Below are 54,232 nucleotides of genomic sequence, written 5' to 3' on the forward strand. Positions count from 1 at the left end.
TGCTTAAGCGGGGGTTAATTTTTCACTAAACTTCCTTAAAGCTAAGCCATTTTAACTGTGGTAGAGAGTAATTTGTTCAAATCAGATGGAATAAGGGTCAGTACAATTTTTTACTATTTTAATACTACCTACACATTGCAGTAGGCTGAGGTATGATATTTCAGTATATATAGGCAATATAGGATCATTCCTATAACGATACATGATGACAATTATTTTGGATAAGGTGTTTTGATTTCTACTAGCTACGTGATCAATTCAGAACAAGAAAACATGAGAAATGTTCTTACTGTCAGAAGAGATAGCCTTTAATTATTATGTTCTCCTGCTTGTGAAATGTCATCTAGATTGCCAACATGTAACCATAAGAAATAAAATAACTTTCTTTTCTAGGTTGCTTATGGTTATAACTGTAGCATAGATCTGTGGGAATATGGGTGGTCTTATGGTGCTCTGTAACCCAAAAGCTCTAGTCAAGTATAACTGAATCATAGTTCCAGTCTCCAAAGCAGGTTTAGGTGTGTTCGGTTGCTGCACTGTATCTATACTTTTCCTTTCTTTGGCTGTCTCTGTGTGCGAGGTCAAGGCTGAAAGAGAGCATTACACAGCCCCGTGTCATATGGAGACTTCCTTCACACCGAAATAATCCAGTGTTAGCTGGTTGCCTAAGGAATGGTGTAAAGCAGATGGACTGGAATAAATGCATGAACTCTAAACTTCCAAAAAAGAAAACAAAAATCAATTCATATTTACACTGAAAAAATGTTTTGATGAAATAATAACCCACTCAATTTTCAATATTGTTCTTGAATATACAGAATGTTTGCCAAAGTCTCTATAACCACATGTGGTTTATTTCAAATATGGTGCAATCCATAACCTGCAGCCTGCTTAATTTTGCAATACGAGCTGTCTTGGGATATGAGAAGAATCAGAATATTAGACAGAAAGAGCACACTGGCTTTGAATATGAGTCATAGGGATGAGATGAAATTCAGTAGTAAAAAGTGCTGTGCTTAAGTGTCTCAGTTGAGAATGATTGAGGGGGAGGCCCGAGAATGGTTGGGAGCTGCCCTGGCAATGTGGCCTTGGAAAGGTGGATGCAAGTCCCGGGGGCTTCAGGGGAGAGATTCCCACTAAAGCCAGGGAGTTATTAGTGCCGTTGTGCGAGGGCCTAATGCACCTTATTGGAAATAATGTGTATGATTCCCTCTGCCTGTTTTCTAGAAGGTTAATTTAGATGGGAACAGGTTCAGAGGAAAGATAGCATGTCTGGGAGAACAGGAAAGAGGAGATGAGGTATCATGGCAAAATAAAATGATGGAAGACCTGAGAAAAGATGTAGCTGTTTAAATATAGTGTACTTCCTGATCCTTGAATAGATACAATTTATGTTGAATAGCTATAGTTTCTGTGCATACATGTAATTTCTAAACAATCCACAGTGACTGCATCCTTGTTTATCAGATAATGAGGGACTTTATGAGGAACACATCAGAGAACAAATATCTGTTTTTAAAGGAAAGGACAACATTGGTTCAAGAAAAATGTTTAGAAATTAATAGTGGATACATTTGGACAGAAATTTACAGGTTCCTAATTGTGAGGATAGTCTGTAAGGTGTCTTCAGTAGAATTGAGTGGGGGCAAAAAATTGAACTGCTTTTAAGCTGGAGCTCAAGACATTTATCAAAGTGATTCTGTAAAATGTTGCTTTTAACACCAAAGTACAGGACTCAATAATTCAGAAAACCCCTTTAATTTTTCACTTCATATTTGTCTTTTAGGTATCTTACCATATAAAAAGTAATAATAAAACCAGTCACTGTTATGGAAGGAATTCAGGATCCTTCTGTCTTAAGTTGTGTAAAAAAAAAAAAATGATTTGGGGTCTGTTGGAGAACAGTAACTTCTAAACAAATCTGTCAAATCTTAATTTAAGTCTCTGTTTAGTCTGAAGCAGTGAAATTGTTCTGAATAGAAAATACATGATAAAATATGTCTAACAGGTCTTGTCAGAAAGCTTTTTCATTCTATTTAGCGCTTTCCAATAGCAGACAATCACTACTTCATTTAATAAAAAGTAATAAAACTGCTGAAGCCAGAACTTATTGCTGGATCATTTAAAACAGAAAAAGTTTGTAACCTCTCTTTACAGTGTACTTCTCACTGTCTGTATCTAGAAGTCAGTGGTTAAATAAAGTCTCTCTGGGAGGATTTCCATTCTGAGTCGTAAGTACAGGATTGACAACCTTTATAGAAATTTAAATGCAATCCTATTAAACAATACACTTCTATAAACGCTGAAGGATAGATTTCTTTCACTGGGTGCGGGGGCACTAAGCTGCAGTATCTCAGAGAACAGCTTGTAGAGAATTTATGTAGCAATGCAAAAGCAGTAATGCGTGGAACTGTGGGGCTGAAACACCTCTGGCACCCCATCAGGAAGATGGTCTATCTAATGGTACAGGACCCACCAGCCAGCAGCAATTAGCTAAATGGTGTTTGCCCACAGGAATAAAGCAACAACCACATAAATAAAAAATTGTTAGGTTTTCTTTCAATATTCCATTAGAGCTGGATATTGTTCTTGCAAGCACCATTTGAAACAAGTATATCAATAAAATTCAAATAACTATCACAATACTTCCTGGCGTATATTTTAAGCATACAAAATTTAGAAATAATAATTTCCTCTAAATTTACTCTGTGGATTCATCAACATTTGCTCTATCTCCTGTAACTATGATTTTGGCTTCATTTTGAGTTCACTCTCTTGCAACTGCAGAATTTGGCCACAGGTTTATAACCTCTTATAACCTCTGGCTAACTGATAAGTGAAAAATATAGATGTGCTAAAAATTATTAAAAATTGCAAATACCACTCTTGTCAGAGAAAAATAAGATATGCATAGGGGAAATTAGTTCTTCCAATATTAAAAAGAATAGTTTGGCGAATGTAAAGGCCAGTCAACCCACTTGGGATGCTGAGCATACACACCGAGGAGAAAACTAGAGAAGTCACAGATGATGTACTGATGCAAAGGAAGAATACTGAAAAAAGGAGATGTGAAGATGTTGGACAGCTTTCTGGAACATCAGAGAAGACAATACCAGCAGGCTGAGAGTGTGTGATTTTCCTGTTCTGACTGAACCCCAGCACTCACAAGTCCCAGCGCACGATCACACCTTCTGTGAAGCTGCCCCTAGGTGCTGGACTGGGCTCGTGGTGAAGTCTTCGGGCACAGACCCTCCTTGGTGGTGGGCAATTCTCAGAGCAGTTCTCAAAGCCTATAGAGATACATGAGCATAAAACCCACCTCTCCCAACATAATCCTTTCTGTTGGTCATGCACACGATGCTGCATAAGTCATTTCTTGTTTTCACCCTTCTGCTATCACAACCTCTAGATCATTTAAGATATGGCACTGGTATTAGCTTCCTGGGGAAGGGCATCTCAAAGTGACTGCAAGCTATACGTGTAGATACAAACCCTGTACAGCTTGGCACTGTGCTTATCAGAAGAGAGAAGTGCCAAAAAGAGAAATGGAGTGAGTCCCTTCCACTGTTAAAGAGTGCTACTATCAACACCTTCTGTCTTGTAGCAATAATTTTGTTTACCATCTCCACTTCTATGTGTTATTTCTTCTTTGTTCATTTAAAGCAAACAGTTGCTTAGTGTTAGTGGTCAGCTGGTCTAACATTCCCTTCTCTCTCAAAAGCACAGTTACTAATAAAAGTTCAATTTTGTGCTTTGCTGTACTTGTTTTTCTCTTGATGAAACTGAATAGCTAAAGTTATGCCAAAAGTTTTAACAAGTGAACAAATAAAACCCAGTAAACAATCTACACAAGCGTGTTGTGTTTCAACACATGTTTCTGAGCCAGCAAGAAAAGGTTTAAAGTGTTTGGAAGGAAAATCATCCATTAACCAATGCAGTCCATAAAGTTAATCAGCTGTGATATACTCTCTAAAGATTAGTAGTACTTTTGCACCAGTGGGTAACACCTCTGCCCCCAGCAAAACAGGCACTTTACAAGTCTGTGATGCATCAGTACTTCGTGTCTCAGCCCACAATCTGGAAAGCAGCACGCTCAACTAGAGTTGGTTTCATTAAAACTGCCATGCATTGCAGAGATGGGAGCATTTATGAGTGTGTATATATTTATGTGTGTGTGTGTATATATGTATTAGTACATATACCATCACTGATTTTTCTTGTCCTGCACTGCTATTCCAACAGGGATGCATCCTGGCCACTTGAGTAAAGGAAAACTCTCACCAGAGAAGAACCATTTGCCTTCAACAATCTTGAAGAACATTGTCTTTGGCTTTACAAATGCCTATTATATTGGAACTTTTGCACCAGCTAAGGCTATAACTGAGCTTTTAATGTGGCTGTACTGTCTGGATGAGGTTTTATATCCCAGAGCCTGAGGACAGGCAGGACTTGCAAGAAGGTAGAGATTTTTCTTAGAAAGTTTTGAATAGTTCTGCTTCCTCACATGTATTTTTGAAGTCGCTGCTGGTCATCCAAGATATTTTGGATACAAAATCATATGAAAAATCTCCTGCTCTCAAAGTGCTGATGTGTTTGCAGGTTTTGTAGGCAGCTGGCATGTAAATGTAAACCTCCTCCTATGGAAAACATTTACACTGAACCAAAGAGATCTGTAGTGGGTGCAAGCTGAGCTCAATAGAAGTATGAGAGTTTAAATGCACTGTGAACCTGACTGGTTCTCCAGTGTGTAGTCTTATCTGCAGTGAGGTAAGTGAGATTTTTACTAATGAAAAGTGTGGGAACAATCCTGGACCCCCAAACCTCAGCTCAGTGCTCAACCCTTGTGTATTCTCTTTTCAACCACTGTCTAAGACTTAAAATCCTAAACTATTCTATTAAAATCCTTTTTGATATTTTAGTGAAAAGACTTCTGCCCATCTTGAGCTGAATGGAAGGCAGTAAATAGGCCTGATAACAAATACTAAGATTTTTTTAATACAGCATGATTGAATTAAGAAATTCCAAAATGGTTGTGTTTTGTGTTATTAGCTGAATGTTAATAAATCTTTTTTGACTGATAAATCTTGATGCGATAAATCTGGATAAACCTTTTGATGTCTTCCACTTCATAACAATGTTTATTTCCAGTGTTTCTAATGATCCCTCACTGTGCCCCGTCACAAATGCTGAAGAAGAGAACCTGTATTTAGGTGTTGCCCATTCTAATACAGGCAGATCAAGGAAGTGCAGAGAACATGACAATTAACATGGCAATCAGTATGACAAATGGTGGTGGCCAAGCTTTCTGCAATTATAAAACCAGCTCTGGGTTCTTTCAGTCTCACTCCAAATTTTGTTCAAACTGATGAGGCAAAGTTTAAAGTTTAGAGGATTTTCCACTGAAATTACATGCCTGTCTTTTGTTGGCCACAATGGGCTACAAATGGCAGGAGAAGAGATTTGAGTGAAGGTTCCAGCTGCATTACACTTGCTGTCAGGCCCGGGGTGCTGCAGGAACAGCTTCTACTCTCAGTGACATTTTCAACCCACAAAATACAGCAGGAGATGAAAAGGTGGGTGGGGTGGCTAGAATTTAAATGAGCCAGACTGCTTCTAAGATCAAAAGAGATTCAGTCCAAGAATTGGCCAAAGGGTCAAACAGATTCTTGCCTTGCCTAAGGCAGTATTTCCATAACGATTTTGGTTTGTGCAAATGCTTAGTACAAATGGGGATCCAGGGAGCCTAGACAAACTCCTGAATTTGCCAAGGGCTTTGTGTTGGGCTAGGGATTGTCCTCTTCCTTTAAACACTGGACATTTAACTTCTAGACAGTGTATCTTACCCAAATTATGTCTATACTGTATTTCTGTAACTTTCTGATTTTCTAATAAATGTTCTCAGTTCACTGTATGAGGTTCTGATGTCTTTCCTCATTGGGTGAATAACTGAGCTGGTTTGCTATATGCACTTTTAATCTCTCTTGCTTAATCTCTACAAATTCACAGGTAGCTATTTACGGCCTAGCTAAGTAAGATTTTGGGGAAGCATTTTCTTATGATTTGCCTTTATGACTATATATATATATATGTATATCTCTTTATATTCTTTTGCTTCTTCATGATTAAGTGCTGCCATTATTTTACAACATGTATCCATGTAGAGTCCTGGAATATCCCTTAAGAGAAGAGAAGATCACGGGAAGGAGATCTCAGGATATATCCCATCTGGAATCCCTGTAGGTATTTCCTGAGTCAGCTGTTCCAAAATGGAGACCTTCATCTCCTTGAGGGTAAGGTGCAGCATAAAGCCCAGATGAATAATCCCCTAGCAGTTTAACCTTCAAGAACTGGAAACTCTGAGAGCCATTTTCAGAAACACATGGTTGCCAGGCGTGTCCAGCCAGGGAGGTGAAGGTGGAAGTACTTGGATGTGTCTGTTTTCTTGCATGACCCTGGGGCAGCAGAAGGCTCTGGACCGCTGCCATGTGTCATTCCAGGAGGATTGGCATGACCCACCTCTTCATCTCACCAGAGAGGATCTCCACACCTTGCAGGTGTAGGGGAACTGTTGGGTAGCAAAACCGACCAGCCTTCCCATTTTCTCCCCATGCTTTTGCAAGCAGCTTGTCTTGCAACAGGGTCAAGGGAAGGATCTGTACCCAGGCGCTGTGAAGTTCAGCCTTCTATTCAGCAATGGGGAAATGGCCTCTGAGCTTTGCTCACAAGGGGTAATGTCAGTGCAGGACCATATTCTTTGCACGAGTATCTGATTTTGGAAGGAGGATACTCTTGTGCTAGGTTTTGCTTTACAGCCCAGCTCATATTCTGGCACTTTGATTTTTGAAAATATCTGCAATTAACAAGAAATATTTTAGGGTTAACTTGTATTTCAGTGATTAAAAAGAACAGTTATTGTTACTTCGCATATTAACTTTTGTGAACGCCACTTTATACATATATTTACCACAGGCAGAAAGAACTAAAAACACTTCTGAATGTAAAGCTACCAGTGCTAAAATATACAGTTTCTCTCATAGGTTCACCACAAAGGATCACACCAACCTCTTGACGCAGTGTGTACAGCCCTATATTAAGCTATTTTAATGGCACTTAATTCAGTTTTGATATTTAGAGTTCTTGAAATCCATATTTAAGAAAGTCCGTAATAAGTCATTTGGAGTGCTAAATTAAATATCATCCACAGGGCTCAAAAATCTTGATAATTTCATTTATGTGAGGCACAAGGGGTGGGATTCATTTGATTGTGTGCAGATCGCTGCAGGAGCTATCTAAGTCTATGCTAATCACATAATTTTCCCTTTATAACCAAAGAAGACAAATAAGCACTTCAAGGGTATGAGTCAGCTGATCTATTTCAGATATCTGGTATACAATGAGATGAACTGCACCTTAAAAACAACTGTTACTCCCTTCAAAAGGAGCTTTGGTGACCAGTTCAGGTATAGACATTTGTACTGGTGATATCTAAAGAGAGGTGAATCCTACTGAGATGACTGACAGTAATTATGAGCATGCCTTTAAATAAATGCGCTCAAGTACTACACATTTTACTCTTAGCCCTACAGCTCTTTGCATATTAAACAAGCCAGTAATACTCTATCATCAACAATATTCTCAGTCTTCTCTTTTCTGTCTCCACTGTAAGTTGCTGACAAGTCTGACTAGTCCTTTAAAAGTAGAGGAAATCAAGATATTTAAGAAAAAAAAGACTGAGAAAAATGAGTCTGCATCTTGATAATTCTCAGAGTGAAGGCACAGGTCCCAGTTTTTAGCCAAACTGAAATCCTTTATATGTGGATTTGAACAATTTTGACTCATTTCTGGGAATAACACATCGCCACTGAAAATATAGCCATTATTTGCTTGATAAATATTTTTTAGCTTGGTCCTTTTTTTCTTTTCTTTTTTTTTTTTTTTTTAATTTTCTGGCGCTGACCTCAAAACAGCTTTTCAAAAATCATTCATAGACATTAGCCGATATCTCAGAAATCTGTGTAGCATGGTAAGTTATCAAAATATTGTGGACTTTTTGCACAATAGAGCACAGATTTGCTCTAAAATATTCTGTAACGATTATTTTTTAGACTCAAAAGGCTACTCTGTAGAATTCTGAGAACCAAGGCGGGGGGGGCGGGGAGGCGGGGTGGGTAGAATGACAGAAAAGTAAAAAACAACTAAATTTGCTACAGAAGAAAACACTTTCATTTTTACCCACAAGATGGTGCCACTTCCTTAACTTAAAGTAAAATTTTCCTTTGAAAATGGTATAAAAATTACACTTACTTAGTTAATACCCATGAAAAGTGTGATGGAGCTCAGAACTCCTACTAGTACCTTTAAAATAATGTTTAAATGGTATTTAAATGACATATGGTCCTTGTGCTGGCCCTGTGCACAAGAGTCAGATACATCCTGCATGAATTCAGGGACATATTGCTAATCTGCGTGACAGAAATAGCCTTTTACTGCATATTGTCACTGCTAGCTCTTCAGAGTCACAGCACTTGGTCTGAGTGGGTTTCTGTTCTTTCTGTGCACCATAAAAACAATTAATTAGCAAATTTCAAAGCGTTATATCTAAGGAAATGAACTGAAGATGGGTGATCTGCAGAGATGTAACTGCAGTTTAAAAGGAGTGGGGTTGCCAGTGTGTGGATGAGAACACATCTGAGAACCTTCTTGCCGGAAATGATTAATTGGGTGGAAAGCTACCAGCCATCAGCTTTCCTTTAGGTTGCTGCTGGGTTTACAAAATTGACATTTGGAAAAAGAAGACAAAACACATCTAACTTTTAAACTAAATTCATAGGAAGAGTAAAAAAGTAGAACATACACAATATTGTTTTTATAGTCACATGAGAAGAAGACCTTTTGGGATGGTAACTGCTGTTTATTATTATTTGCACCTCATTACAGGTGAAAACTTGAAAGAGTAAGAAACAAATGTATGGTTTTGTATAACACTTCACTGGTAAAATTATCCTGAAGTCAAATACTGAAAGAGTAGGAGATGGCAAAAGAGTCAGACCGTTGGTCGTTCTCCCTTGGTTGCTGTCTGTCCCCATTCTTAGCTCCTCTTTCCTCATCCCCTTAGGGTACCTCTGGATGCCCTGGCCTTTGCCCCGACCTTCTCCTATCCATAAAGCAGCACCTCCTACGTGTTTCCCTGGTTGCTTCCCCTCTCTGCTTCCCCTCACACTCACTTAGTAGCTGCTTCCTCTGTGGGGCACCCAAAAAAGTACAGGGAAGCAAAACAGTGTAGAGGATCTCCCTGCTTTTATTTGGGGTTCAAGTACCCCAAAAATAGGTCTAGTGATGCAAAAACGTTGGGAAAACTTAACCATGTGCATCAATTGTCAGTCCAACACATGAGGAAACCATGTTTTAATTTACTAAGAATAGAGGCACAATTTTGTGTTCTATCATGGAAATCCTAATCTGTATTTAAGGTGGAAAATCAGCCTTTTATTCAAATGAATTGTGTGCCTCATTCCTACTGAAAGTCAAAACCTATAGGGTCCTACATCTCTCAGGCAGTCTTGTGAGTTTTATTTGGGCATCTAATCCAAAACTCTTTCTATTCACATGGTTAGGAACAGCAGGGTGAATGTCTGAAATGGTTTCAAGTGTTTTTATTGCCCAACGAACTCTTCTGAAATACAAAAACCCTAATACAAGTAGCTGTTTGACAAAGCATGAATTCGCCTCCCAATCATGAAGCAAGTCATTGTCTGAAGGTTATTCCTCACTCACATCCAGCTTCTGCCTGGCCCAGGTGATAGAGTATCATCCCATGGTAATCCCTAATTCTGGAGGGAACAGGTTATTCACCACCTGAAGCACATTATCATCCCAAGGGGTGTCAAATTTACTTCCAATTGCATAAGTATGTGATTTTGCATGACTCAGGGTAGTATGATGGCTCCATTCCTAGTTTGTTTAGGCAACCTGCAAGCCTAAGAATGTGTCCCAGCCTAAGTCACGCAGGGTGTTTCTCCAATGCCTAAGTAATCTGGTTCCTTATGGGAGTTCCCCATGTGCATATGCAGCCTGTACTTGAAAAATGAAAATTAGTTTAAGGATAAGACACAACTTCTTATGGAAAATGAATGTACTACTTCCTTGATTTGCACAAAAATCTGGATTTGAGGTTATGTTACAAGGCTCTTGGTTTTTACTAGTTATGTAAGAATTAAAATTACATTTAATTTTTATTCAGCATTAAAATGCCAAAAAAGGAAGATGAATAGAAAGAAGGGAGAAAGAAAACAGAAAAACCTTAAAAATTAAGGTTAAGATTTTCAAAGAACTGTATATAATTTGAGTTAAATTTTATTAGAAGCCTCAGTGCACCATATTTCTAAATAGTTCCACTTTATAATATCATGGTTTTTATATTATACTATATTTTTAGAGGAAAAAAACTCTCTCATTTGGTAGTCTTTAAAATAATAATTAATGCCTCTTCTGTGAAAAAAAGAAAGGTTTATTTCAGACACTTGCTTTTGTGTTTCACAGTTAAAATTGAATCATATTTCCTTGTAAAGCAAAACAAAGCCCTCTGGTAAGAACGGGAAGGAGGAAGGAATAGCAAAAACAGGAAAATATAGCTTCTGTATCTGGGTAGCTTTTGGAGCACATGATCCAAACTGTGCTCTTTGGGCCAGGAAAAACATTTGCCTTTTTACCCTTATTTTCCTCTCTACAATTCATGGAAAACTTATTTTTTTAGAATTAGGTGTGATTGTTTGGGACTGGTTTTTATCTTGCTGTGCTAAGCTAAATTTAGCAGGGTTAAGGTGATCTGCCTGATTAAGATGGGTTCTCATTCAGATGGAAAGCAGAACGGATTGAGACAAAGTAATGCAAAGAAGGAAAAGAAGCTGGAAAGGAATGCAGTAGAAGGATGGTTATTAGAAAGGGCTTGTGTCAGAGGCATGAGATGGCTCTCTCCCCACGACTGATTGCTGCTGCCTTTTTGATGCCAGGGCTGCTGAACATCACCACCCCTGCAGACACAGCTGCCCCAGAGTGCTGTGAACATCGCCCGTTTGCTCTCTGTTTTAGTGTGGTGTAACAAAGGTGTGCAATGCCAGTGGAGTCTGGGTGCCAGTTCATGGTTCTCTCACCCCTTCTCATCTTCAGCACTTTTTAGAGTCTTTCCTCTTTCACTTCTCCCACAAAAAGGGCTTTTAAATGGCCAAGTGGCATGACCAAAGCAAACACTTCTGCAAATATCTATATTTATCATATTTCTGCTAGCTGACAAACAACTTTTTGACAACATTTCATGAGCCTGAGTGTTCAACAAAGAAAAAGACTAAATAATTTCAGAAAAACAAATCTCTTGGTTTTATTGGTAGCTTACTGTTACCCTCCCCACTTATCCAAGTTCTAGTTTACAGCACAGACTTTAGAAAATGAGTCTAACGTGTGAAGTGCATTTTGTGAGCAGTGGGTTTCTGACTGCAATTTCTGTATATACATATGTATATAAATAAGCAAAGACTTATTTTCCACAAAAAGTTTTTTTCTGAAGTGCTGTCTAATTACTTTTTATTAGCATCCAAAGGCACTTATTGTGGAAGTGAAAAATCTTCTTCTTCAATATGGAGGAATAACCTGATCTCATGAGTTTTCTATGATCCTGCTTGTTTTCATACTATGTTAGAAAATGTACAAAAATTATGGAGATACAGTTTAGCCACAGGTCCCAGCTTCTGCTTTCTGGCTATACAATAGAAACAGAAGAAAGTTGCCTTGCAGAAGTATGTGGGAAGTCATGGCTGTTCTTTAGCTTCCTCTTTAGTCAACACAAACTGACATTTTTTTCTCCTTATTCATATATCTCCTGCTGTTGCTTGAAAGTACCGTCAGCGGTACTGGCCTGTGAGTCAGGCACCTCTCTGCATGAAGCTGAACAATAAATTCCATTTCTTCCTCCTTGCAGTTTAAATATAACTTCATTCCTCTGTTCAACCAGGAACAAGGTCTGTTACTTATTCTCTTCCTGTGTGATGAGATTACCAACTCCCTTTTGTGTGACAACAAAAATTCACCTGTGTTCAGAAAAAAAGAGAATGCACATTTTTCTTCTAAAGGAGTGCCAAAATAATGGCAATATCGCAGAAAAATAATAGGAAAAGGTCTCTGAGTGAAGTATGTCTTCAGACAACAGCATCTCAGACCTGGTGAGTCTTATCTTTGGGGAAATGGGTTCAGCAAGTCAGCCTGACTTTTCTCTGATAGATGTGCCAAGAGTTGGGGAGCTACAGACGTGATTTTGTAAGAGTTGTTAATAAAGCATTTATCTCTCCAAAACCATGTTCTGAGTGTGATAAACTTATAAATGTTTTCAGGCTTTGAGCCTTAAACACATTTTCTATCTTTGTGTTGCGTCTTTGTATTGTAAACATAATCATTGCTAGAATAAGATCTCAGCTATCTAAGTGCAAAGGCCTAGTATGCTGGGTGTACTCTCAGGGCCTCCTTGCAAGAGTACCTAAAACCCAAGATTGACCAAGCCACTGGATATATCCAGATAATGTTACTAAAATGCACACTTTTTGCATTTACCCACAGAATTCAATATTTATGAAAATGCAGAGACGTTGCAGTAAGAGATTCTGTCTTAAATGGAATTTTAGGTTCTTTAGAAAACATAAGGAAAGTGAAGGGAGGTTATCTCTAATTCCTTATGTTTTGTGTTAGGCTATGAAGGAATATTAGATGTTCCTTGGCCAGAACCTCTAACCTTATTGCAAAATTTCCTTGTAACACTGTTGAATCCCTGATCTTTCTCCTCATGAAACCAGATCGCTAGCCCAGACTTTGCATTGGTGTTGGCTGATTTGTAATTGCCTTGGTATTTACAGGTCTGGCCTTTATTTCACCCTAAACCTGTGCGCGCCCACTGTCCTTTTCTGTGTGGCAGGTTGTACATATGTTATTCAGAGACACTCCTACTTGAAAGAGTTTTTATGTGTGTGTATATATATATATATATATATGGTTTGGCATCTGTGGGTTGTGTTGGCAACTCAGCAGCAGGCAGTCTAATGCCTCCCAGCAAAATAAGTGTGGTAGGTTGGATTTGGTCCTGCAGCTTGAGGGAGGTGGATGTGACATTGGGTTAGGGGCTGAGTGCCAGCAACAGGGACCAAGCACTTTTCTGGCAGAGGTGACCTGAGCATCCTTAACTTCAGCCAAGCTTCACCTAAAGCCTGTCACAATGAGAAGCTGTTCCCCAAAAAGGTGTCGGTGATAAGCATTGACAAAAAGGCAGCTAACAGTCGGTACCAGCATCTCAAACCTATCCCTGACCAAACAGAGTTGGGAGTGGCAGCTTACTCTGTCTCACGGTTAGCTAGATATTTTTAGGGTGTGTTTTAGTTTTAGTTTATCTAGCCATAAAGCCAAATGCCCAGTATTTATGATTAAATGTATTCAGAAATGCAAGAGGGATCTAATCCTTTAACCCTCTAACCCTTGAAGGCATAGATTTATAAAATTACATAAGGGCTTAAAGTGCAGATAACTATCTAATAATATTTTCAAAAGCAGCAAACATGGTTCAGTGCTATCAGTCTTATGCCCAAAGATAGCTAGGTGCCTGACTGCACTGAAATCACCAAAAACCAGGAATTAAATATTTGAATAATTTTACAGATATGAGTCCTTAGTCCTATGAAGCCCAATCCGTTCAACTGCTTTTAACAATGTCAGTAGGTGCCTGTTTGCATCTTTAGGCAATGATGTGACTTGGAAATCTGACCACAGGGGCATGAGCCCTCTTACTTCACATTAACTTTAAATAAAATAGACCCTTAGGAGTGGAATTCTGTTCCAGGTACATGTATGGGCTTGAAATGAAGCTCATAGCCCACAGCTCTAATCAACTTGACATTTATTTTAAAAATTGGTATTAAAACCAGTCTAATACCGGATTATTCCCACACCCCTTCTCAGTGTTTTTTTCCTAGCTATGGTGCATAAGGAGTTATTCTATAGGCAGTGTTGAATTTAATTTTTTCTAAAACTCTTAAAAGAAATTTTGTTATTAAGTGAATATTCTTCATAGAATTGCTGCATTAGTCCAATTGTTTACTAAGATGTGAGGTTTTTAGAAGCATTTATTGTTCAGAATGAATTTGTGACAGGGTGAACCTGGATTTTAATATATATCAGGACTTCATATTTTTCTTATAGTCTTTAAACATGAATATTAATAACTACTTGGTAATTAATTAGGAAACATACATTCTTAATATTTTGTCCGTTATCTGAAAAAAGCCCAATCAACGAATTCTGTATTTGAGAACAGGCTATATTTTATTCAAGTGGCAATCCATATTCCTATTGTGATTTCCGGAGGCATTTCTCTCTTGATACATAGGAAGCTGAATTATATTTATCAGGAATGAAACTTTGAAATAAAAACATCATTATTTTCAGACAGGTAATAAGAGACTGAGAACAGCTGAGCTTCCTCTCCAGCTCTAAACAAATATTACTCTACAGAAAGTGCAGCTTTCTTCCTCAAATTCCTCCATTAAAGATCTTGGTTTCCTTTGTAATTCAAATAAAACCAAAGCATAAATGTCTCTCTGAATTATTCCTCCAACAATCTCTCCCTACAGTTCCCTCTCTCTTGCTGCAGCCTGTCATTCCTTCTGTCCCACAGGACATTTTCTGCATGGCTGGGGATGAGGTCTGGCTGCCGAGAAGCAGCAGAACTTGAGTAGGATCCTGATGTAGATGCCCACCACCTTAATTCAGGGAGGCACAAAAAGGCTGCTCTGGGCTTTCAGATTTAGCAGAAGCTTTGTACAGCACAGGGGGAGGTTGGCAGGAGCTAGAGTGCAAGTCCTGGTGTCATTCGTCTCCTCTCTGTTAGAATTATATATATACATGCACAGGCATCCCTTTTGACAAAGGGCAGGAACCAGTAACTCCTGACTCATGGCAACTGTTGCACCTCCCTTGTGATATCCATTTCTCAAATATCAAATGTAACTGCAATATCAAGTCAAAATAACAACAGCAATGAAACACCCTGAGATCTTAGTGCCCACGCAAGTGCAGGTGGAAAGAAAGGTGAAAACCCAAAACCTTTGGTGGGTTGGAGTATTACACTGACTTTTATTAAGTATTAGTATTGACATCAAGTAGTATTGTAAAACAGAAACTACTTGTTCTCAAAGCTGCTTCTTCTATTCCGGGTTGTTTGGGGTTGTTTTATTATCCTGAATACATGTTTTTTGCTCTTGCTGGCTTTTTTTCCCTAGTGGTTGGAGGGATTTCTCTTGCTCCGGCAGCTCAGAGAGCTGTCTGATGACTTATGATGCCTTGAAGAAGCAAGTTCTTTGTCTCCTGTTTATCCTGCAGCATTCACTTTTCTGTGGGGTTCTGAGTAAAACCCTGGAATGTGTAGTATCTTGGTAGGTGTCAGCCATTTATTTAAAATTTGTTGTGCTTTCCCACTTTAGTCAAAGAAATGTGATACTTTCTACTGGTTTATCTGAGTTGTTTTTTCCACCCCACCACTCTATTTTAAGTGTGTTCAGGTCTATTTTTTGACTATACCAAAGATTTTACCTACATATGCATGTAAACCAAATACATGTGCACTGCATGTATATATTTTACTCTTACATACTGATATTTTTAATAACATTTAATTGGAAAGTTATTCTTCACATGATGTATTTGAACAGATAGAACAAAGAGAATAATGGAAATCAATTCCTCATCATTTGTGCCTCAGTTTGCTTCATATTGTTCCTCCTGGGTGCAGGATAAGAAAAAGAAAAACGTTTTAGTGGAATGAGATGAGACCCAGAACAAGAATGAAAGGAAAGGCGGGGTTTCACTGCAGGGCTGGCAAAGCTGAGCTGTTTAGAGCTGAGGCTCCAAGGGGATGCTAACCCTTACAAATAGGGTAAGGGTGTAGTAAGGGAGAGGTGCGCAACACCTGGGCTAGCAGCCACCATCCAAGGGAAAGATGCACCTAGAAACACATTGAGAAAGAGGCATTTCACACGTGTCAGGTTGGTGTCCTCTCCTGAGCCTACAGGCTGAAGTAATTGGGCTGAAGAGACCTTTCTAATGGCTTAAAAAGGAAGACGGATATAAGGCCAAATACAAAAAGTTGTCTGTTTAATTTTACCCTCCAAATACAAAAAGTTGTCTGTTTAATTTTACCCTGTGCCCTATGTTCTATTTTAGGCGAACAAGTTACTCTTTGTTTTGAATAAGCTGTTGCTGAGTCCTGGCACGTGCTCAGGAAAAGACGTTCTGGCCAGGTGAGCCTGCTTGCTGTGCTCTGGGATGGGAAGCTGCCGGACTGTGGATGGGTGCTCAGGGGCACCTCAGAAACGTGACAGGGGTACACTGTCTGACCTGTGGCATGGTTGGGACAGCTGTTAAATGCACACTCTAGCATATCTACTGAAAGTGTTGGACAACAGTCAGTAACGAGAAGTTATTTCAGCCTTTCCCATTGTAGAAGGGATGCTAAAGACCTCGCAGAGTGTGTAGATGTGGGAACAAGTCTGTCTGTCTCTGTAATTGCATGTCCTTCCCCGACAGCAAACATCAGCCAGACACTCGGGAGGGGCTCAGGTCTCAGAGACCATCTCATCTCTGTCCATTGGTGGAAACCATCTGCTGAATAAAAGGCAAGAAAAAAAAGGGAGTCAGGCTGCAAGCCAGAGAACCAATGCAGGAGAGATCTTTTGTACATGCCTCAGCCTTGGGAAAGCTTAGTTTGGAGCCCTGTCAAGGATGAGACACAAGCCCATAGGAAACTTGCCTTTATTATTTTCAGGGCTCAGGGAGATACTTGTTTCCTATTTAATTCAAATAACTGTGCAGGTTTGGAGGCAAATGTGGCAACAACAACAACAAAAACGTCTGTAGTTGTTCCAGTAATTCTCTGTACTTGTTTCCTGTATTTATTTCAAATTTAATACTTAACTGGCAACAGTCATTCTTGACAAGATGAGGAAACCTGGGGTTTCCTTCTTTTACACTTCACAGTTTCCATCTGGGCATGTGGACATTTCTGACCTCCTTGTCTGCACTGTTATGATACACAAATGACCTTGACCATCATACCTCTATATGTAGGGACTCCTTTTATCCATCCCTATATATCTGATGGGGTTTTGACTGGTCATTGAGGTAAGATGTAGCTGTTTAAGCTGTTGTCATGCTGAATCATTTTAACAGCCTCTTTGAGGAGCACAGGAGGGTGCTGTGATATTGCTAGCCCCTTCTACCCTGCTTTGGTCACTCACACCATCCCACGGCATTCAGCTGCTGGAATCAGGAACTGGCAGTCCCTGGGGTCTGCTTGCAGGTGTCATGTTCAGGGAATAGTAAAGACTGAGCACTTCAGGTTAAGTTTCAGGGAGGTTTATGCCCAAATCATAGAATCATAGAATCACTTAGTTTGGAAAAGACCCTTAAGAGCATCGAGTCCAACTGTTAATCTAACACTGCCAAGTCCACCACAATAAACCATGTCCTTAAGTGCCACATCTACGTGTCTTTTAAATATCTCCAGGGATGGTGTCTCAACCACTTCCCTGGGCAGCCTGTTCCAGTGCTTGACAACCCTTTAGTGAAGAAATTTTTCCTAATATCTAATCTAAACCTCCCCTGGCACAACTTGAGGCTGTTTCCTCTCATCCTATCACTTGTTACTTGGGAAAAGAGATGAACACTCACCTTGCTACAACCTCCTTTCAGGTAGCTGTAAAGAGCGATAAGGTCTCCCCTCAGCCTCCTGTTCTCCAGGCTAAACAACCCCAATTCCCTCAGCTGCTCCTCATGAGACTTGTGCTCCAGACCCTTCACCAATCTTGTTGCCCTTCTTTGGACACGGTCCAGCACCTCAGTGTCTTTCTTGTAGTGAGGGGCCCAAAACTGAACACAGTATGTGAGGTGTGGTGTCACCAGTTCTGAGCACAAAGGGACAATCACTTCCCTGTCCCTGCTGGCCACACTATTTCTGATACCAGCCAGGATGCTATTGGCCTTCTTGGCCACCTGGGCACACCGCTGGCTCATATTCAGCTGGTTGTCGACCAACACTCCCAGGTCCTTTTCCACTGGGAAGCTTTCCAGCCACTCTTCCCCAGGCCTGTAGCATTGCATGTGGTTGTTGTGACCCAAGTGCAGGACCTGGCACTTGGCCTTGTTGAACCTCATACAATTGGCCTCAGTCCGTCGATGCAGCCTGTTCAGATCCCTCTGTGGAGCCTTCCTACCCTTAAGCAGATCAACACTCCAGCCCAGCTTGGCATCATCTGTAAATTTACTGAGGGTGCACTCGATAACCCCATCCAGGTCATTGATAAAGATATTAAACAGAACTGTCCCCAATACTGAGCCCTGGGGAACACCACCTGTGACTGGCTGCCAACTGGGTTTAAGTCCATTCACCACAACTCTTTGGGTCCAGCCATCCAGCCAGTTCTTTAAAATAACTCTTCTTGAAGTATCTTGTTTACTTGGTTTTGCAAGCACCCCTACTTCTCCCTCTTCTCCCTGTGCCACAGTGACCAAGCTGTCCCTGCTGTTAATGTCTGTTGCTGCTGAGTCCAGAGCATGTAACTCTCAAACCACAATTTAATTCTCAAACACCAGTCTAGTCGTTCCCTTACCAGGCCATAAAAGTAGGTGATACAAAATTATTATAGCAAGAGCCAGGCTGCTTACAAGTAATATCGCTCACCTTTGAATGAATTTATTTACTTATTTTGCAATGACATGATGAGTGTTTAGGTAAAATTCTGCCCTTATCTTCAGATGCCCTCAGTTTCTCATTAGTTAAAAGCCCACTCATTAGGAAGAGCACATTCCGGGGACAAACACATCAGCTGTTGTAAATTGTTCCACCAAAGTTTTCTGCTGTTCACTGATTTCATAGAGGTAAGTGCCATGTTATTTACTTAATTAATAATCAATAAAGATAAAGTTTTCACATCTGCTTAGAGTCTACTGATTAGGAAGGCTTTCTGTGTTATTTTCTGTAGCATGTCAGTTCTGGACTATATTTTATTTATTTTTTTTCTGTCAAATACCTATTTGGTGCTTTACACACCAATGTGTAATAGCCATTTTAAATTAGAAAACTGATTTTGAAATGCTCTCTGTGAATAAAATTCACATTTGAAAAACAAGAGTATTGTTTTGACTTTAAAGGTATTTCAGAGTTAGATTAATGAATTTAATACTTAAATGCACCAGGCTGTGTATGCAACGCTACACATCTAGAAAGTACTCATATGTTGGTCGTCTATTTAATCCCAAATGAAAAGTAAAAAAACCTTCTTTCATTAGAAGCAAAACATTCAGGGTAATTGTTTCAAGACGACTCACAGTAAGGCAGTCCACCACCTACAAGCAGTGTGTTTTAAAATTATCTCAAAAGGAGCCCAAAAAAGGATGAAGTTACTTGTTTGACAATGAGTTCTGTTTATTAATGATTTGTGTTAATATATTGTTCTGGTTATTTCTAGAGCTAGAGGTACATTTAATTCATTTATATGAGACAATGTAGATGCCAGACAAGCTGTGTATTGGCATGCAAATAAAGTCTGAAGTTAATTTCACCTCAAATGCTTTACACATATTTTTCAAATTGTCCTGAGTTTCTGTTCGGCAAAGTGTAATATTTCCTCTTGTGTTATCCAAAGAATAGGAATTATTTACTGCAAGCAGAGATTTATAGTGGAAATACACAACTGATTTAAGCATTTGCCAACATATTAGGTTTTTTTAGCTGACTAAAGGACACATTTTTCCTCTCACAAGATTATAAATGCTTAATAACTCCATTAATTCAACTGGAATATTTCCAGATGTACACCCCTCAATTAATTTCAATTGAATTTTCTTGAATTACACCATCTGAAAGTAGATTTTATTTTCAAGAGAGCTAAAGTTAATTTAGCTTACAGCATTTTCTTAGGAATAAGCCAAGGCCTGATTGTAAGGATTCTCTATGTTATCAATTCAACTTAATTTTCTCTTTTATAAGTGCCCCTAATAACAATAAAACTTTCAGAAAATGAATATGTGAATTAAGCAGATGGTGTGAAAGAAGCTAAACTATTTTAAATGCTCCACAACAATGTAAACTCATGCATTATTTATTGTACAGTATTACCCATTCATACATTCTTAGAAGCTATTAAAATTACATGCTAGAAGGTAGGATGTATTCTGTTAGTGCCAATTAATGTTCATGATCTTCAGTTAAAAGTATTTAGTAATAAATTAAAAGGAAAATCTATAAACCAGTAAGAACTTATTTTCAGAATACTGTTTGTAGGCACTTTTATTTTCACCCATCAAGGGCCAGAACCAGAAGAACAGTGTACTGAACACTGCTGAGGACATTAGTCTTAATTATTCAGGGAATTAAGGCTTTAGTAGCTCTGACAATATGGGTCCTTGAGAAGGCAAAAAAAACAAATTTATTTTTTCCCCTTTATTCTTTGCATACTGGGAAGAAATAAATACTAAAATTGCATATAAAAGGTTCTACTTTTAACATAAACTTTACAACTTTAAATATTGAGAATATTTTTTCTAAAGTATGTTTGTCTCCAATTTATAATGCAATAGAAGCAGATGGAATGGAATTGAAAATATCAATACATCAAGCTTTTCTATAAAATGCACTCTAAATTCATGTATTAGATACGTAAATTGGTATAATACTCTAGATTTTATATAGTTTCATCCACTCAAAAAATACTTCTTTTACTCAATCCTTCAGCAATTGAAAAATTGTTTGTGGCACATATATGTTTAATCTCCCTTTATTGCACAGACAGATTTAAACCATATTACTTTATCTTTCCCTGGTATTCAAAGTATCATCAATAATCTGCAGTGATTTAAAATGACAGGGCAGTCTTTTAGCTGAAACAGTACTGGGAACCATGACCTGTATCTTAATTTTCCTTCTGTCACTGATTTTCTAGTAAATCACTGAAAAGTTTCAGTATCCCAATAGGGAACGTTTTTCTCTCCAGCAGGAAGAATTAATGTTTGAAAAACAGTTTGGGGTCCCTGTGTTAAAGGCAGTAGGGCAGTCAGGGAGAAGAGCCAGGAGGGAAGGAAATCCCCAGCCCTGGCAGTCTCTACTGCTTGTATGTGAGCACAAAACAAGGACAAGCTGACCCCAACACGCCCATTTGTGATTGAGCAGGCTGTACCCAGCCTTGAACGGCCAGATTAAAAAAAAAAAAAAGAGGATGCAGCCTCCAAAAATGGGATGTGAAGGCATTTGGGACAATTTACAGAGTTGTTGCAGCTCTGGAGCATTGGACCAGTAGATGTTTAGGCTGCCTAAACTGCACATGTGGAAGGGAAAAGGTCAAATATTTTACCAGTGGTGCTTTGGTGACACTCGGCTGCAGGTGTCTTTAATTGTCTCTGTGAGATCTGGAAGTGACCAGAGCCCAAGCCTTAACTGCATGGACAAAAGAGCACTTTTGATGGCAAAGCCCAGCAGAATGAATGCAGCTGGCTGCAGATTACGCCAAGGGTTTGGCACTGGTACCAGGGAGCTGGGATAGCCCCACGTTTCTGCCCTTCACTAACCTGCACTGTTGTTTCTCGCTTTTAAAAACAACCAAAACCTCTGTCATTCTGGAAATGAAAAGTCACACTGGAAATTAGAAGTTACGAGTCTCTTGGTTTTATTAAGGTTTATAACTGGGTGAAAATAGTTTAAGGAGTGATTTATATTTCTATGAAACCAGTCCTACAGGCAAGGGTGGGGTGAAATCCCATCACCATTTATCGTGCTGAGTAGCCCTCAGTCATCTTGGTACTCATGCGATGACTTGACATAAGAAACAATGTGTGTGAAGATGTAAGAGTGTGGCCTCTAATGACTATCCGGCAAAGATGTTACAGGTAGATTAGGATAGACCAGGACACATGAAGTACTAAAATCATTATTTTTAATAGAAGAGAAGAATTATGCATTCCATGAGAAGAATATCTTTTCAATACCAATTATTTTCCTTTTTATTCCCATGCTTCTTTGCAGTCTTTTCTCTAGTTTAAGGCATGACACAAGCTGCACATAACAGAAATAATAAAGATAAACAGGAAATGCCTAAGCAGATCTCTGGCCCAAACATGACTTACTGTAGAACTGTGATATGCACGCAAGAATGTCCTCTAGCATTTTCCATTTGCTTTAAAATGAATAATCCACAGTTTACAAAAATGTCAGCAGTGATAGCGTAGGCCTGAATCCCCATCTCCTCGCTCTTTGAATTTCTTTTCACATATTTTGTACAAAAATAAAGGGATGCTACTTCATGCCTTGCAACCTGGTATCTCTGTTCACCTATTGGAAGTGAACTGTAATATGAATTACAAAGGAAAAAGTCAATTGTATGTTCATTTTTGTACTTTTAATGATCTGTATGGAAGACTGCAAATATTTTAGTGTTATTTTTCTGTTCACTTTTTAACTTGGAATCTAGTCTGAGAAATAGAGCTTGAGAATTAGGAAGAAATGTGAGTCAAGAGACTGAAAAACGGTAGTTGTGAGGATACAGTGAATACTGAAAAGACAAGGGATAATGGGTACAAGTTACTCCTGGAGAGATTCTGACTGGACACAAGAGGAAAATTTTTCACAATGAGAACAATCAGCCACTGGGATAATCTCCCCAGGGAAGTGGTGGATTCCCCAACACTGGACACTTTCAAGACTCAGCTGGACAGGGTACTGGGCCATCTTGTCTAGACCAGGCTTTTGCCAAAAAGGTTGGACCAGATGATTGTGAGGTCCATTCCAACCTGGTATTCTATGATTCTATGATAATCTCCCTCTAATGCAGTTTTACACTTTTGGACCATAGAAGGATTCAGGATAGATAGGCAGTCTGTGTCCGTCTTACCAACTTATCTAATGCAAGTCACTTTTCAACAGAACCAGAAAAAGTAAGACTTTTTACATAATTTTGAAACCAAAAAATAACAGCAGAGAGGGAGCAAGACAGAGACAGGATGGACAGATTTAGTCTTTCCCTTATTTCCCAAGAAGACAGAGAAATATACATACATGTGTAGATAAACACATGGTATCTTGTAAATGCATATTGTGTGCATATAAATCATACCTCATAGAGAATAATGTATCAATGCACAAGATTTTTCAAGTTATTTACAAGGTAGTTTCGAATGTGATTTTATGGCGGAAAAAATGTTTAAATACAGTTGAAATGTCCATATTTCTTAGCCACAATAATAATTTCTACCCCAAACATGGTCAGCCTATGTTCAAAAAAGGACATTTCTTTTAGCTGCCGATTTTGCACATTCCTCAGTGGAATGCAAACAATCCAGTTACATTAATTTCCTTTTTTAGTGTAATCATATTTAATTTCTTTTCCAAGCAAAATGCTTCTTTACAGATATGAGAAATACTAGTTAAAATGAATGTGTGTCTACAATGAAAGAAAGTACAGTGCTACACTCAGCTGTTGCAAGACAGGAGTCAATAGTGCATATGAGAGGTTGAAAGCAAGCTTGTTAAAGTGTTGCAAATCTCGTTTAGGCCACAAAGAATGACTCCTTTCTGCTGAAAAAATTGCCCTTCCTCTAGAATTTAACTGTACTTCTTTTCTATTCTGCATTTAAATTATGTTAGGCAGATACCAGTTAATGAGGGAATATGGAGTGGCTGTTACTGTAGGAACTCCAGATTTTTTTTTTCAAAGTGTGTTTCTGAATTCTGAAATAATTACAGAATTCAGTGAAAGATGTGCAGCTTAACTTATATTTCACAGGTAAAACTACATGTCTGTGAGTTCTTACTTTCCTACGCCACATGACATTACATACATTTCAACAGTTTTAAAACTGAAAGTGTAGTTTTCCCTTCCCTGTCTGAACTGAAGTAGTGAGATAGATAAGCCCTACTTAGTCATAGGATATGGGCTTCCAGGTGTTACAGTTTTAATATGATTTAGTTTTTAAGGCCATCTTTACGATGTTTCAGAAATACTGAAATGTCAACTAAACCATCTTTTTTAATACTACTTGAAATTAGGTCTAAGTCTACATACTTTCTGTGCTTCATTGAAACTTCTGCTTAAAATCTCTTTCCCCTTATGTCATACTTTGCTATTATAGCTCTGGAGTAATTACACTGATTTCTTCAAAACGAGTACAAAATGACATAGGTATCCTGTAAGTTTTGCATCTGACAGGTAAAGAATGATAACGAAATGAAGTCTCCAGAACATCAACTGTTAACCAAAGTATACGGTGAACGATTTATAAGTTTTATGAAATGCTTATTTAATTGAAGAGCAATTCTTATCTTGTTGTCCATTGTCATTAAACTGCATAGGTAGTCAAAACAATTAAAATGTCCCACTCCTGCAAGATAAATCTGGATAGCGAGTATGTCCATACAAATGAGCTGCTCATCCAGAACAGATTATAAACCTTGGGCATCAAGAACAATTAAACTCAGCAGAAGATGAAAACACAGAATGGTATTATAGCTAATTGTATGGATTATACTTCCTTGAAAAGTCAGCATACGGATGAGTATGAAATGAGAGGATGCATTTGCTGACTATTATGAAGTTTTGTTGGCTGGCTATATGACCAACATATGGATCATAATCAAAAGTACCAGCTGTAACATCATGTGTTACAGTGCAAAGAACACTGGGATGTTCAATAAAAACCAGAACTGACAATCTGGAGAACACCATTGGGCTGTATTGGAACACATTGTGTGCAAATAGGTTTCTTCAGGGTGAGAGTCTATATTTTTACTAATTTTAAGCTGTTTACTTTGTAATCAAAGTGTACAATCAAGATGTCTAGTTCAGCTGTTATCAACTATTTGGAAATATAGTGGAATTCTGACCAGTAAATACAGTTGAAATAAAGGTTGGACTAAGTTAACTGCATTTGCTTGGGAAAAGCAAACATTCCCTTGTTTCTTTTTTACAAAAATGATGAAGAAATTAACTCGTTTTTTCTATTCAAGAAATGGTGAGTTTCACCACAGTTATTAAAGGATATATTGAAATCCAGCCATAACCCGCTTCATCCTAAACTGCATAGCAGAAACTGATGCAAATAGAAAATATGTTATATTGTGCAGTAAGAACATGATCCAAAGTTTGCTGAATACAGTAAAAAATTTCTCATCAACTTCAATGGATTTGTGATCAAGCCCCACTTCTTTCACTTATGAAGAATTCATTTTTGTTTTTAGAATATAGAGCAGAAACACTGAGAACAGATTCTACTCTGAAAACACTGTAGTGCCTCAGAAAGCTATGTGCATCTTTGGAAAGTTAAATTAACCATAATAATATGTCACTGAATCAGAAAAACAGGAGAATTTGAATCAAGGTTGATAATGAGCTTCAAGGAGAGATCATTAATTTATCTGCTCATTAAAAAACAGGGATTAAAGCAGTCCAATTAGTGCCCATGCATGAGACTAAAAAGGCCATAGTCCAAAGATACAGCAGTGGAAATTATAATAAAAGATGTTTTGTTCTTGTTTAGAGGTTCTTTTGTGCATTTGTGAAACAACAGATAAATTATTTTCCCCTTTTAGAACTATAGGCCTACATGTTTCTTTGAAAACTTTTTTCACTTTGCTTCAGATGCCTTTTTAAAGAAAAAGTAAGCATCTGTGATTGAATTCCCATGTACACATAACATCAGAATTAATTGCAGATTAATGCAACCGGATTGGAACTTTTTCAAAGGACAATATTTTGGAATTGTCTCCTCTTTAAGGAATTGTGTATATGGAAATGTCTCCTGTGTGTATTAGAAAGTAGCAGAAAAAGTGAGATGATTTGCAATGAGATACTTTAGCCATCTAAAAGGTAGGCATGTTATCTAGGCACTTATCACCTCTTTTCCTAGGTTAATGGAGATAGCTGGGTGACTAATTCCATATAGCTTTAAATATGGAATTTATAGTAGCTTTGGGAAGTGTCCAGTATTCACTGGAGGACTCTGAATGACTGTCCTTGACGAGACCCCTAACTTCTAAACAGCTTGAACAGGTTTAGACAGATTCCTGCCCTTTTGTGTGGGATTCAGCTTGCAGATGTAGACTTCTACATGCCTATAGCTGAGCAAGGTGCTCAGGCTTCTTCACAACTTCAATGAGATTTGGTTAATCCAGTCAAAAGACCCTCGAGAATTATTCAACATGTCCTGAGATAAACATTTTCCTTTTCTCATTTGTGTTTGGTACATGGTCCTGAGTGACCGGCTCTAGGTGATCCTGCTTCAGCAGGGGTTGGACCAGATGACCTCCAGAGATCCCTGCCAACCTCAACCTTTCTGTGATTCTGTGATTTAAAGCCTTGTCAGGGACAGCGGCAAGAATTGGCCAGGAACTATAAATATAAATTAAAATTATCTTGCATTATTATTTCCTGGCCTATCTCTGTTATGATTTATTATCTGCAATGTTGTAATGCCTAGAGCTGTCAGATCTAGACAAGAACTGTACTGTATTAGTCATTAATACCTGACAAAATGATTTAATTATATGTACATAATAACACAAGGCTGAACAATATCAGCATTTGGATTGTAGGAATAGGCAGCTGGGATCTTTTCCCAAATCTTTTCTTACACAGAAATTCACTAAAGATCTTTTCTTTCTCTGCTGGTGCTCTTCCCATTTCATCTGAGCTACCACTTTTTGAGAAAATATTTGTTTATGTTACGGGCTTGTTCTCATGTACTGCAAAGCAATCCAGTCCAAATCATGAAAAAGCACTTAAAAATGTACTGTCAGTTTGCTGCATCAAAGAAGGAGTGCAAAGTACTGTGATACATTCATCAGTTTCTATAAAACAGGAAGAGAAAGGCGTTTTTTGTGCCTTTTTTTTTTTTTTCTTCCCCCCCCAGCCTATGACATTACTTAGATGATTATGCAAGACTCTGCAGGAAAACAGAGAAAGAAATACCAGTTGCAAGCATAAGACTTCCTTCCAACAGATCAGTGGAGAGAAAATAACCTGGCATCCTTTTCCAACGGGCATGCTTGTACACAGTACCAGCTTGATGACCTCTGGCAATGGCCCATTTTGCTCAAGGATGTGAGCAAAGTTTTAAAACTTGGGTGCTAAACCTATATTTAGGCATCCAGAGAGCCGGTGAGGAAATAACAGGAGCATAAATCTCTATCTTGCTAATGAGGGCTTGCTCCTGGGGGAGTCCTGCCTTGTGGCTTCTTGAAGTCTGCTCTCCACGCACTATCCTGAGCCATTGCTTAATGCAAATTGCCTTCCTCCACCTCTTGAGAAAGTGCTCTTTGTGCCAGACCACTGGTTGGGGGGACTCAATGCTTTTCTGGGACTGAGGACACAAAAACACAAGATTGGGGATAGAGGAGAGAAAGGCTGTTCTGTAGGAGATAAAAAGACAAAGTAGAGACTTAAGGGAAAGGCCGAAAATCAGGACAGCATTGGCAGATAGGAAAAGAAACATCAAGCATCCCAGAGGATGGAAGAATGTCAAGGAAGGACAAATGACAGGGAGAGAAATCCTGGATTATATCACTTATGAGAGCCAGCAAATTTTCAAACAGTGGAAAAGTTTTTTTTCTTTAATAAGCCTGCTGGCAGATTTGGATAGGGGTATGTGTAGCCATCCTGTAGATTTGGCATCCCATTACAGATTAAAAGGTAATATCCAAGGAGTATTACAAAATCTAGTATTTAGAGTGGTGTGTTGACTGTACTGTTTTGGAAAGCAAGGAACCTAAGGGATCCTAGATGTGAACTAATGGATTGATACAGGTGAAGAGTTCTCCTTGTCTAGGAAGGGAGTTAAGTGATTAACTGATGTTAACTGAGTGAGAAAATACCAGGGCCAGGTGAATCTAGGCTAATTACAATATGATAACTTGGGTCTAACTTTACAGGTAAGGAAAGAAATCATTAAAAATGGATGTAAGAATAGGGAAATATCCAGTTTCAGGACATTTAAAATTCACATGGATAGTGCATGAATTGAACCTGCAATGCAGACAGTGATTGCAGTGATTTAACATGTGACTAAAATGGAGAAACTTGATAGATGAATGATAAAAGATAACAACTGAGAGGATAAACCACGTCATATTATAGATGCAGTAATGTTCATAAAGCAAACAATTTTTTTGATCTCTGGATTCAAGCTGATATATCAGTTGGACCCCACCATGTAGTGTTTGCTCATCAGCACCAACAATAGGTACTGTATTCCCCAGCAAAGAGACCTGAATGACAAACCCAGGACAGACTTGAGCTGTGCTTCTTGGGAAAGAGGTAGTAGCAGGGGCAAATTCCAGAGCAGCCAACTGTGGGCAGCAGGTGAATAGCTGCCCCACGGGGTGCAAAGTGGGGATGTGGGTGCCCGGGATGCCAGCAGCCCTGCAGCTCTGATGGCTCCCAGAGTAGTATTATCCCCAAGCCAGTGTGACTGCCAGGGAAAACATCAGACCTTAAAAGAAAAAATAACACTAATAAGCCCCCACTTCTACAGACTAGGTCCCTTTTTTCAAAGATACAGCATGCTTTTCCAGCTAGTTCAGATCCGCTTAATGTAATTAATTTTCTTTATCATATTGATATCTAATTTGCTTTCAGTATAATAAGTAGCTTAAACCATTAAGTTATTAATAATATCACCCTTCTAGCCTGCAGATTAATTATCACTCTTGCATCTATTCATTTAGAATATTAAAATTAAATTCAGGGGTAGATAACAATACACTTTTTTCAGATATGCTGAAAATTGCAGTGTTTCTGAGTTCTCGTGGTTAATCTGTGCGAGATAGAAGTGTCCGCTTTTTGTTTAAATTACCTTTTGTATTGTAACCATTAGCATATACAAATAGTAAAGAAGGCATTAGTCCCACTGTGATGATGTTCTAGGCAAGTCAGACTGACCATAGCAGAACATGCTTGGAAGCTGAAAACTCAAATGAGCAGCAGATTCTTTTTTATACTGTTGTTTTAGGTTATTCTTTTATTAACTCATTTTTTTGTAGACATCGGAGAGCAAATAAGTGTTAAGGAAAGGTCTGAATCAACCGTGGGAGGTGTCTGAGTGAGAAGGAAAGCAAAAAAAAGCTGAGCATCAGAACATACTTCTGGGCAGCAAAGTCTACCAAAAAGTCTTTCAAAGCATTTGAAATTAGACTTAATTTTTACGAGATCACAGTTTTGCATTTTTCTCTGTTTGCGCTGGGTATAATGTTAACAAAAGCAACCAAAAGACATCCCTTTGTCATCCTATCTGCCTCCAGGGTGGCTACTGACCTTCTAACATGTCTTCTCTCATTTTTGTTTTCAAGGACACATCATAACAATTTCCTAGAAAAAAACTTACCATGGATGTTTGGGTCAAATGGTTAGCAGTGATGGCGTTGCTTACTACAGTTGATGCTCAGCTGCTGAAGCCGGCACGGGCACCTCTGGTTCTGCACAAGCCTTTCATGGTTGTTTGGAATGCACCGACCGAGCAGTGCAGGCTGCGGTACAAGGTGGACCTGGATCTCAGTGTTTTTGACATTGTATCCAACACCAATGAGACTTTGAGTGGGTCCAATGTGACAATCTTCTATCACACTCATTTGGGATACTATCCCTACTACTCAGATAATGGAGATCCTGTCAATGGAGGGGTGCCCCAGAATGAAAGTCTTATCAAACACCTTAATAAAGCAAAGTCTGACATAGACTATTGCATACCCATGAAGAAATTTCAGGGACTTGCAGTCATTGACTGGGAAAACTGGAGACCCCAGTGGGATAGGAACTGGGGCAATAAAAGCATTTATAGAAATAAATCTCTTGAGATGGTTAGGAGACGGCATCCGCAATGGTCAGAGGACAAAGTAAGGAAAGTGGCTAAAGAGGAATTTGAAAATGCTGGCAAGAGTTTTATGAACAACACCATCCTTCTGGCTGAGCATATGAGGCCAAATGGTTTGTGGGGTTACTATCTTTATCCAGACTGCTACAATTATGATTACAAAGAACACCCGCAAACATACACAGGGAAATGCCCAGCCATTGAGTCTTCCCGCAATGACCTCCTGCTTTGGCTGTGGAAGGAAAGCACTGCTCTCTACCCTTCTATATACCTGGATTATATACTGAAGTCAAGTCCAAATGCACTAAAATTTGTTCACTATCGGGTTAAGGAGGCAATACGTGTTGCCTCAATTGCTAGAAAAGACTACGCTTTGCCTGTGTTTGTTTACTCCAGACCATTTTATGCCTATACTTTTCATGTTTTAACAGAGGTAAGCAGAGAGACTTTAGAAATTTAGAGATTAGAAGCAGCCTCTTAGAAAAAATGCTGTCTAAAAGTCTTCCTTGTATAAAAGCACTTATGCTTTTTTTTTTTTTCATGTTTAAGGCAGCCCCTGTAAAAGGAAGTGCTGTAGTGAAAGTGCAAAACTATGCACCATTCAAGAGTTAATATTGCAGTGCTTTGGTCTACTTTTGTAGGATAACATTGTATATTTTTAATGAGGGTAATTTAGAAAGAAAGTACAAAGAAATAATTTCCTTAAGGAAGTGATTCATTCTGATATTTTAATTCTTCAGGACAGCTTGTGAAAGGAACTTGACAAATTTTTGTGAAGTTTAGAACTAATTAGTGTAACGGAAAGATAAACTTTCATGAGAAAGGAGCCTCAGGGCTTTTTTGTTTCTTTATCCAAATGTAAATTCATTCAGCATAGAAATAAACCAGTCAAGTAAACTAGTCTGGCTTGGAGTTCCCAACTCCTGCAAGATGAGCACTGCCCATCTCACTTTTCAGAGGTGCAACAAGTTCAAATATCTTCATGATCCAACATTTAGTGCTGACACTGTGGAATTCTTTTAATAAAGAAACCAAGCTTTTGAGTCATGCAGTGTTCCTTCAACCAGTGATCAAGTGCAATAAATATATAGTGGCCACAACATTGATGGCAAACATATATGTGTACAAGTCCCAGACTTTCTTTGATATGGAATGACGATTGTGGCTCTGACTTTTTGTTTATGCACATAATAGAGAGGTACACATGCTTATTCATTTCTCCAGCAGTTGTCCCAAGTGACAGAAGTTTTTCTTTGATCACTATCAATTCCATGGGAGGGGAGGAAATCTGGGGCAGGGAGCTCATGGAAACAATCCCTCAACGGCTAAGGGTGTCTGGGGCTGCTCTCTCTTTTTGGTTTACAGAGAGCTGCATGACAGCTCACTTCTGCTGCTGCCAGAGACAAGTTCTTGACTCAAACCAGAACAGAAAAAGGGAGAGAAGGGGCAAGGGAAAAGGTAATGGTCAGTCCAGCAAACCACAGACTACATGTGGCTTCAGCCTGGAGCTGGGGCTGGGGAGGTGCAGTGGAGCCTTGACATCCTGAGAAGTGTTTCAGGCTGCACCCAGGAAGCAAATGGTACACAGAAGCAATCATGAATCCTGTCTGCCTCATTTTTAGTAATCAGGGACTCTTTGCAGCTGTTTTCTGTGTGATGTGGAAACTGCAGGTCCTAGCTGACTCAGAAATTGCGGACAAATAAGCAAGGTCAGGTCCCACTGAAGGCAAGGAGCCACTGAGGTCAATACAGGCAGGATTTCACCCAGAACACCTTCACTGAAGAACTCAGGCTATGAAATAAATGAGCACTTTTCAAATGCAGGATGCCATAATACATTTTTATAATAGAAATTAATCCCTTGATTGATATAAAAATGCCATGAATGTTACTGAAAGCTATGAAAACTAACATGTTGTTAGCAATTATGCACGAGATCAAAATCTGTGCCAGTATAGTTACTGTTTTATCTTAAGCTATTTTCAGCTTAAGTACAGTGGTAGTTTGGAGTGACATTCCTCTTAAGTTACACTCTTTAACTTACTGTCTTGTTTTTCAATTGCATGTAGCCATTTACTTTTGGATACTTTAAAGATCACTTTACAATTCTGCAGCCAGGTAAGATCCCTGCACAGCCAGAAAAACATCTTTGGGTTATGCTCCACTACATATTTTCTAATAAGAACAGTAGCCAGCTCTGCAGGCAGCCATGGGGACAGGGCTTGACGTGTCTCCAGACTATACACATCATTCGTGCAGACAGCTTGGGGACTACCAGGAACTTGCAGGGTTGCACTTAAGAAAACTGTAAATAGGAATGATCAAGAAAATAATGTTCTTGTTTTCCTTCATAGCCCAGAACCACCAAGATATCTTAAATATGGTTTTGTGTGTTCAGATTTTAGACTACACTGGAGCTTCTCACTTGACCCATGACATGCCCTTAAGTGATGCTTCCAAACCTTCAAACAAGGCATGAAACCTCTGGGCTCCAGCAACAATGTGCATGACTGTGACAAGGAAAGGAGCCAGTGTAGCACAATGACATCCAGGCTAAATGGCTGTAGAAAAATTGACATAGTAGGCCAATAGATACCTGAGCTCTGACAGGGACTGGACCAGGAGAACCGCTGTCCTGCTCCATCAAGCTGTGCAAAAGCTGTGACATTCTGGTCCCACAGAATTAATTGCTGACACATCCCAGCCTAGTGTGTAAGCCCTTCTGTACACAGTAAATATCACAGTGGAAGAAAATAGAAAGAATCGTTGTCAGTCAGTCACTGAGGTAGAGACACAGGTCTAGCAGACCTTCAGAAAGACAAAAGACCCAGGTCCCAAATGGATGCTGTAGCTATGTATGCTATACCTTTCACCCTGACTGCACCTGGAAATCAGGTGAGTTGTGCATAAGGTATCTGAGAAATTAATCCTGCTTTTTTTCTTGGAAACGATTTATAAATTCTGAATTGGGATCCCAATCATTATGAAAGGTTTCTATATTTGCTGGAAATGCATGTAAGCAGTTTGCCATCTGTTGGGTATTTAAAAACTATCTGCCTTGACAATTCACTACTAAGTGTGTGGGAGAGCGAAGTTACACAGTAGCATCTGTGCTTCCTGACTAGATGGCTGAAGTCATTAATAAAGCAGGAGGACAACTAACAAATGATGAATAATGGATAACAATTCTCCCATTCACCTATAGATAGTTTTATCTGATGACCAGGTGTGTATGTGTACAGAGACCATTCTCTACAACCATGCCAGGCTTGCACTATCATTCCTAAATACAGAAAAAGCATGTCTGTAATTAAGACTGTTCAAAATTTAAAGGAAAGATTACAGATGTACTTATTTTTCTTTCCTCAACATGTAATTAGAACTGACTGTCCTGTTTCCTCTCAAGCTACAAAACTGAAACGGCTTAGCTCAACCTCCTATTTTTTTTAGTGTCCAGTGCAGTGACTTGGCTGATCGAAATATGGAGGAGCATCGATAGAAACTAGAGCCTCCTCCTCCCTGTCAAATCAGCTGTCTACTCGGAAATAGTCCAGCATAATCTTGGTTGTCTCACACTGCCCCCAAAAGCTTGAATGAGAATGAGCATCAGAAGGGAAGAGGCTTTGTTGACTTGTTTATCACTTTGAGAAATACCAGAAGCCTAAGTGTCAGCTGACCCTTAAAGTTGCCTCTTCAGGACAGTCCTCTAACATGGAAGGATGAGGGTCTGATACAAGGAGTAAAATAGAATTCCCCACATAGACAAAAGCCAAGATGCTCATATTTAAAATGATACCTAAAATTTTTTAAACTTACATGTTTTCTTCCATATGAGGTACTTCTTAGACTCACACAGAAGAGTCATGCCAGTGAGCCCCCACTAATGCCACACTGTGCTATGTGAGAAGCAGCACTAGGTTCAGTCCCAAAACCAGGACTGCTGTGTCTGAGGCCACTGGTGGAGCTCATGCCTCACTCAGGGCTTCAGGGAGGCAGCTCCCTATCTCTGTTCCTGATTTGCCACTCTCAGCCATTATGAGAGGCACTTATCTTTCCTTTTCTCAAAATACCTAGATGGGGGGTGAAACTTATTTTCTAACCCTGTCTGTGGCAGGGGAGGGTGGTGGTGCCGCCTCCCTCTTTGTGTGACTGGTGGTCAGAGCACCCACCTCTGGTGTGGGAGTTCTTGGCTCAGTTCTTTTCCTAGTCTGCTCAGGATGAATCCAGCACCCTGTGTTAGACACCAGGAAGGAGTTAGGGAATCACCAGATCAAAAAGAACAAGTGTATGAGAGAGCAAAAATAGAGAGGGTGCAACCTTCTGTTCATAGGTTATTCAGGGAAGAGCCCTTCTATGCTGATGGCTTTTGAGGTACTGAACATGAGTCAGTCATTTTGTAAAAGATGGAACTATGCCTAGAAATGACAGTCAGAAATCTTACTTCTTTCCTTGTGAGTAAGTTACCCAATTATTAAGCTGAATTCATCATAAGGTGTAGTCAGGTTCCCACTTGTTTCTCTTGCTCTTCTTTGAATCTTCATTGAATTGGTGCAAAGTGAAATGGCATCAGAAACAGAAATGTCACCCCTCTAAATGTGGTCTGTAACCTCATGATGAAGGTAACCCACTCCAGGATTAGCTGGAGCTGATGTATCTTCTAATCATGGGAGAAGAGAGAAAAATTCAGCCCGTGTCTTTCTAATTCTCTTTCTTCCTGGGGAGGACTCAACACTCCACGTTTGTTTTAAAGAATACAAAAAGAGGAAATGTAAGGTAGAAGGAGATTGTTTAAATGAAGTCGCATACATTTTTTTTTTGCAGTGAACTGCTGTTTTCACCAGCATCCAACACCTGTGCAGGTGTTATTAGAGTCCCTTAAGCAGCCCTAGAGTACTATACTTTCCAATCAAATGCCAGATTTTGGCCTTAGCCTGAGAAAAGTGCTGGGTTTCTCAGCATTGCTAAGGTGGTAATTCTAGGTGTGTGGGAAAGTGGAAGCGTAGGTGCCTTGGGAGCTTCAGTTGTGAAATTATCAGTGCCATTGGTCTTCACACACCCAGAGAACTAGGTGAATTTTAAGGGTGATGCTCTTGGTTTTGATTATTTTATATCCATATGAACTAGATGTGAAGTTCTGAAATCCCTTTGTAGATCTGAATCTAAATGACTTCTAAAAGTAACAAAAAAAAGGTGTGGGATATGAGGGAATAAAAACTAGATTTACTGACTCTTGGTCAAGCACACTAACTCCTAAAACATATTACTTACAAAAATCTGTATTTCAGGGTTTGCTCAGGTCTTAATTCATCCAGCAATGTTAAATATCTATTGATTATTTATATCGGCTGTCTGAAAATGTGTCAATTTATTAATGAGATCTGAACTGTGTTAGTGGTAAATCACTCAGTCATCATGTGGATAATGTAGAACTACAGTCTAGCCTTTGTATCTGGGTAATCTTCTTAAAATGCTTTGCAGATGAGGAAAGCCTGGGAACCCTGATTACCAAGAGGTCAGGCTGTAGTTCTCTTAACATTTGGTATTTTGATCTTTAATTCACATACTGTTTTTTATTTTTTACTGATAAATTAATTCCCATAGGAAAAAAAACCCTCACCGTTTCCCACATGAAAGTAACACCTTCAGCCCACACCACTATCCTTTTATAAAATTAGCAACAGACTATATACTTGTAAGAGTAATGACATTCTCTAAAAGACTGCCTGGATGATCAGCAGAAACACAAACTTCAGGTGAGACCAATTATACTTTATATCACTCTGAACCCTACACTAAGAGCCAGTAGGCAAGCTCTACTCTTTCAGACTTCTGCAGGTTTTCCTGCACTGCTTTGTCCAACCTTTAGTTAAGGGTCAAAGTCACTGCTCACTCTGACTTCTCTGTAATTGTCTTCAACTCTTCAGTGGATTCTCCCTTTTTCAAAGCATTTATCTGTGCTTCTTTTATATCTCTTGGGCCATAAATGTTTCATGAATGGGAACTCCTTAACTATGCATTGGTAAACCAACAGGACCACTTACACAGTGAAATAAATTATTTAGTAGTAATTAACAATAATAATATGGTTCTTCCACTATCATTTTGCATTTCTAAGGTGACACCATCATACTGTGATAATTTGGCTGGTCTTTTGGATTGTTTTCTCCTAAAAGAGCTGAAAAGACTGTATCAAAGACTACCACTGAGTTTTTAAAGGAATTTGTTGTGTCTTCATCACATTGAGACATATTGTAATAGCTGTCATTACAAACACTGATCAGGAATTACTTTTCAATCAGTTATTGTAGATGGAAATGGTTTTAGATGTGTTTGATCGTGTCTTGAAATTTAGGGGTGGAAGAAGATTCTTCCTCCATATTTTCTAAGATTTAATTGCATTACTCTAGACACAATATTCACAGTCTTAGGGAATGGCTTTAAAACACTTGCAGGATACATTGCTATGTTGTTGGCAAAGCACCAGTGACTCCTGTTCTACACACGGTCTGTGCTCTAGTAGAGCTGTGATGCTGCTGTCTCTACAACTTTACTGCTTATTGGTGCAGCTCTAAAAGTGGATGTGGTTAAGTCAGTATGCTAATGTGCACTTTTTTTCTCATTTGGCACTATCTATCACCGGGAGAGGCTTGTTTTTCAAAGATATGTTTCCTGGAATAACAGTATTCATGCTAGTAAGAACAGTAGCTCTGTAACAGTATTGGCATGGCTAAATCATCACAAGTTAGACCCCTGCCTAAAGCCTATCAACTGCAATTAGACACTGTAAGGGTGATCCAATGACATGGGATCATACTTATAATCACTTGCCAAAAATTGTGCCTACATAGGTATAGTAATCATTCAAAGACTGATAGATAAAACAGATCATTCAATTCTTACTCGACCAGCTTGGCTGGAGGACACCTTGTGAATAAACTATAACGATTTCATTATTTATTAGTCACACCCATGAATGCAACCTGTGCAAACCTTTGGAGATACACAGAAGAGCTTTCTAAACTAAATAGCAATTTTATTGTGAAGAATATACCACAGGACTGGTGTCTCCTCTGGGGGTAAAAAAAAAAGATGCCTATATCCTAGTCCTTTTTTACTTTTATTTTTATATCTTTAGTTTCCTGATGTCTGGTTTTGGCCCTCTTTTTCAGACAGATCTGGTCAGTACCATTGGTGAAAGTGCAGCTTTGGGAGCAGCTGGAGTTGTCCTCTGGGGCAGTATGCAATATGCCAGCTCAAAGGTAGGTCATATCGGTTTATTAGTATTTAGGAATCACCTCAATACCTCTTTCTCTGACACCACACCCTCCACAGCATCCATCTATCTTTATTGATGTCATCAGCCAGCGACTGAGGATGATGGCTTAGTATTAATTTCAGGTCTTGTTAGTTCTATACTTTCATTAGGCTGAGAAGTCCTGTTTCTTCAGAGCACATTGCTTTGGGTAGGTCATTTGTAGTATTGTGGAATAATTAATCCAGGTTAGAAGAGGCATGTTTTGAAGCAGTAACATAAAAACATAAGCACAGCTTGTGTTATTGTGTTCTACTTTGTAGCTGTGGCAGTTTGTACAGATCCACAGAGAAACAATGGAGTCTGGAGTGGGGTCATTTTCTCTGGTCACTAGTGTTGAAATGACACATGAAAAATAATGTTACTACAAGAAAAGGACCAGTTCCTCCTCCCAGGTTCTTCAGGCTTTCACAAATAATCCTTCTTGAAGTGATGGAGGAGGCAGGAGGCTGCACTGAGGTTTCACAGGAGACACAGCAGGCTAGCCCTCTCCTAAACCTGGGCTGGGCTTTGGTGCCCACTCTGCTTTTCATGCAGCCCGCTCTCCTCCTCCTGAAGCCTCTGGCAAAGCACCACTGACTTGGGCAAAGGAAGAGGGAACTCTGAACTGAAACTTTCTAGTCACAATTACAACAACTTCTGTTCTGGTTTTTGAAAATTCTGTGTCTCCTTGTAAACTGAAGGAGTCAGAAAGATCAGGACCAAAGTCGTGACTCAATATGTGCTTTAAAACCTATTAGTCCCATGCCCTGCTCCTTGTAAGCAGTTACCAGAAATCTCTTCTTAAGGAACTAGTTAGTCTCAGATCAGCATATAAAGTCTCTTTCTGTTTACTAGGACTCCTCTCTAGTCTAACACTGTATGTTTCTACCAGGCACCCAAATAGACAATAAAGTAAATGTTAATATTTTGCTAATCTTACCCATGGAAGTAAGCTCACTTAAACCCAATAGATTACTCCAGTATATAAATCCAACAAGATTTATCTCAACAGGTTACTCCAGCCAAGAAGAGTTTTGTGCTAATATCTTCTTATATATAATAAATATGGACATAATGCTAGTCACTGAGAAATGTGTCATGGCCTTTTATTATCTACAGGAAAGCTGTTCAACTGTGAAACGGTACATTGATGGACCCTTAGGACATTACGTCATTAATGTGACCTCAGCAGCCAAACTCTGTAGCAAAGTCCTGTGCAAGAAGAATGGAAGATGCATCCGCAAAAACAGTGACTCTTCTGCTTACCTCCATTTGTCACCCACTAATTTTAAGATCCAAGCCAGTCACTCAGAGAGGGGCCCCATGTTCCAGGCGACTGGTGAACCCAGTCTGGAGAGTATTGAAGTCATGAGACAGAGATTCATGTGTCAGTGTTACCAGGGCTGGACAGGAATATTTTGTGAATTGCCTGACCAAAGGATAATGGAGCACTGGGTTCACGTTTTGTTCAGTAGATCAAGAAAACAAAAGCTTTATGTCTTACTCTTAGGAGCTGTGCAGATTCTTCTGCTTTGTAGCACACACTAAAGTCTTCTGAGGCAGTGCAAGGAGATAAGAAATGGTGCCACTAAGAGTTCTGTTCCTTAGCAAGTTTTAATTGCACAGGGAAAAGACATTGTTGATTAAATAGTTCTATTCCGTTTTTTTCATCTTCCCACTCCTGGAATTGCTTCAGACATTAAACATTTTGAAAGCAGCCCCCTCCTTTTTTACAAGTTCCTTTACTCTTAACTTGTGTTTTACTTGTATGTTCAACAGATAAAGTTTCTGCTGTGACAGTGGAAGCTTTACCTGAGTAAAAAAGTTGAATAAACTTGTACAAGGATTCATCCATGCAGAGGCTTAAAAAAGGACACAGCCTCTTTGTTTCAGGGCTGGATGATGTAACATATAGTGATGAGGAAATTCTTCAGGTGGACCAGGGATCACAAACCATTCGCTGCAGAATGGCATTTTGTGTGAGCAGCAGCACTGTGCCCAGAGCCACACCCACTGCAACTCACTGATCCTCCTGCTTCATGGGCGATGTGAAGAGTATAGAGTTATACATCAGTGCACACTGTAAAAAAATGTATATTTCAGTATTTCAAGGCCTAACTGGATTCATGTTACTTCTAGAGGTATCAGTATTTCCAGTGGTAATTTTGTGTCATCAGTTTCAAAGGTACTGTCTGACTGAAAATCTCTGCAATTGCCAGTCATTGTGTCAAATGTTCATTTTCCCACCACACCAGCCAAGCATTAGAACATATATATGTTTAGATGAGGGGCCCTGAGCTCTGAGAGCAGTGCTGGCAGCTGGCACCCTGCAGTGCTCCTTCCCGGGCAGACAATGGGAGAGCACTTCTCCTCTTGCTCCCGACCCCTTGGGAAGCAGGCAGCCTTGCTGCTTGGCATCATGGCTGCCTTTGGGGCCACTGGGGGTCTCTGCTTTCTGCTCTTCTAACTACATGGGTCTGGTAACTCTGCTCTCTTACTGCTCTTGAGCAGTCACTCAGCAACTGGGAAATGGGAACAGGCTGACAGATCCCAGTGCCAGTGTGCATCTCCCTTGTGCAGGGGAGGAGATGAGGAACTCTACTCACTGGCAACGTTTTGGCTTGCAGCCTTTGGCTTCAGATGGGGAGGTGGTATAGCTTTATGAACTACTGGTTACTGGTTAATTTAGCATCCACAACATGCCATCCTGTCAGGCTGTGGCATGTCCATTTGCAGTTATTCATTGGTCCATGTTCATGTGTGAACAAACATATTTCATCAAAGACCTATCTGTCTTTCCCACAGCCTTTCAATGTAACAATGAATGCCTTCATTGAACTGAAGACAAACCCAAGAAATTCCCTACATCTCTCTGACTTAGGGAAGATACTAGAATAATTTTCTTTTGAGGCTTTTGTATGATGGATTGAACTGAGCACCATTCCAGAGCATGGACACAGAAATTAGAAAGAAACCCACATGTGGGTCTAAGACTTTTTTTTTACCCTGCCTAGTGTCTGTATTGATTATTTGTGACCAGACTTCATTGCTCACATTACACAGTAGCAGTTTGGTTAAAATCAGCCACGCTATGTGGAGAGGATACTCAACTGAGTAAGGAAGTCTGAATCTGGCCCTTAGCCAGGCCACCTTCTTGATACTGCCCTAAATTACTTTAAATATTAACATGTCTCTATGCATTATAATCTGCTGGGGTCTCCTATGTTCTCTGCAATGTCCTGTTATCTCTGAACTTTTCTTCATGGTAACCCCTGCAAAAAACTTTCTTTGGTTTGCCAGGACCAGATTCACAGCTGGTGTGAACTGTGATGCTCAGATTCACTTGAGCCAAAAACCCAGCTCATAACAGATCTGCAGTGGATATGTGAAGGCTGCAATGATCCCTTTAAACCTAGACACTGAAATGGGACTGACTTCAGCTGAATAGAGACTTAGTGCTAGTTATAGTGAGTCACTCTGTATTGATATGTTGTGCTGGGAAGATACAGGAGAGCTTTGTTGCTGACCTTTTTCTTTGTAGTGTGAAACAGCAATGGATGACAGCAAAGGTGAAGGTAAAAAACTTCATTACTTTGGTGTTGGAGAGAAAGGATTAAAATTAAAGTTTAGAAAAACTGACAGTTGTTAAGAACTATGCCTTGAGACTGCAGCTAGGGTGTTTACCTTTTCAGATATTTTTTTATTGATTATATACATTCTTCATTAGCTCCTTTATTCAGTTCAGAGTTTGCTAAACTTCAGGGGGAAGTTACACATACTTTAGCGTATTGAGACCATAGAAACTATTAGCCCAGTTTTGCTAAACACCTGTCACCAGTGCAAGTCTGTATTTAAACTGGATACTCCTGCTTTGTGTAATGCTGCCTTGTGTTCTGAAACCAGAGGTGATGTGAATTCTCATGCTGTAATCCTCATGCACTGTGTCAGTGAAATGTGTTTTTAAAATGTGTGTCTCTTTGTAAAGTGTTTCCATTATTTCTGTAGGCTTGTAAGAATAAACTGTGTTGTGACTTATATACACAATTTATTTGGATAGCATAATTCAAATAAACTGACATAAGGTCTTCATCAGCTAAAGTTCTGGTACTTTGTGGGAAGTGTATACAAACTATACAAATGCTGTAGTTGAAGTGGCAATATTCCTGATTCAGTCTGTGATGTATATTCTCTATCAGATACACTGGCAGAGCCTTATTAAAGTCCATGGGGGTCTGTCAGTTTATGTCAGGTGTAAATTTGCCCAATGGATCTTTAGTCTAGGTTACCACTTCACACAGAAGAATGTAGAGTGTCTGTGGTAGTACATCTGCCTGGAAACAAAGGTTTTTTAATTTTGCTCATATATTTCTGTGAAGAACCACAAGCAGAGTTCTGCATGCTCATCACCAGGTTGTCTTAGGTAGAAGGCCAAAACCAGAATTTGGTCTGGGCTTCTTAATAATTACTGAAGAAACCAAGTACCTAAGCGAATGAAATTTTACAGACTTCTTTCTATTTCAGCTAGTTAGAGGCCTTTCTTTTGCAAAGAAAATAAGATTAACTGTTAGACAATGTCCCTGGAAGTTCTTTACAACTATAGCTGCCAGTGGTGGGGTTGGAGGCAGCTATGCTGCTGACTGAGGGCAGGCAGAGGTTGCACAGATGAATGTAAGGGCTCCCACATCTTGTGTGCTCCCATGTGGGACCACTAACTCCCCCAACCAGTACTAAAATCAGGTTGCATTTGATCCCCTTATCTCCACAGGTGACTATGCCCTAGGTCACCTATCAGGATAGGGTCACAATGTGATGCTGCATCAGTGCCCTGTACCAGGGTGGATGCAGGATGGGATCATGCAAGGTTGTCTTGAGCCTGATGCTCAGCAGGAGCATGCACCAGCCTGCAGGGCCAGCTGGCCAGCTGCCATGAAAGCAAAGGAGGCCAAAGGCTCCTTTGCTCCTTTCCCTTCTTTTGTGGGTGCTTTGCCCTCATTGGGAGACTCAGCACCCCTCCAGTGGAGGGCTTACTGGTATCCTGGTGTTTTGGGGTTTTTTTCTCTTCCCTGTGGAGAAATGTGAAATATAGTCAAAACCTTGGAAATGAGCATTTTTTACCTTCTGTTACCATTAAATTAATACCAGTCTTCAAAATAAGCAATGAAATAACTGATTCACTTAATCCAGGTCTCAATACTGAAATTAAATTCAAGTGAATAGGCTTTCTTGAAAACCCCAACTAACTTGAAGGCAGGGAAAATACATATTTTCTGTTTGGGTTTTTTTTTTTTTAAATTGATCCTCACAGGCAGGTTATATGGTCCAGTCTTTGGAGACACATGATCTAGTTTCTATGTATGGTAGAATTATCTGGACGAGGGAGAGTTTGAAGCAGCAGAGAACCATGCTATAACCTTTATGATGATGTCCTTAGCTAGAACCAGTTCTTAAAACATAGCTGATCCTGGGAAGTGGGCACTGGTTTCCAGAGGTAATAGGAACAAGGATTTGCTGTATTTCATCTGAACCACCTCTGCTTCAAGATGATAATAGACTCAGACCCCATATCTTTACTCTTGCTAAATGCTGAGCTGTAGAATGCTCGAATCCTCTGCTTTTTGTCAGAGGGTAAACAATACCAACAGAAGCACAACAGATAGGCTTCCAACTTTTCTCAGATTTGCTGATTTAGCATTCCAAAACTTTGAAATTTGGGGCAAAGTCATGATCATTGCCTTTTTTTCTCTCACCACTGCTGGGTGTTGCACTTAAAATGTTGTATGTTCTGAGCAACTCATAAATGTATGGAAAGGCTGGGACTCACTTTGTTCCGGTCCAACAGGTAGATGTGTGGGGCTGTGGTCCCAGTTTGACCAGCTTCTGGTGCTACTCCCAAACTTTCCTCTCACTCCCATCCCTGTACTGTGGTGTGCTGTCTCCTCCTTGTGCTGGCATGGCTGTTCAGGTGTGCTTGCATTGATCTGAATGGGGAAACCATGCAGGTTGAAAGTTCCCTTGTTAAAAAAAGGTGCCTCCCTCCGATGCTTTTTTTCTAAAGTCAGAAGGATGATCCGGGAAATTACAGGCCTGTCAGCTTGTCTTCGGTGCCCGGGAAGCTGATGAAGCAGCTCATCTTGAGTACCATCACACAACACATGTGGGACAACCAGATGATCAGGCCCAGTCAGCATGGGTTTATGAAAGGCAGGTCCTGCTTAACAAACCTGATCTCCTTCTACGACAGGGCGACCTGCTTATAGGATGAGGAAAAGGCAGTGGATGTTGTTTACCTTGAATTCAGTAAGGCCTTTGGCACTATTCCCACAGCATTCTCCTGGCGAAACTGGCTGCTCATGGTTGGATGGGCACACGCTTTGCTGGGTAAAAAACTGGCTGGATGGCTGGGCCCAAAGAGTTGTGGTGAATGGAGTTAAATCCGGTTGGCGGCCGGTCACAAGTGGTGTCCCCCAGGGCTCGGTTTTGGGGCCACTCCTGTTTAACATCTTTATTAATGATCTAGACGAGGGGATCGAGTGCACCCTCAGTAAGTTTGCAGATGACACCAAGTTGGGTGGGAGTGTTGATCTGCTCGAGGGTAGGGAGGCTCTGCAGAGAGACCTGGACAGGCTGGAGCGATGGGCTAAGGCCAACTGTAGGAGTTTCAATAAGGCCAAATGCCGGGTGCTGCACTTGGGCCACAACAACTCCCAGCAGCGCTACAGGCTTGGGGAGGAGTGGCTGGAGAGCTGCCAGTCAGAGAGGGACCTGGGGGTGTTGATTGACAGCCGGCTGAACATGAGCCAGCAGTGTGCCCAGGTGGCCAAGAAGGCCAATGGCATCCTGGTTTGTATCAGAAATAGCGTGGCCAGCAGGGACAAGGAAGTGATCTTACCCCTGTACTCGGCACTGGTGAGGCCGCACCTCGATTCCTGTGTTCAGTTTTGGGCCCCTCACTACAAAAAGGACATTGAATTACTTGAGCGTGTCCAGAGAAGGGCAACGAAGCTGGTGAAGGGTCTGGAGCACATGTCGTACGAGGAGCGGCTGAGGGAACTGGGGTTGTTTAGTCTGGAGAAGAGGAGGCTGAGGGGAGACCTCATTGTCCTCTACAACCACCTGAAAGGAGGTTGCAGAGAGATGGGGATGAGCCTCTTTAACCAAGTAACAAGCGATAGGACAAGTGGTAATGGCCTCAAGTTGCATCAGGGAAGGTTTAGACTGGATATTAGGAAGCATTTCTTTACAGAACGGGTTGTTAGGCGTTGGAATGTGCTGCCCAGGGAGGTGGTGGAGTCCCCATCCCTGGAGGTGTTTAAGAGTAAAGTTAACTTAGCGCTGAGGGATATGGTGTAGTTGAGAACTGTCAGTGTTAGGTTAATGGTTGGACTAGATGATCTTCAAGGTCTTTTCCAACCTAGATGATTCTGTGATTCTGTGATAATTCCTCTATCTGACTCACATCATGCTGCTCACACAGCTGAGCCAGGGTAAGGAAGTGGGAAAAACCCATAGGGAAGTGGTAACAAAGTTGTAAGTTGAGTCTTGCCACTCAAGGCAATACATCATGAGTAAGCAGCCTTGGTATGTAGTTGGCAGCATCAGTCATGGCTCACCCAACCCATCCGTCAGGTCTCTGTGACAGTGGAGAGGCAGCATCCAGCAGCTTCTGCCCTCCTCCGTGCTTCCATGGGGGACAGCGGGCAGCACATTAGTCCAAGGATGGGGGGTACTGCTGTGCCAGGGCACCCGCTGGGCTCCCCCAACACTGAGGGCTCCTTGTGGTGACCAGCCCAGACCTCGGTGCCTCCCCAGATGCCAAAGTTGGGGTAGGTAGAGCTTGTCTGGAGTGGTCCAACTCGGGGACGTGGATATTTAAAATGTTTTCTGAGTCCCCTTTTGCCACTGAGTCTTTAAAGTGAAAAAAGATGAGAAAGGCTCACTGGCTGAACATAAACATTCTGGCATTTTTGTGTTTCATCAGCTTTTTCCAAATGCAATGTTCTCTGGTAGGGTCAGTGGCTTTGTAAAAATTGGAATGATACTGTTATGAAAAAAAGTGCTAACAGCCCTCACAGATAAAACCAACAGAATCAAATCTCGGACAATTTTGGATTTGTAACACTGTGTACAAATATGCATGTGTACATTTCTTCTGTTAAAACTCCTTGTTAAGTTAAAAAATATTGCTTAAATTAAAAATTACTTTGGTTTTGCACTGAAAGCATTTGTTGTAGATAGTGAATTCAAATTACAAATCATGCATAATAAGAAGACATATGAAAGTTTTTTACAAAAGAAACTTTGATATGCTTAAGACTCTGAGGCAGCCACAACCTCTTTCTTGTGTACGTTTCAGGAAAAGTAATTTCCTGTCAATCTGAGCCAGACTCAAAACGTGGGAGTATTTGCAAACACGGGTTACTCTAAAAATAATTTGAAAATGATAGTTCTGTACACATCGAAGAATGATACTGGCTGGGAACGGTACAGATTCTCAGAGACAAAAGTTTGATCCTTCAAAAAAACCAAGGAAAAACAATGCTGTCACACACTGCTTCATGAAATTAAAGCCTGTAAGTTGTTCTTATTCAGCAATGGCACTGCATGCTTCCCACATACCACAGCATGCAGCAGTAAGGAGCAGTTAGAGGTCACACTAGAAAAGAGGGGAGAACTGTTTTGGTACCAGAGTCACCAGAATAATTCCAAGGTAGTATTTTTCTGATCCACTGAATATCTTGTTTAAGCTGTAATAAGAAAACAAAGGGATATGTGTGTCTGTTAATCCACATATCTACATGTACGTGTATATATGAATGATCATATGCATGTGTATATTGTAATACATGTGTCTCTAAGTTTGATCCAGAAGCAACAGAACAGTTATGAGGGGCGTGAGGCTTTGTATTCTGCCTGATGGGAGCAAGCTCAGAGGCAGTTGCGTAACCTTATAGCTTGGCATGTATAGCCTCTGCTGCCGTGCAGATTATGTCTATTATGTAACCACATTTATACAGGAAGCTAACAGCATCTAACAAGCTAAAAATAAGCAGACTTCTATAATTTCAAAGGACAATATTTTAAATTTCTCTCATGTGGCTGCTCCTATTTCAACAATAAATGTGGCCTCTTCAGACATTTTATTTGTTTTTTGACCAGGATGATATTTTAACATGCTGGCAGCCTGTTTTCTCAGAGAGAGTCAGAGCTCCTTTCTCATTTTTCCATTACAGCAAGAACTCTCTTGGCTTTTAGTTAAGGTGCTCTCCAATATCTGCGAGAAGCAAAGCAGCCCAGAGTATTAGTCCTGCTTTTTCTCCTCAGACAGTCAAGCGGTCTGACATTTGTGGGCAGCTTTTGGAAAAATTATGTTTGGTTTCATGCTAGTAATAACCTTCTCCATCAATGAGACAGCAGATTATTATGAGCATTTTTTATATTGCTTCTTCAGATGCTGGATTTCCAGGGCAAAACAAAAAGCATTTTGTTTTTCCCTTTACTAAAGCTATTCCTTACCTTGTCTTTGTGTCCACTTGCCCTATGCGCTATGGAAACCCTATGGGACTGGTGCCTCACTCTTTGACTGGACTGTGCTGTGGGCAGCGGGTCGTGGACACAGAGGGCAGCTGGGTTTTCATAAGGTGACACTTGCGTTCACCTTGTGTTGTTACCCTTGCCCTGTGAGTATGGCTGCTTGTGCCTCCCCCCCATAGGGAGTGGAAGTGAGCTTCAATATGAGTATTTTAACACTCAGTGAATCTGGCTCTCCATTTCTGCACATGGGTCCCAAAGGGGATGTTAAAACAGGCTCATAACAGGTATTGCTTCCCCTGTGCTGGGCTGCCTTGGCTCCGCAGGTGCGGGGAGGACCGGAGGCACTGGCAGGGGCTGTTTGGTACAGGTGAGAGCACAGGCCCTGGTGGCGATGCTGATCTTCTTCCTGCCCCTCCTCACCCTTAGTGTACTACAGTGAGACCAGAGGATGGGGGAGTACTGCCTCCAGGTGAGATGCAAGTTGGCCTTGTGGGGGACAGGATGGAGGCAGGGCCAGTGCGTGTCACTGCGCTGCTCTATCAAAGGAACTTCTTCAAGCTTGGTGAAACCGAATCATGAACAACAATCCCACAAAGTCCTTGAGTACCTACAATGGTAAATGATGCTGAATACATGGCGTTAATTAACACAAGCATGATCTAAAGCCCTTCAGAAACTTTGGACTGCTCCATGGACAAGTACTCTTTTCTTAAGTCTCAACATCAAACTTTATTTTGTGGAGTTTGGACAAATAAAAGTTTTTCTAAACCTAGAAGTAGGAAGGAACAAGACAGGCTCTCCCTGGGCCTCTGTAGGAACTGTAGGTACTGATGCTCCTTGATTTAGAATGAGTAGTGATGTGTAAGCACCATTGCTTCATTCATATCTCAGCAGCAATACTCAGCTCTGAGTATACTTGGATTAAAACCCAATAATAAACAGACCTGATCACAGTGGAGATGCTGATTTGAGTGGTAGAGTTACCTCACTTTTGACTTAAAGCACTTGATTTCTGATTTTCCAGAATGCAATCTCCTATTTTAATTTTGTTGTGATTTCTCTGCTCTTAAAGGGGCACAACCTCATCTGATGTAAAATGGTGCATCTATTGATTTGCAGTAGCTGAAAAGCAGGCATGAAATATTCATGTTTGCTTTGTTCACCCTTGGATTTTTTCCTTTTAGGCTGGCATTAGTCCATTAGTTCCCAGCACTCAACAGCTGCTGCAAGGACAGTCAGCAGCAGTTCCTCAAAATATCCCCTTTGTTCCCCCAGCGAAGCAGCAGGTCCTATGACAGCTGACAAGAGCTAGACAGAGAGGCCATACTGGGGCATAGCCACTGAGCAAGGCTCATTAGGTTTGTTCAAAGTCTCCATCCATACATGAGGCTGACCAAGGTTTACATGACTCCTGGCTTAAAATAATTGCAATAATCCCTTAGACTGACAACACTGAATTGTTGTATTTCCTCCAACAATAACATTTAGTTCTAATGTATTACTCAGCTGGTGGGGGGGTGAAATCAAATTCTTTTTTGTTGTTGTGTTACAGAAGTTCTGTAGGAGTAGGAAGAAAGGAATGTCACCCGAATCTGCTGGTGCTGGGTGCAAGCTGTAATCACTCCAGTGTGCGTGGGGGTGTTTGTTCTGCACAGTTTGGGGGCACAATCTTACCCTAGTGCAAACACAAAGTAACTCTGCTGGACTCCCAGTAAAGTTAGTGGGAGGAGAGTCAGCTCCTTTCTATTGTGCAGGGCTAAACTTTTGTTTAATTTCTGTGAGAAGAATATGCTCAGAATATCAAATATCACTTATTCAGTTTTCAGTTAGGATTTACCATACAATTGAATCAGGAAAGTGGACAGAGAGGAAAGCTACTTCTTAAAAGAATCAGTTCAATGCAATTTAAAATGCTATGAAGAATAGAAGCTAGTCAGCACTAATCTGTTGGTGTTTGTTTTTTCCTTCAGCCTCAGAAATTCAGGAAGAAAAGGGTGGTAATGGCATGCCATGAAGTCCTTTCTGGTCCAAAAATGTGCTCCATCTATGCTGGATAGATGCACCATGTGCTCAGGAGCTCCCTGGAGAAGGGGAGCCCAAGTAATTCTGATGCCTTAAAATGGACTCCAACTCTTTTCTAATGCAGCCTGAAGTCAGGTGGCTGGTTGCACTGTATTGTGGTCCTCTAAGCACATCCCAAACATGGCTCTTTGCAGTGCGGGTATTTTGAACTACAGGTAAATGAGCAGTGTGGCAGGAAACCTGGGTATCCTGGGAGTCAGTTTAAACCCACTCCAGAATGCAGTCTTCATATCTTGAGGCTGACATACCCTCAAAGAATGTGAATCTTCTTGCTTTGCACATGGTATAATTCATTTAATTTTCTAATATGCTATCACATGTAGACAATGTGGTAGCAATGTGGACCACTCATGCTATTCCAGGATTCAGGCCATTATGTTGATTCTATGGTATAAGCATCCAAAATATAGCTCCTAGTGCAAAGGCTACCCTCTTTGGAAAAGGAGGGTACTGTAAAACCTTTAAGCTTAAAAAGGGGAAAATTGTGGTATGGAACACTGAGAACCTTCTCAGGCTGGACATAGGTCAAAGAAGCTTTGTGATTATTTCAATGTAAGCCAGAAAATGACCCAGTCACTGGCATCAAAAGCATCAAGGAAGTACAAGTTAAGCATAAAGACTGATTTTATGGATGTTTCTGTGGACCATTAAATCAACCCATCAAACCACCTTTTTGCTAGGACTAAGCATGAGCCCAATTTTCCAGGCTGGACCACTGTCAGGTGTAATTGTCTACAGATGAGAGACATCTATGCAGCATGAAGTAGAGGAGAAGTAAATAGCGTAAGGACACTTGATCAATTTTCTTCATTTTCCATATTCAGGAGTCCAGCTATCTAGTGGGCCACTAGAATGCAAGTGTTCTCACATACAAAATAAGAAAAGTCCATTATGATGACAAAAGGAGCTGAGATTATAGATGCCAGATGACTGTCCTGATTAACTCCACACAGACTTGTAGCTCATCTGCTAAAATCTGCTCTCCTCTGTTCAGCAGTCTGAATTTTTCATCATAATAAGTTAAATTTTACTACAAAATTGCTATCAGTACCTGCCTTCCAACCTGCCATATGTGTGTTAAAACTCTGAATTATATCTTTTGATGCTTTATTCAGTTTATTCCTTCCAGGTGCTATGTGAAATAGCTCTGCTGCACCAATTTCATGCTTTAATTTCTAGCATTTTGAGGGTGCCCTGCCCTAAATTTGAAATGTTCCTTGGCAGTTCATGATGCGCGGGATTCCTAGCACCTTCATCAGTATCAGTGAAGCACTGTATTAAAGGGGTTTGAATCTTGACTATAATAAGCCCTCAATGTCACTGGGTCAGTCAGATAATTGTGAGGTGATGTCCTGCTCCATTTTTATTATTCATCATGCTGCATATTCAGTCCCCTGTATTTACTAACATAAGAGAGATACTCTGCAGAATCTCATTGAGGCAAATCATGAAAAGATGCCCTGGTCTAATAAGCCTCCATCTATGTGAGGGAAGGTAAAGGTAAAGGACAGCAACAATACATACTCCCATACTGTCCTCCCTGAGGCTTCTGCAAGCCCTGTGGCTCTCAGGGTCTTCTCTGTCACCAGACTCCAACCATATTGCCTCCAAATCTAGATCTGGCACAAAGAGCAAGATTCGCTGCTAACAGCATGACTGCAACCGGACAAAACTTGTTCCAGCCCATCAGACTTCCATGTGTATCAGCTTTAGCTTTGCTGATAAAAAGTCAACAAAAGGATTATTCTGTAAAAATCCAGGGATTTTATTGGATCTCTGTGGGTGTGAAAATTCTTGTTTCAAAAACCATGCATGTCTTTGATAAGGGTATCTAGCGATCGGCTTGCCTGTTGAGACAGCCTGGTTTAAGCCCATCAAGGTTGTGCTGCATCAGTGTCATACTGTTGTAACAATGTTAACCAGAAAGGAGAAAAGATCATTGTCTTTATTCATCATTTGTAATTTTTCTAATCCTTTGATATGACTAGTGTAACGTCACTGGAGTAGGATTTTTGTTACAAGATAAATGACAAAGCTTGAAAGTGCGTTCCTCAGCTCTAGATTATTTGGGGGAGAGGGAGACAGGGTTTATACCATCTGGTAAATGCTTAGTCATGTTCTTATAATTTAGCCAGCTATTTGTTTCAGCAGTATCCTGTGATCTGGTTCAGGTACTTCTCTCTATGTTTATTCAATTCAGAACTACCTGTTTTAAGCTGATTTTGCTTAGTCTTAGCTCGAGTTGTTTGCTGTCTAATAAAGATAGTTTCTACTTTCTCTCTGTGGGGAACTGCTGCCCACTGTGCATTTTCGCTGTCAGCTGGACACCAAGATGGGCTGTCTCCCTGTTGCCTTGGTTTACAGTGAAATATATAATTAGCGAGAGGGGTATAACTAAATACATCCATTCTGGTTTTTGTCAACTATGACAGGTACAAATGAAAGAAATACCTAGCAAAAAGAGGGGGAGATTTTTTTAGCATAGTACAATCCTGCACAACGGAAAGCAAATTTGAAAAACCTGAGGAAAGGGAAAAATATTGAGCAGAGCTTGGGCACAGGACATCCTTTCTTCACACTGCAAATAAGTGACTTCAGAGCCTGTTCCCACTTGGAGCATGTTTGTGTTTGTGTGGTGGCTAAATACATCAAATAGAATAAAATCAGAAGTCAGGAAACCTTAGTGATTTGCCCTCACACAGAATATAAAATGGTAACTGTTTCCTCCTTAACAATAGAGCAACTACAAATACCTTTCTGCGTTAAGTCCCCCATGACAAGTTTTTCTCAGGGGGCAGGGTGGTCTGCCACTTCCCTGCAGTCATCAATAACCTATAGTGATATTATTGTTGTTGTTGATATTGTTAGTAGTTGTTATTATTATTATTACTATTTTCAGCTTGCTGATACTGCCTTTTCCATGTGTCAGATCAGAGGGCCTTGGTGCAGCAAATCAGTATATCCAGTATGCAGTAAAGCGTAGGGCTAATTACACCCCAGCCCTGCCTGAGGAGGGACACGCAGATCCATGGCAGTGATGAGCTTCTCACCTTCTTCACACCATTTCTCACCAGCAGGCAGACCCCAGTGAGAGCAGCATCTGGCAAGACCCATGGATTTTGGTACAGACTTAGACGGACAGTGCTGGCCCTGCCTGCCCCAGGGTTCGATACCGTGAGGTGCCCCAGGGCATGGGTGGCCAGAGGTGCATGCCACTGTCATGCTTGTGCCAAGTAACATAGGTCCTGTGTGGGAAGTGCTCCCTGAAACCTGGGGTAAGTCACCCGAGGGATGTGCCCAGCCCAGCGAGTGACACCTCCCTGTACCAGACTGTGACAGGCACAGGAGCAGAGAGGCAGGATGGTGGTACAGCTCTCACAGGGGGAACACAACATGCCACAATTTAAAATCACATTCTGCAATATAAAAAATAAAAATAAAGATGTAGGGATTTGCTGCCCTCTGGCAGGATTTTCTTACAACTCTGATTCTCTGTGAACTGCAAGAGCAGTGCTCAGTGATGATCCTCCAGCACAGCAAGGTCTCTGCATTTTCCAGTTGGTTGTCAGCAAAGCAGAGCAAACTGCTGGGCACCACTGCTGCAGCCTCCCTGCAGCCCTCCTGGAAAGCACATGCTGATCACAGGCAGGGCTCGTGTCAGGGGCAGAGCTGCTGAGCTGGAAGGAGTGTCCTGTCCCTTCTCTCCATCTCTCTGGGGCAACGGGGCAGCAAGCCTGACTCTAAAGCTGGTCCTTTCCTTGGTGGTCTCCTCACAAGAGCAAGTCGACCATCTTCCAGCTTCAGCTGTACAGTCTTCTAGTGAGAAAATTCACTTTGGCCACTAATGCTGACAAGCCCTGAGTGGTTTTGCTGAGTTTGATTTCTTGGTATGGTATATGCTTTCTGAGAGATATTCAGCAAATCAGGCTAATTTTCATTAACACCATTTTCTAAAAGGCCCATTAATGCCAATATGGAACTTATGGATATGTGGATAGTAGTTCTGAAAACCTGGGCCTCCTCTTCACTAAACACAAAGTATTGTGAGTCTGATGGGGTGAGATTTCTCTGATGAAATGTTGAGTTCTCTAGTGTCTACACCATACTGCATTGGTCCTGCGGACTGCCTGCCTGGTCAGCAGGAGGAATGGGCACATCTTGGACACTTCAGAGTACTCTGGTGTCTCAAACTATCAGATTACTGTATCCTAAAAGCATCCATGTCTTATTAAAAGTACCTAGATTGGCTACCTTGGATGTTGATTTTTTTACTGCATGTACTTGAAATTAGGCCATGCTAGTCCTACCCTAAAATAGCAAAGAAATGGGGGAGTGGGGAGGTCCATAAAAGTACCTCAGGTGCATAGATATTCTTGACCATTCTGTTTTGAGAGAGAGGAAGGATAACATAGATGCGCTATTCCCATTAGTATATGTAACGGTCTGGCTGCCCGTATGACACCCATGATCCTCATCTCCAGCAGGTCACAATCCCAGGAGAGATAAATAAGCAAGAACTGAGGAAGAAGAACAAGTAGGACTCAAATACAAATCCATGACCATCCCTGATGGTTGATCGTACAGCTGTGTGGGATTTCCCCAGGGTTTTGAATGCAGGGGGCAGCCTGAAGTTGGAAGATGGTTAAGACTCTCTCTCTTACATATAAGTATGTAGGTTTTGCTGTATATCTTGTTTCTTTTCTGCTTAATACACACATAATCGGCAGGGACCTTGTAACTAATGATTTTGCTCATAGCAGTGGCCACAGGCCTTAGCATCAAAGTCCACGTTGCACAATACAGTGCTGTGCAGAACTATTGAAGCTGGTCTGGAAGGCGCTAGCACTATGTGATAGTGCAGCCAGTCTAATAAATAGTTCAGAGCAAGCTTTCATGGATCTGCTTTATTGCTGTCAGGGGTTTGAACTTGTATCCCTTTATGGTACTGCACAATGACAGTGAAATACATGTGCTTGTTTAGAGCTATTTGGACTATCTCTGGCTGGCACTGTACTAGACAGGTCAGGGATGTTCATGAAGCTGTGACGATGGTGATAAAAGCCAAGGTTGGATTTTATAGTTACCTCTGTTATTATTGAGAAAGCTTGAGAGTAAGGAAACCATTTCTTCATCAACCTTTCCAACTGCAACAGCCACAGCCACTAAGACACCCTGGGGCCCACTGAAGTGATGGGAACATCCTTGGTGATTTCAGTCAGGCCTGGATTGATGAGACAAGAAACTGTGGTTACGCTGACTTCCACAGACTTCCACTGATTTACTTCAGCTGGGAATTTTCCTCCTGCCTTTTGGTTAGATTGTGCCGACTTTGTTTCTTCAGTGTTAGCATGATAGATGCCTTAGAAGTGGTTGATACCAATTCATATAGCTATA

At 40.4% G+C, this 54,232-nt stretch overlaps 1 protein-coding gene across 1 annotated transcript; it reads left to right on the plus strand.

Annotated features, from left to right (window-relative positions):
* Positions 1-18,734: 18,734 nt before the first annotated feature.
* LOC141923841 (hyaluronidase-1-like) lies at positions 18,735-38,773 on the plus strand. Its single transcript, XM_074825479.1, has 4 exons — positions 18,735-18,960; positions 29,411-30,364; positions 37,101-37,190; positions 38,345-38,773. The coding sequence occupies exons 2-4, from the start codon at positions 29,447-29,449 to the stop codon at positions 38,771-38,773; spliced, it is 1,437 nt and encodes a 478-aa protein (XP_074681580.1). The 5' UTR covers positions 18,735-18,960; positions 29,411-29,446.
* Positions 38,774-54,232: the final 15,459 nt, after the last annotated feature.

The sequence above is a fragment of the Strix aluco genome, chromosome 5, assembly GCF_031877795.1.
Source record: "Strix aluco isolate bStrAlu1 chromosome 5, bStrAlu1.hap1, whole genome shotgun sequence".
Taxonomy (NCBI): Eukaryota; Metazoa; Chordata; class Aves; order Strigiformes; family Strigidae; genus Strix; species Strix aluco.

Coding starts and splice junctions, on each gene's coding strand:
- LOC141923841 (XM_074825479.1), top strand. CDS start 29,447: ATGGATGTTTGGGTCAAATGGTTAGCAGTGATGGCGTTGCTTACTACA. Junction 30,365..37,100: donor CTTTTCATGTTTTAACAGAG/GTAAGCAGAGAG, acceptor CCTCTTTTTCAG/ACAGATCTGGTCAGTACCAT. Junction 37,191..38,344: donor TGCAATATGCCAGCTCAAAG/GTAGGTCATATC, acceptor TATTATCTACAG/GAAAGCTGTTCAACTGTGAA.